At 41.0% G+C, this 65632-nt stretch overlaps 4 protein-coding genes across 6 annotated transcripts in view; 3 read left to right on the top strand and 1 right to left on the bottom strand.

Moving 5' to 3' along the window:
- The first annotated feature begins 11621 nt into the window (after positions 1-11621).
- LOC109476017 (bone morphogenetic protein 4-like) lies at positions 11622-23620 on the top strand. Its single transcript, XM_019776828.1, has 4 exons — positions 11622-12094; positions 21191-21741; positions 22350-22477; positions 23306-23620. Exons 1-4 carry the CDS (start codon positions 11743-11745, stop codon positions 23496-23498), a joined length of 1224 nt encoding a protein of 407 aa, XP_019632387.1. The 5' UTR covers positions 11622-11742; the 3' UTR covers positions 23499-23620.
- A 9282-nt stretch (positions 23621-32902) lies between these two features.
- Positions 32903-52275, top strand: LOC109475986. The gene is made up of 10 exons (XM_019776794.1): positions 32903-32970; positions 44827-46190; positions 46443-46622; positions 47528-47707; positions 47942-48136; positions 48363-48547; positions 48704-48793; positions 49198-49415; positions 51189-51326; positions 52116-52275. The coding sequence occupies exons 1-10, from the start codon at positions 32903-32905 to the stop codon at positions 52273-52275; spliced, it is 2778 nt and encodes a 925-aa protein (XP_019632353.1).
- A 2094-nt stretch (positions 52276-54369) lies between these two features.
- LOC109475985 (immunoglobulin superfamily member 10-like) lies at positions 54370-59001 on the top strand. The gene is made up of 6 exons (XM_019776793.1): positions 54370-54461; positions 54809-54882; positions 55529-55607; positions 56002-56525; positions 56880-57163; positions 57452-59001. Exons 4-6 carry the CDS (start codon positions 56014-56016, stop codon positions 58999-59001), a joined length of 2346 nt encoding a protein of 781 aa, XP_019632352.1. The 5' UTR covers positions 54370-54461; positions 54809-54882; positions 55529-55607; positions 56002-56013.
- A 2648-nt stretch (positions 59002-61649) lies between these two features.
- Positions 61650-65632, bottom strand: part of LOC109476103 (flocculation protein FLO11-like) — a 21622-nt gene continuing 17639 nt past the window's right edge. For all 3 annotated transcript variants that reach the window (XM_019776973.1, XM_019776974.1, XM_019776975.1), the window contains 2 exons: positions 64133-64308; positions 61650-61940 (listed from right to left, as the gene is read on the bottom strand). In XM_019776973.1, coding sequence (XP_019632532.1) covers positions 61770-61940; positions 64133-64308 — 347 coding nt within the window. In that variant the 3' untranslated portion in view covers positions 61650-61769. The remainder of the gene's footprint in view (positions 61941-64132; positions 64309-65632) is intronic.

The following is a 65632-nucleotide window of genomic DNA, read 5'->3' as shown; positions in this document are numbered from 1 at the left end:
CGGTAATTTAGATAGGCGGGCGAGGGCCTCTTGGCTGCCGAAGGAAAACGGCTAACGGCCCGATACTAGTTTGGCACCCAGAGTTAGACAAATACTGTGCATTATAAAGTAAAAAGTAAGTAACATGGATATGTATATTATGGAAGGCTTTATAACTCCCTTTTAATGCCTGACCCAAATGTTGATCTTTTTATTTAGACGAGAGAGTGTTAACGTTAGATCAAACAAGTGCTTTTTTGCACCTTTTCTGTTGAGCATAATTGGATCTTTGGTTGCGACTTAGTCAGGATTTGGAAGGTCATAGTACTCAGCAATTCGCCTCAGAAAATGTCTGGAAATAAGCAAAACAACATAAGGGAAGGGTTATATTATCTTTCCAGAGCAGCAGCCATTTATAAATCACTGGGTGAGACTAATTAAAAAGTGAGCCAACCCATCACCAAATGTTTTACCAGTCTGAGAGAAAAGTAAATGGCGAAATGGATTTTGTTCTTTTTTAGCCGCTTGTACTGATCTCTTTTTAGCGTTAGCGTGTTACTGTTCTATGTAGCGGATGCAGCATGAAAGACCGGCTTTGGCGATAAGTACATGACCGTACGGACATGTCCCGTGTCCCAGAACTTGTTATATTGATATTTCCTCACCCTACACACCCTACAAACACGGCCCCAGAAGTTGGTATCGTCCACCGCTTATGCTCATGTACACTAGCCTCTAGCAGGCTTCAGAGGCGCCTGGAAAGAGCAGAAATTGGCCAAATATACATATGAGAAGTTTATTGCAAATTTATGCCCGGAGGCTAATTGCAAGTGTAAAAGAACAGGTATAAAATAACTAAAATCTACATGACAAAAGTTGTCTAGAGCTATAGCTATGTCTAAAACTATGTCTAACGGGTTTGACTTCTCGTTTTTTAGACCATGGAAGACGTAATGTCCCACCTTTTCCAAAATTAGTGGGTTTTGGGAAGTTAAAAGAAGAATAGTTTTTTCTTTGTCTGTAAGTTTAGTAAAGTTGGGATAAATTGTAGAAGTTTGAATAGTCACAGATGCCAGGGGAGATAGCCCGCTGAAGGAGTCCTAGAATTTCCCTGGCATGTTATCTGTCCAATTTCTACTCTTTCCAGCCGCTTCTGAAGCCTGCTAGAGGCTGCATGTCCCGCCAGTCTTCCCGACATCCTCTTGTGAAACACACCTGTTAGACACTTTTAAAATAACGGTAATTTATTTTGACAGAGTTATGACGCAAGATGTAATTTCCTGCGATAAATACGGTAACACACAGACAAAGCAGCTGTAATTCGGTTTGACCTTTGCAAATTAAAGTTAACACCGGTGAATGTGCATTTCCGTCATGACTAAGAAGTGAGCGCCCACCCGCATCGAAAGGTTTTTAAGATATGCCGCGACAGTATGGGATTCATATACAAAGAAAGACAAAGATAAACTGGAAAGGGTACAGAACCAAGCTGCAAGATCCTGCAAGAATAACTATGAAAGGGGTGCTAGTGTAACGGAAATGAGAAGAAACCTACAGTGGGGGTCGCTGGAAGACAGGCGTAGAATGTCCAGACTGTGCATGATGTACAAAATGACTAATAAACTGGTGGACGTACCAACCACTAAGTATCTGATACCAGCCCAGAAAAGAACAAGAAACAGTCATGCCTTCAAATATCAGTGTTATCAACCAAGAATTGAGGTATTCAAAAACTCGTATTTCCCCAGAACTATCGTAGACTGGAACTCGTTGCCACCAAGCACAGTTGGGGCATCATCACTAGAAAGCTTGAAACAACTCCTGCAATCAAATGTGCAAAGATTGAGTGTAACAAGTCGTTCGTTGTGATATAGCTAGCTGCCGCCGCGCCGCGTGCCTGCGAAGCTGGTGTGTTGCGCCGAAGGGCGGCTATACCGGCTATACCGATACAGAAAAAGGAATATGTTAACAGGTAAAAAAGAGGAGGTTCTCTGGTAAAGTTAACACTGGCCATCAACACACTTTGCTAAGGTTTTGACTCTGTAAACATTCAAAGTTATGAAGTCAAATATATGTACAAATAAGTCCGATTTTAGATATCACTGGTAAACACTTGTGACGTAGTTCATAAGTTTTAGTTCGTAACCCTTGTGTTTTAAGATAGATGAAATTAAAACCTTTTTCTTGGACAACTAAGCAAGAAAGAATGACTCAAGAGTGGCCTAGTCTCTACCAGACTAAATACGCTGGCTATATATAGGAGAATAATTTCCAGGGGAGTTTGGCCGCCTTGTAGGTTTGACTGGCTTGGAAGGTAAGAAACTACCTCCCTGCAGCCGGACTCCCTTGGCCAATTTTACTCTCTTTTTTTGCCGAATTCTACGATCCGTATTCCCGTAGAAAGGCCTTGGCTGGTGAAGGCTAGGAGTGGCCTAGGTGGAGCATGTACGGGTGTAGATGAAGTGTACAAATAATATTCATTTTCAATTTTTCAATGTTATTAAGAACAGTCAACATAGAAGGGGTACGTAGTACTCCTGAATTGTGTGGACTTTACATAAGTACAAAAGACGCACAAGGCAATTACATACAAAAGTGGGACATGAAACACAAGAACACTAGGTCTGCATTTGGCTATTGTACAGTCTAATTGTGCAGTGGAGGAACGAGTTATACAGTCTGTTTGTCCGTGCCTTGGGCACCGTGATTCCCCCACAGTTCCTCAAACACCTCCCTGCGCTGTCCGACCTGGCTCCCGGTACCAAATCATGTAGTGGGTGGTCAGGGCTGAGCATACACTTGAACAACTTGACAGCCGCAGGTTCACGTCTTTCTCGGCGTGTTGGGAGGTCGGGAACACTCGTCCTTCCACCCAGAGAGTTCACACGATTGATCAACGATTCGTCCACTCAATGTGTCTATTTTTACCATAGAGAATTTGTCGAAGCGAACTCATCGTTTAAGGCGAAGGTCACTTTATTTTCCTCAGCTTGAAAAATAGCTTCATCGCGTCAAAACAACGATTAGCGTGTAAAAATAGCATCTAACTTTAGCATCTAACTTAATTCCAAAATCCCTTTCTTCGGTAATACGCCTTTTCACAAGCCGTTAGCAGGGGATTATGGCTTAAAGCTGTGTTGACGTCACACAGAGACCACTCCCGACTTGTTTATGCGGCAAAACCTTTGCAGACTTCATCTTCCGGATTCTCGGTGTCTTTGTCGCTGTGCAAGTGGAGTAATTACATTTATAAGTAGGGGCCTTGGCGGTATATCGGCGCTCCTTTGCAAGTTTTAAGCACAGACGTATTGTGCTATCTAATACAGAACCAAGCTGCAAGATTCTGCAAGAACAAGTATGAAAGGGGTGCTAGTGTAACGGAAATGAAAAGAAACCTACAGTGGGGGTCACTGGAAGACAGACGTAGAATGTCCAGACTGTGCATGATGTACAAAATGACTAATAAACTGGTGGACGTACCAACCACTAAGTATCTGATACCAGCCCAGAAAAGAACAGTCATGCCTTCAAATATCAGAGTTATCAACCAAGAATTGAGGTATTCAAAAACTCGTATTTCCCGAGAACTATCGTATCGCAGAGTGGAACTCGTTGCCACCAAGCACAGTTGGGACATCCTCACTAGAAAGCTTTAAACAACTCCTGCAATTAAATGTGCAAAGATTGAGTATATGTAACAATTCGTTCGGTGTGATACAGCTAGCTGCCGCCGCGCCGCGTGCCTGTGAAGCTCGTGTGTTACACCGAATGGCGGTTATACCGGCTATACAGATACAGATACTTTGGTGTCCACACATGTGTGACGTAGGTAGCTCAATCGTTGTTATTTTTTTCTGTTCCAACATTTATTACAAGACATGGCGACGACACACGTTTCAACTTATTTTATGCCACCTGCAACGCATGAACGAACACAGACATAATCATTTTCACCTAAATATTGTAAAATGAGGAAATTCGTGTAAAATGCCTTTCGAATCCCAAGGAAACAAGATCGGTGGCATTGCAGGATTCAAACTCTGGACCTTTTGGGCCGAGCCGAACGCTCAAATATATGGTCTCAATTTGTACTAGAGTGTTTGGCAGAGAGTAGTTTCCTCGAATTGTAGTGACAAGTTTACATACACTGTACATTCAAACTTGTACAAGTGGTCTCCCCATTGTGGCCACTTTCTGGTGGTTCCTTAGATAATTTTGTCATTGACACAAGCATTAGAAATTCTGCCTATATATAGTGACCACCTGTCTACATAGACCAGATTTCATCGGCCCCCGAAGTAGTCTTTTAAAGTATTTTTTTAAAACTACTTTAGAAGACTTCTACATACTACTACATACAGTTAAAACTGTATCATATTTAGCAATAAAGTCATGGTTCAAAATTGTTCACAAAGTATACTATAGGAAGTATTCTTTTACAATGTTAGCGGTATCACTACATGTAAATTTTCCATGCATTTCTGGTCGAACCCTGTTGTTTCGTCGGTGAAGGTTAGACATCCAGGTAATAAGATACACCAAAAAAACAGTTACTAGTTCGTACTTATAAACCAGATACGCCAAAAAGCAGTTACTAGTTCGTACTTATAAACCAGATACGCCAAAAAGCAGTTACTAGTTCGTACTTATAAACCAGATACGCCAAAAAGCAGTTACTAGTTCGTACTTATAAACCAGATACGCCAAAAAGCAGTTACTAGTTCGTACTTATAAACCAGATACGCCAAAAAGCAGTTACTAGTTCGTACTTATAAACCTGCTTTTCTGACAACTTTCCAGCTGTGTTGCTGACGAAAGGTTGTGGATCCTTCCAAAATCATGTCCAGTTACTTGGGTAACTGTTGTTTTTTTTTTTTCGAACTCAGTGTTGGTTTACGTTGCCCCCCTCCCCCTTCAAGTTTCATTCTTTTCTTTTTTCTTTTTTTTATTCCTACATTTCATGACTAGACATGGTGACAGCACACTCAAGTTATAGAAACTTATTTTATACCGTCACCAACGCAGAGGACAAATACGGAACAGGACAATACTCATTTTCACTTGACTTATATTAATTAAGTGAGGAAAGTCGTGTAAAGTGCCTTTCCCAAGGGCACAAGATCGGTGGCATGTCAGGACTCGAACCCGGGATCTCTTGGTTCCGAGTCGAGTATTCTGCCGCTACGCCACACGACCCCACGAAGTTTCATTCGGGGGAGAAACATACGGATATCTCTCATCAAAGTTAATTAAAAATCCACCACTACTAAGAATGGCCCCTTCCCATTAATTCGAATACAGCCTGAGCCAAAACTAGCAGACTGGGTACACAAACACCTTAGTCCGTTTTTTTTGCGAACTCAATGTTGGTTTACGTTGCCCCCCTCCCCCTTCAAATTACACTTCAGAGGAAAAAACATACGGATATTGCTCATCAAAGTTAATTAAAATCCACCACTACTAAGAATGGCCCCTCCCCGTTAATTTGGATACAGTCTGTGCCAAAACTAGCAGACTGGATACACAAACACCTTAGTCCGTTTTTTTGCGAACTCAATGTTGGTTTACGTTGCCCCCCTCCCCCTTCAAGTTACATTTCAGAGAAAGAAACATACGGATATTGCTCATCAAAGTTAATTAAAATCCACCACTACTAAGAATGGCCCCTCCCCGTTCATTCGGATACAGCCTGTGCCAAAACTAGCAGACTGGGTACACAAACACCTTACTCCGTCCTGTCGTACCACCAGCTATGTTTGACAACATTACTGTATCCAACCTACCGGACACTGAGTAATAATATTAACACAAGATCAGGCGTTTCCGACCCATGTCTAAGTTGAGGTTTGACTTCCGTTGTCTACAGGCAAACACTAGTCAATATTCGGATATTTGTCGATACAGGTACATATATACTTGTCATGAGCAAATACAAGTCACGTCAATTTATGTTTAAGTGAAACTTTATTTTGCAAAATCATGCCCGACGGCTAATTGCTTTTACAATCAAGTATACTGTTCATTGCAATACAATAATAGAAGACAGGCAACAACTGTCTGGAAAAACTTCTACTTCTACTACTACGCTAGCTATTATGGGGTTCGACTTCTTCTTTGAAGGCAGTGGATAATGAATAGTCCCACATTCTGCATACTTAGTGGGTTTTGTGATCTTAGTAGAAATGCAGTCTTTTGGTGAACTTCTAAATGACGAAATGATGGAGAAATTGTTGTAACTGTCTGAAATAATCCGTTTCTTTCGGTCTCATAGTGAGGACACTGGCTAACAAAATGTGTTTCATTTTTCCACCGCGTTCATTGGGCAATATTTACATAACCTCTCGTGCACAGTTGTTTTCTATAATTCATAACACACATAACAATTGTAACAGGTACAGTGCATGACAAGCTCTTCAGAGGTATTACATATCTAGCTGAAATCCACCACTCTAACGTCTATATAGTAATTATGCTTATAATACGTTCTATGTATCGAGGCTAACACTATACTATTTCATAAAGGTTATAGAATATATCTGAAACATGGTATACATATGATAATATAGTTCTACATTAACTACAGACGTGTGGCATGACTATTTTTCACATCTTATAGAGCTAAGTGGCTCTCACTAGATATGAGGGTCGAAATGGCAAGCTGCAGCTATATTATAGAGTCTGTGCTACCCTACATAGAACAACTATGTTTATGTACATGTACTTTTTAATGATAAATAACAAGGGTGCGGAGTTGCTCCCAAACTATATGTCTTCGATATAAATAAAGGAATCGTCAGTGATAAACCTGTTAGAACTAGGGTTGTGTAGCTAGTACATGTACCTGTATTAAAACCTGTTTAAATACCTGTACCTCAGTACCTAATCCTTTGGGCGTGTACCTGATTCTTTTGTGCAAAGCCCTACTTATAATAACATTTTAACACTGATGTAGTCGTTGTTTTTCACTGTGCTTTTACATGTACAAGAGAGGACGCTCTCTTACATGCTTTTTTTCATCCACCTGTTTCATTTGTCCTATAAACCAGGTCGTACCACGAAGAGACATCGAAGTCACGTACCGTTCATAAAACGGTGACATCACATAAACCCCGGTAGCAAAGGCCACAACATGACGCAATGTTCACCGTACCAGGCCGTTCTAGAAGGCATTCTTATACAAATGTACCTTTGTTTACTTATTCGTTGCATAATTACAATATCCTGATCTACTGTCAAAGGTCCTTACGGTCAATTATTCGGGGAATTTCTCCTGTCTTTACTATAATGTAAATATATACTACACGCACGTTGGTTTTACATCAAGACATGTACACAGTAGTGTATTCGACTAAAGGACTAGCACTGAAAAGTTTGCAACCATGACTGGCAATATAGCCAGGCACTAATTAATGATTATTTGAATGAATGGATGAATGAATGAATGGGTGGTTGGATGAATGAATGAATGAATGGTTGGTTGGTTGAATGAATGAATGAATGAATGAATGAATGAATGAATGAATGAATGAATGAATGAATGAATGGATGGATGGATGGATGAATGAATGGATGGATTGATGGATGGATGGATGGATGGATGGATGGATGGATGGATGGATGGATGGATGGATGGATGGATGGATGGATGGATGAATGAATGAATGAATGAATGAACGTACGAATAAATGAATGAATGAATGAATGAATGAATGGATGGATGGATGGATGAATTAATGGATGAACGAATGCATGGATGGATGGATGGATGAATGGATGAATGAATGAATACCTTTATTTTACAATACATGTCACATCAAAGGAATACCTTATATATACATGTATGCATACTTTTTGCATATACATCTAGCACTAGCACTATAGTCTATTGAGTAAATTTACCTCTTTTGTTTCTCGCGATAGTGAAAAGACAGACACTTTTTAGGATCAGACGTCTCAACACCCTCAAGTTACATCAACTTATTTGTGCCGCCACAAACGCAAATACGGATTTGCGAGGACAAATACAGGACAGGACAATACTCATTTTCACTTGAGTCAAGTGAGAAAAGTCGTGTAAAGTGCTTTTTCAGTACTCTCCAAGCAGAGGTTGTTGGGGAATGATCGTTACCTTTTTATATATGGCCGTTTTTTTTGTCCTGACCCCCACCTGGTCGCGGACCTTCTCTGGCTAATGGATACTGCCTGGCCAATTTGATACTGTCTTTTTTGCCACCGATAGGGATCTGCTTGGAGATTACTTTTTCAGTGCCTTTCCCAAGGTTACAAAATCGGTGGCATGGTAGGACTCGAACCCGGAACCTCTTGGTTCTGAGACGAACACTCTACACGTATACTAGTATTTCTCTTTCTTAGTCATGTTTGGCACTTTCTGACGATATAGGGCAAAGGCTGAACATCACACGTATGTATCAACATTTGCCAAGGGCTGAGTTTATGTGCTCACTGGACACTTTAGTCCCTAAGGAGTGGAGGTACTGTGTTACCCTCATCTTATCGCTACATCGACAAACATGTACACGCGTCGGGCGGTGGACTTATACAAATGCCAGGTAAACGTCGATGTTGTTTGGTTTGTTCTGCCCTAGAAGTAGCCCCGTGTGGGGGTTCAGGTATGAGGTTCTGAATGTCGGACGACTCGGACCATATTACCATCTCGGCCCAGACAACTCGGCCCATCTACCTGGTCAACTCGGCCCATTTCCCTGGTCAACTCGGCCCATTTCCCTGGTCAACTCGGCCCATTTCCCTGGTCAACTCGGCCCCTTTCCCTGGTCAACTCGGCCCAATACCGGAGACAGTAATTTAGGCAGAAACACACGCACACACGAGGTCAATTTTCTAACAAATATCATCGAACTTTAATAAGAAGTTCATTCAACTTATCCAACTGCACTTTTCTTTCTTTTTCCACAGGTGTAAGGAACGTATAACGAAAAGAACTGGCGCTACTCTTTAGTCAACAAATGAGGGCTTACATACTATTTCAACCAAAGTACTAGTACTAGTCTAGTAATCGGTAAAAAACAGTCGTTCGCATGGACATCGGTGTGAGGTATAGAAAAGGCCAGGAAACACGCTTGGTGTAGCGTAAAGGAGAGGTTAGAAATGGCTTACAGAAGAACTTTATTGCACGACAATTGCACAATGTACAATGTATGGCAAACTACATAAAGAGAGTAACAAACAATGAAATAAGTGTTGGATGAGACCTACTTTCGAATAAAACCTAACATATCTTAATTATTCAAACAGTAAGGGCTAGCACATGTCTTTGATAAAGTGTTACAATCGAATGGGCTAATCACAAAGTTGCGGTATTTTTTCTAATAACAGAGCATTCCTTTATATATCTACCTATTTTTGCGTTGTTACATGATAATATAGTTCTACATAAAAGTTCTACATAACTACAAATATGTGACAAGGCCATATTCCAACTCTTTTTCACATCTTATAGAGCTAAGTGGCTCTCACTAGATATGAGGGTCGAGATGGCAAGCTACAGCTATATTTTAATGAATGAATGAATGAATGAAGACCTTTATTGTACGCAAATACCCACTGGGTTCAGTACAGGTCACAGGAAAGACGTCGTTTACAGTTTGCAATGAATATATACAATGTACAAGCTAGTGCTAATTCTATGTACTATGGACATATAGTCTAATAATAACGATAATTTGGCTTCTTCTCGCTTCTTAGTAACGATGTAGATATATTATAGAGTCTGTGCTCACCTAGGTGTTAGGAATACTGTTTTTTTTATTCTAACAATTCAAGACGACATATGGTTACGAAAATAGCAATCCTAAACTAGCCTCTATCAGGCTTCGAGATACGGCTGGAAATAGTAGAAATTGGCCAAATAGAGAGTGATAAAATGCCAGGGGAGTTGGCCCGCTGTGGAAAACTGTACTATTCTATCGGACCAACTCCCCCGGCATGTTATCTCTCTATTTGGCCAATTTCTACTATTTCCAGCCGCCTCCCGAAGCCTGGTAGAGGCTAGTCCTAAACGTCATAGGTCTAGAAATAAGGTGGTGGCGTTTTATTACGTAATTGTTTTAAGATGCATGTGGTAAAACACATTACTAAATATTTATTTGATATTTCATTGAATTACATAATATCTGGTCCAAGTCGTGGTCAATATTACTCATACCACCCGGATATTTGCAAAAAAATATCTAAACATACAAAATTACAGAAATAACCCTAGATAAATATTGAGTTTGTTTGATAGGTACATAAATATGCATTTCATGACGTATCTATCAATCTGACAAATCAATAAACTAACTTTGCTGGCAAACACTGTAAACAAAGCGCCATATTTCACCATATTAAGAACTGCACACATTTTGCATAAGGCCATAGGGGGTTAGCTTGGTCTTAGGCCACTCCAAGTAAATTTTATGGATGACGTCCACGCGCGCATTGATTTTGGCATGTTCCTAGAAAAAAACAAGAAATTCCGCTTCCTGTAACTATGACCAAAGAGTGACGACAGTGTCGCAAGTCGTCAGATTGACGTGAAACCCGTAGAAGAAAGTGTCTATTACCATCCTGTTTTCACTGTCCACGGTTCCACCTGATTTATTGCTGTTTTGATGATGAATAAAAGACTTCTTGCTTGTTACACTGTGTCACCTCAATCAATTCGTGTCCTAACATTTGTCGTCTCTTAGTATATTTCTAATCTAGGCATCTTGTTTTTCAGGGCCCTACTTGTTTTTCTTTCGCCCTCTCGCATTAGATTTAGGGTCTCCAAAGGACGTCATCCATAAAATTTACTTGGTGTGGCCTTATCAACATAGCTTGTACCATGTATGTTGTAGAATATAGTATAATGTTACGGACGTAGATATAGTCTCACATACCACTGTATTTTCTTTCTTATGTTGTTTGTAACTGCAATTAGCCCTCGGGCATGTATTTGCAATAAACTTTCTTTCATATCAAACAAAACAAAATCATCGGTATGTCTGATTTTTAAATAAAAAATTTTAAAGTAAAATAATAATAATTTTTAAAAGAACTACAATTTGCCACCCCCTCCTGCAAAAGTATGACCGTCCGATACTTATTGCGATTCATGGTTGCGAAAAATGCCAATGTTCTCAAGTTTCTCTTCATGACGTCACAGAGTCGCTCTAAATGCGGCCAGACAAGGAATGCCTCTAAAAGCCTGGAGTCCAGCCTTGTTTGGTCCGCTCCCCAAGATACCCAGCCTGGGAGGCGGGCCAAGGCCCTAACAAGGCTGGACTCCAGGCTACTCTAAACGAGGCCAGTCACATTCACACATGTACGCTCGGTTGAAGTAGTACTATCCTCGGCTGGTGAGTCATATTGTCGGCCATGCATGGCCCTGCTATGTCATAGTGACCACATACAAACGGAAATATCTTCCGGCTATGTTAGAGGACCACTCCACCATATCTTTAACGTACGAGGGGGCGTTTCCCATAGTCAGCCGGTGGTTTGTGGTTAGGGTTTCCATCACGGCCTACCATTGGTGGGTTGTTCCATGTTAGCCCCGCCCGCTCGAGTGGTCGTTCGGAAGTGCCCACGTGGGCGGTGTGTGGCCACCGTACATTTACTGATTTAGTCGTAACCATGAGAGCACGCGTATCACGGACGACGAAATACTACTGCTTGTAAAGAAAAAGAAGGGAAAAAAACGAGAATCAGGATTTTGAAGTATTTGGAGCTGCGAACTTTTGAGAGGAAGAACGGAAAGCTATGCTGTGTCGATGGTGGATTTTTCTGACGTGTTTCTCCGCGTCGTTGTCGGTGGCGGCGACGGAGTGCTGTGGCAAGGGAGCGCAGAACAAGAGGGCTCGGGCGCCCCGCGCGACGTCCCGCGACCAGAACCTTCGCGATGCCCGCTTGCTGGCCATCCAGAAAGTCATCCTGAAACAGCTGGGCTACCGCCGGCCACCGAACGTCACACGTTCTCAAGTAACTGAGGCGGAGAAGAAGAAGATGCTGAGACTGTACGAGATGAGTGTTGAGGAGACTTCCGAGTCGAGAGAAAGTGTCGAACAGGAGGAGCTAGCCACTGCCAAGACGTTCCACAGTTTCCCTGCTACAGGTTCGTACATGTACAACTTTCCCTCTCACGGCTAGCCACTCTTGCGCAACGCCTAGCACCGACACAGCCCCCCGGCATGCAGGTTTAACCAGCCCTCTTATAAACTCATACAATCTTTTCCCGAATACCTAGGCTTGATAGAGTATTGCCAAGGAATGTGTTCAAGGATATTGACATGTGAAGACAGTAGTTGTTTCTCTCGCTATCTGGGAAACTTGTAATAGTTAAGAGGTGCGTAGACTCTTGCTATATGGCCGTCTCAAATCTTGCTAGTTTGCCCTTTTGTCTGCGAATACAGAGCATAGGAAGGGCAGTAATTCATAATTCTTAGCTCCCAAAGTATGACAGAACACAGCTGACGGAAAGGTATTTGCTTAAGGAGTCTTTTTGGGAAGGCTTCATTACTTGTTTGCATAGGGGTTAGCTTGGTCTAATCAAACCGTTGCGAAATAGTTCTCTCACCTACTAGTATCATGATCGTTATCGGGCCACAACATACAAACACGGAAACAACACAGCAATAGCACATGCCATCGTCGTCTTATTATCACACCTTTTGTTTATTTATTTGTTTGTTTGTTTGTTTGTTTGTTTGTTTGCTTGCAAGTTTATTTATTACCTACCAGGAAATTCAAACTACTCGTGCCTTCTTGTGTTTGGGACGAGGTTTTTTTTTTTAGATAGACCAGGCAAGACAAAAGGGTTGGGCGATTTCTTAGTAAAGGTGGTCGAGCAAGGACAATTTTCCATGTCAGGCTGTTCGATGTGGTGGTCTTTTCAGCCGAAAAACAAACTGTTTCTTTGTTTATTTATGCTACTAAAGCACGCGGAATAGATTTTGATTTGATTTGATTTGATTTATTAGGTTGATAACACATATGTTTGCAGCCAGGACTGCCCAACTAGCCGGAGGCTATTATAAAGGGCTAGCCCTCACAACAAGAACATAAACAATTCGGAACAGTTAACAGTTAACAGTGTCAGTTACAATTCAGATAGATATTAGATAAACGAACTGGGCGATTTCTTACTGTAAGGATAATTTTTCACGCACGGCCCATGTGTGTATTTTTAGTGTATTAATCACGGTGTATTAATTCTGCCTTTTTGGCCGAAAAAAATGTATGCAAAAGTGTGGTGTGCCATGTCCCTAGTCTCGCAACTATGACTCCTATTCGGCTGCGAGTGAGCCCGATAGGTACCGTGTAACAAATGCTTCTCAGACACAGCGTGGCCTGCTTTCCTGGGCTATCCTTCAGTTCACGATTTCGCGGACACGCCAAGCTAGTGAAAAGAAATTGTGCTGCTTGGAGGAGACGCTTTGTGACCTTTACCTTTTAATTACTTTTAAAAAAACACACGCGGATCAAGTCACGGGGTCTGAACAAATAGCAATTGACGTCAATCTGTGGGTACCCTGTGTTCAGCCGCCTGCACGTATCAGATTTGTCTCTATTAAGGCTCAAAGTTTTCTTAACGTCGCAGATAAGAAGAAAACAAGACTCGGGGCGTCTGAGGCACTCCTCTTTTTTTTTATTCCAACATTTCAGGACTAGACGTGGTGACAGCACACTCAAGTTATATCAATTTATTTTATGCCGCCACCAACGCAGAGGACGAATACGGGACAAGACAATACTCATTTTCACTTGAGTTAAGTGAGGAAAGTCGTGTTAAGTGCCTTTTCCAAGGGCACAAGATCGGTGGCATGTCAGGACTCGAACCCGGGACCTCTTGGTTCCCAGTCGAGCACGCTGCCGCTACGCCACACGACCCCACTCTTCAGGTCGACGATTTGGTAGTCATTTCGATACGTTTTACTGTTGGATTCCAGGTCATTCTGAATCGTGTTTTTTTTTTTATTATTGAGTAAGGCCACACCAAGTAAATTTTATGGATGACGTCCGCGCGCGCATTGATTTTGGCCCATTCCGAGAAAAAAAACAAGAAATTCCGTTTCCTGTAACTATGACCAAAGAGTCACGGCAGTGCCTCAAATCGTCAGATTGACGTGAAACCCGTAACGTGAAAACAGGACAGGACGACAACTGCTGTTCCACCTGATTTATTGCTGTTTTGATTATGAATAAAAGACTTCTTGCTTGTTACACTGTGTCACCTCATTCAAGTTGTGTCCTAACATTTGTCGTCTCTTAGTATATTTCTAATCTAGGCATCTTGTTTTTTAGGGCCCTTCTTGTTTTTTTTCGCCCTCTCGCATTAGATTTAGGGTCTCCAAAGGACGTCATCCATAAAATTTAGTTGGTGTGGCCTAACATAGAAACCTAGAACACACAGTGGTGGGCAACTCTAGCAGGTTGCTAATCTTAACCCACTGACAAAGAAGAAGTACAACAAGTAACAAAACAGCAAATAACAAAACAGAAGATGGGCGATATAAACGATGACTAACATGTAAAAAATGGATCATAATGTTTTGAAAAACTTCCTTTGAAAATAGCTTTTTCTGAACTTGCTTCCTGCGCTTTTTAATACCTCATTTTACTTTTTTTTCCATTCCAACATTTATTACAAAACACGTTCAAGTTTGATTTTTCCATCTGATTTTTATGCCACCACAAACGCAGACAAACGCACGAACGGACAACAGACATGTTCATTTTCACCTGAGAAAAGTAAGAAATTTGCTGTAAAGAGCATTTCCCACGGACAGAAGACTCGGTGGCATGGCAAGACTCGAACTCGGAACCTCTTGGTCCTAACGCTCTGTTGTTACGCCAGCACTTTACTTGGTTGAAAATCTTTCTACCTGCTGTCCTTACAAGACCTTTCCCGTCTGTATACTGCTGCTAATTGTGTAATTTTCAAATCGTAGCCCGGTATTTCTCAGATTTACAGAAGTGTAGACGTGGGGGAGACCGGCGCAGTCCTCTTGGCTGGAATGAATGTTATTTACGTAAATTCAAATCCTCCCTCTGTCCAATCGGATCTAAGTTTAGCCTACAGACTTAACGGCTAACACCTTGTATTGTAATTTCATATTCAATTGACGTCATAGGCCTACTTTACACGTAACTTTTTCAAGTCAACTAGAACTCAAGACGACTTGAGCTAGTCGACTTGAGCGAAAATTGCCCTGTGTAAAGAGAAATAATTCAACTCAAGTCGCATTCTAGTCAAGATGACTTGAGTCGTATTCAAACCAGACTTAAGTCGACCAGCGGGGTGCTGAGTCCGCTACCTTTGCGTGTGTAAATGGGCGAAGTCGACTTGAGCGTCTCTGCGTAGTAGTCAGGCAAGACCGACCCACCGAGTTGACTTGGGGGGAGGGTGGCACAGCGGGAGTGCCAAGTCGCTTTGTGGCCCCGTGTGTAAACAGAAATTTTTCAAGTTGACTTTGCTGAGTCGACTTAGAAATGGTCTGTGTAAAGTGGGCCATAGAGTTTCTTACCACCTACTATTTCGTTTCAAGTTCTATTGTTCTACCAGTGAGGCCATGTTGATTTGATTATATGGATGACATCATCGCGAGCATGAATTTTCGGCCGTTTCAAAGAAAAAGTTTTCAACCATACTGTAAATCGTACAAAACAGTTGCAAAATTAGCAAATATATACCGTGAAGTAAACGATACCAATGTCGTAGAATGCTAAAATCAAACGAAAAAGATGAAAATGTAAAGAAATGAATTTGTCGAGTAGATTATTCGCCATACCATACTCTGTGTCATTTGTTCAACCTTCATGACCACGTAGATTTCATAATGAAAGCAACTGGGTTTTTTTTTGCACAACTTTTTTTATTCGCACGCGCGCATCAGTTTTGGGGTTCCCAGAGGATGTCATCCATATAATCAAATCAACCTGGCCTTAGATGGAATAATGGAAGTGTCTCAGACCCAGATTTCGACTTAATGCCCCACTTTGGTGCACTTGGCTGGAATAGGAATTCAGAAGGCCTAAATCATAGCTTAGAAAAAACTAAAAGCCGACACTAAGATTTGAATATTTTCAAACAAATAGCCCTGCAGTTCCTGAACAAGCCGAACTCATGTCACTTCTTCCCCAGCATGAGAGCTACCTGCCATCCACATTTCGTCACCACAGCATGTGTAGATCATGAGATATCAAAACCGGAAGTTCAGCTGCAGTACCATAACAAGCCGCTAGGGGGCCCAAAATCTCATCATTTCCAGGTCTCATCAAGACCTACCCACCTACCAAATATCAACATAATACATCTAAGCTTTCTTGAGTTATGCTGTTGACAGACACACACACACACACACACACACAGACACACGGCCACGAAAACATAACCTTCTTGGCGAAGGTAACAAATAAGTAAATTTTCCCCTGCACGATATATTTTGTCTTCTTTCTTATTTTACTTTCGCTTGATTTTCTTTGACACTTCGTTCATTTTTAACAGTATATAAAAGCTTCTAAAACATAATGTTAAAGCTTCTAAAACACGGAACATGTAAACAACTTAATAAATGCTACCTTCACCTTAAAAGACTTGCTCAGCGACAGATTACGTATCTGTACATATATCGCCGGTATAATCGTCCTTCGGCGTAACACACCAGCTTTGCAGGCCTTGATATACTGTAAGAACATTTAAGAACATTTTGCATCATAATGTGACACGTGTCAGAGTAGCTCTGTCGGTCTTTGAGCACAGATAATTCGGTGAGGCTTTTGTGTGAAATTTGATACAATTGTCCGTCGAAAACGTCATGTAAAGAGAAAAGGGATCTGGGAATTTGTCTGAACAAAATGGGAAGGGTTTAGACTGGCTTTGTACGTAGAAGGTTACGGGTTCAAATCCCACCCCTACATGAAAAACTCGGCTAAAACCTAAATGTGTTTTTGTCCCGTTCAGCTCAGCCAAGCATAAAGCCCACTTTCATCTTCATCTTTGCCGGGGCTCTAAGATGTTATAAGAGTCCCGGCTACACCCCCATATAGCCCCTATTGGGGCACTTTAGGGGGGGGGGGCTTGGTCTAAGGCCGGCAGGCCTCCAGCCTGGCCCGGAAGGACTCAACGGTGGGAGCCATGACTACCGGGCCAGGCAAGGCGTTCCATTGTGGGATCGTGCGGGGGAAAAGGGAATATTTATAGACGTCTGTACGTGCGTGTATGGGTTGGTATTTATACTGATGACTCCCTCGGGTACGCCCCTGAGCTTGTACGTACGTACGTACGTTAACACGTTGGAACGTTCGTACGTTTAAGCCATTTTTAATAGCTGCCTTTCATTGCACAGTCATGCCTTCAAATATCAGAGTTATCAACCAAGAATTGAGGTGTTCAAAAACTCGTATTTCCCCCAGAACTATCGTAGAGTGGAACTCGTTGCCACCAAGCACAGTTGGGGCATCTTCACTAGAAAGCTTTAAACAACTCCTGCAATTAAATGTGCAAAGATTAAGTGTAACATGTACAAGTCGTTCGGTGTGATGTAGCTAGCTGCCGCCGCGCCGCGTGTCTGCGAAGCTGGTGTGTTACGCCGAAGGGCGGTTATACTGGCTATACTGATACAGAAGAAAGCACTTAAGATTGGCTACAATAAATTCATATTCTCATATATATACGGGTAATACAGTGCATTAACTCAATACCATCACATCAAAATTCTGCATCAGTTCTTAACAAACGAAATAAAAATATACTTTAATTTATCGCCATTTAAAATCAAAAAAGACCTGGACATTCAAACTTGCTAGGTTTGTGCTCTGTAGTACGGAGGCCCTGCAATGTAAAATGAAGCTTGGCATCAAGGATTACTGAGATATGGCTCTCGCTTTTATACTTAAGAACTTTATTGATACAACAAATGTACAGTGACTTTCGTAAGGTCTGGAACTGCATGTAGATATACTGACAAATACATGGGTACAACGAAATTGACATAAGTACAAAACAATAGATGAGTCAACTAATACTACTTGTTCTAAGGTCTAAACATTCTTTGATATATTTACCTATTTGTACACAGTAAGGGTTATTACCTTCTAGGATGAAATTGAATTTATCTATAAAGCATGAAATGTAACAAATTCTGTTGAGCAAGCGGAGAGAAGGTTGAACAGCTTTGTGCGTTTATCGTTATATAGTGTACAATTCAAAATAAAATGTTGTTCGTCTTCAATATCATTGGGACAGAGTGGACAAAACCTCTGGTCGCGAGGGATTTTTTTTATATCTTCCTAATTCTATATTCAATTTATGGCTAGAAATTCTCATCTTTGTGATCGATCTACGAACTTCAAAATTATGTATTTCAGAAAGGTAATGTTCTTGTCCGTACCTCGTCCTTAACATCGAATAGACAGAAAGTTTTGAATTGTTTTGGATAGAAGTATGGTATTCTTGTGTGTAAATATCCTGTAAACGACGTCGCAATTGATTTGTAAACATGTTAACGTGATACAACCTGGGGTTTGTCCATACATATCCAAAACCGTTATAATTAAGAATGTCGTGTACATGATTTACCCAGTCAGAATCAGCGGAATGTAAAATATTGTATGCCTCGTGGAGTAGAGCGTCTTCGGGTAAATTTTCTAAACGGTGCCATTCTACATGTATATCTACTTTTAAAACTATCATAACGTTGGTATACAGGGTACCTACTTTAAAACTAACAGAACGTTGGTATACAGGATAAAGAGTGGATATGCTTCACATAAATAGGAAACATGGTAAACGGCTATTTTTAAGTTATAAAGGTACTGTCTGCGCGATGAACGAGAAACATCTGTAGTACAATGAGGCGACCCTGTATCCATCTATTTTTAGAGACATGTGCGGAAGTAGGGACAACATTTGGTATTGATTTTACAAAACGTCGATGGTTCGAATTATCAGGAGAGCCTGGAGATAAATATGTACACATATAACGCCACTCTTGGCCTTGACCGTCCTCTTTCTTGGCATGAATAAATTGAATGTTTTATAGCAAATTCATGCCCGAGGGCTAATTGTAGGAACAGACGAAACATTTGGTATAAAAAAAACAGACAATTAGTACACATAGAACTAACTCCTAAGAAACTACTGGTAAAAACTACTGGGTTTGACTTCTTTTTTGAAGACAGAGGAAGACAAAATATCCTACTTTTTCTGTAATTTGTGGGTTTTCGGATGTTAAGAGGAGAGTAGTTTTCTTCTCATTTGTATATGTGTGAAAGTTGGGGTAGAAATTTGGAGGCTACGTCAAATGAATGAATGACAACTCTACGATTCTGGTCCACTTTTAACTGTGACGGTCACAGATCAACAGCTATAGACGGATTTGCCTCACTAGTTGTTCCAATCCAAATTAAAGAAACTGTGGATAGGAGAAGACGAGAAATTTCAATTTACCAAGCCAAGGTCAACAATAATAAAAAGAAAGTTTATTGCAAATACTTGCCCGAGGGCTAATTGCAGTTACAAACAACATAGAAAGAAAATACAGTGGTATGTGAGACTATATCTACTTCTAACATTATACTATATTCTACAACATGACATGACACTAGTTTTACTGGGTTTGAATTCTTCTTTTTAGGCAATGGAAGACGAATTTACCCACTTCTTCTATAATATGTGGGTTCTTTGATTTTAGTAGTAAAATTGCTTTTTTGTGGTAAGGAATGGTGGGGAAGTAAGGCAGCATTTTGGACACGGTGGTAAATAATTGATTTCTGATAACAATTTACAGTACCTGTGAAACCACGCATGGAATATGGCGTAGTGTTTAGCGATCCTGCTTTTGGAGCAGACGTCCGTGAGTTCGAGGCCTTAGCCTCATATCAGGCTCGGTGGTAGGCACTGTGGCTCATTCTGTGCTATTTTCTGATACACCGACCCTCTAAACTTACAACGTAGCCTGATCGCTTGCCATCACACCCTTGTAGCATTTCGAAAACTGCACCTAACAAGGAAATCCGCTAGGAGGCCAACAATCACAAACGACATATACATGATACATATCGAGATCGCAGCACACACCAACACCAAATATCATTACGAACCAAACCCGACGATTGTATCGTCCCAACAAAACACAGCAACACAAAACAATACCTCCACTGCGGAGGTAACAAGCCAAAACGTCGTTGTTACAGCTCAAATCAGTTTCCTTGTCATTTTACGAATCAACTTTGTGGAAACGATCCCTAATGTCTACAGCTTTACACGTGTACCTTATCAATAGCACTGGTACTGAATAAGTGCGGCATTCTTTTCGTATCTCTCTTCGGTCTCCGCTATCTTTCTATCCGACCAAAATAACGCGCCGTGTGTTGGAGGTGAGGGTGTGGTTCCTATAGGTGGACCCAGTGTGTACACCCATAGAATACACACAGTGCATGGGAACTAGTCAATATTATCATTCTTCACGGCCATCCTTGGTTACCATAGCACTGACTTCTGAGGACGACGTCTGTTGCCAAGAAGCCTGTATGTCAATACAAAACTCCGGATAAGTTCACACAAACTCCACATAGAAAAAGGGCAGACATAACCGCATTCCTCTACATTTGCCAATTGTGTGATTTAGATAAAGATTGAGGATGAGTGTCATTTTGTAGTTGATTGTACATTATATAGAAATGAGAGAGATTTCCTCTATACTTTTATTAAAGATAATTTAATGGTTCCAGACTTTTAGATGGAACAGAAAAAAATTGTATTTCTTATGAAATTTGACAAACCATTATCATTAGCTCCATATGTTCGTACTTTTACAACTGCCTCAAGAAGCAAGAAGTTGAACCTGTAAATAGTAGTTCCCCTTTAGTTTGTACGATATTAATGTAATTTTTTTCCTGTCTATTCATGACCTGCACTTAGCTTGTAAGAGCATAAACGTACAATATAAGTCTTCCATTCAATACCTAAGAAAGAAAGAAAGAAAGAAAGAAAGATAGAAAGAAAGAAAGAAAGAAAGAAAGAAAGAAAGAAAGAAAGAAAGAAAGAAAGAAAGAAAGAAAGAAAGAAAAAGAAAGAAAGAAAATGAAAGAAAAGACGAGAGGCTAAACTTCAGGACTAAAGATAAGACCCATTTGGAGCAATAAGACAATGTTTTGTGTCACAGAGAATATATAACGTCTACATCTGTGTTTTGTGTTGTGATTCCAGGCGGGCCCCCTGTACAGGTGTCCACAGAAGACTGGGAGGACGGCCTGCACAAAGTTCGCCTCTACTTCCAGCTGGACTTTCCACAGACGCACCACCGACACAGGCACCGACGGGTGGCCAACGCAAAATTGAAACTCTACAAATCAGAGATATTCCCAGAAAACTTGCTCAGAAGCACGGACGGACTGGTAACTCTTAGTTTTTACCAGCTACTGGAGCCTCCGAGGACAGGGAAAACGACGCTGAAGCGTCTGATCGAGTCGCGCACGACGTCCGTTTTACAAACGGGGTGGGAGAAAGTAGACGTAACAGCCGCCGTGCAGAGTTGGATGACGTCACCCGAAAAGAACTATGGGATTGAAGTGGTGTGCGAGCACGAGCCGCTGGATGACGTCATGACGTTTTACGGGACGGACAGAGACAGTGACGTCAGAAGACCTGCTGAGACGGACGATCCGGACGTCTTGGCGCCAAGACTGATTGTCTTGACACAAGAGGTCAAATCTTCACAGAGAGAAAAACGGAGCTATGAGCCAGAAGATTGTCAAGTGGTAAGTTATCCGCACAAATCAAACGTAGCAGGTCGGCAGAACGTACTGCACCTGTGCAAAACCCATCATGCATTGCGCATAGCACTTCGGCAATTTTTTCGACCTTTATTTAACCTTGAAATTGCCCTTAGGCTGTGGCCGCTTTTCAAGCGTTCAAGTGGAGAGGTCACGGGTCCTAATAGCACATAAAAACAAAATTAACATATTACAATTCCAAGGAAGAGTACTTTTCAAAAATATAAGGTCGTATTCGCGTATATAAGGTTGACATACAGTCTGTAGTTTCTAAATGTTATGTCAGAAAAGATGTCGTCTGCAACGGACAAAATTCTGATGCAACGTTGACCAAACATCCAAAGGAAAGCGTGGAAAAATCAGGGTTTGCGCAGGCGCAGTATGTTCTTCCGACGTGCTATCAAACGTGCAAACGCCAAATAATTTATGTGTTTTCTCTTTTTTTCAATAAACATAAACCAAATATAAAATGCACTTATGTTTTACAAATCACCTCTTTAAAAAAGTACCCCGAAAACAGCCATAGCAAAAAAAACAGGTTGTTGTTGTTGCTACCGTTGTTTATAATCTCCATGACAACGTACCGTTACCAGGACGACGGAGAGACGCGCTGCTGCCGCTACCCTCTGTACGTGAATTTCACGGAGATCGGCTGGGGGGACTGGATAGTGGCGCCGGAGGGGTTCAACGTCTTCTACTGTAACGGCACATGTCCTTACAGGTAAGAAAGAAGCTTCCGTTATTCTTAGCCTCTACCAGGCTTCAGAGGCGGCTTTAAAGAGAAGAAATTGGCCAAATAGACTGATACCATGCCTCTTCAGATCGACTGGCAAAGTCGTTTAGAGGACTAATCCCTTGGCATGTTACCTTGCCACCTCCGAAGCCTGATAGAGGCTACTTTATTAATAGTTTGTCCTAATGAGATTACTAGTATACGATTATGTCAAGTTTTGGTAACATTGGTCACTTGCTTGGGCACCTTAGCGGTCTCTTTACATACTGCAGCTGTTTGCATACTGGTATTTTGCAAATAAGATGGAAATTATCAAGATATTTTGTTAGGATTTATCCCTTCGTGTTGATACAAGTGAATTCTATAACAATATTTGTCAACCTTTCTGTCAATTTCATATTTAAAATACGTACACTTCAAGTTGTGATTACTAGGGAGAATATAGCATAAAGATTTTGCCCATTTTGCCCACAGAAAATCGACTTGTTGCTACAGATAGATTTGATTATATATTTAAATGTAACAGCCCACACAATGCAAAATAGGTAGGTACATAAAAGATTGTTTTGTTATTAGAAAGAATACTGATTTGCTGTCACATGTACCCATAGATAACTCCGCCTGATTGTAAAGCCTAAGCTAACTTTTGATTATTTCTTTTCTATATATAAGTTGTTAAGTTTTATTCTATACCTATCTATTTTACTATGCTACTTATTGTTACCTATTTACCATACAATGTAACCTGTACAATTGTCGTGCAATAAAGTTCTTATGTCTCTTATGATTTTAACCCAATTTTCTTTTAAATTACAGATACAAGTCGGCTAACGAACATTCCCTGATCAAGTCCACACTCCACCACCTAAACCCAGACTCTCCACAGCCGTGTTGCGTGGCCAAGAGACTCAGTCCTCTGTCGGTACTCAACTACGACGACTCCGACCCGCCACAACTCATAGTCACACCGCTAAACAACATTGTAGTAGACCAGTGTGCATGTACGTAGCAGTAACTCTTATACGATATTGTGTTTGATCATTTGAATGTATAGCATGTCGGCAGAACGTACTGCACCTGCACGAACCCCGTAATGTATTGTGCATAACACTTCGGCAGAACGTCTCATATAAGGTCGTATTCGCGTATATAAGGTTAACATCCCGTCTGAAGTTTCCAAATATTCTGTCGGAAAAGATATCGTCTGCAACGGGAAAAATTCTGATGCAACGGTGACCAAAAATCCAACGAAAACCGTGAAATATCGAGATTTTGCGTGAGCGCAGTACATGTTGCCGACGTTCTTAAATGTATGTATGTATGCATGTTTGTGTGTGAATGGATACAAAAAGGGTTATCCAAACTAGTTTGATTTGAATGGGGAAAACACGATAAAAAATACATCGATGTGTGTGTGTGTTGGGGAGGGTATGGCGTGCATGTACAGGGTACCATAAAGTTGCAGGGCGGTATTTATTTGAGTTATAAAACATAATATCTATTTATTTTCTGTCAGGAAAGACGGAGTTACCGACAATCAGGTATATACTGAGCGAAGGGGACGTATATTGAATTGCTGCTATGTGCAAAAAAAACATCTTTCGTATTAAAATCTTACGCCTGTTAGAGCAATTATAAAGCCGTATTGTATCAATCTTTTGTTAAGCTACGGTCACAACCCGCCGTACGTGCTTCTGCGTGCTGTCTACGTGCAAAAACGTGAGCAAACGTAGGGCATCCGTGCGTGGTGAGTACCGCCTCCGTACGGAATCCTACGGATTTGGGAGCACGCAGACACGCCGTAGAACTTTAAGTGCATGTAAAACCTTTTCTACGTGCGGTCTACGGATTCACCACCCGTGCGTGCGAGTGACGTGCGTCGATGCATGCCACTCCTTCCCCACGTTTTCAGAAAAAAACGTAGCAGACGTAGCCTCCCAAAAAGCGTACGGACAAAAAGCACGCACGGCGGGTTGTGACCGAGGCTTTACATACGTACAATTGAGGTATGTACTAGGGTACATTTACACACTCATTGAGAAAGTGCTCACACAACAACAAAGTTCCGTACAGTTATAGTAAAGAAAGAACTTTCAAAGCAAAATCCTAAATTGAACGTAACTAAAGAAGTCAAATGGTTCATTTTAAAGGTATACCGTGTAGTAGATAGATTTGTGAAATATGTATCATATATTATATTGTCCAGTCTTGTCGCTAGCTATAGATACACATTGCAGAGCATAGAAGTCATTTGAATAACACTTCTCATATCTATACATTTATCATCACATAGCGATGATAGTTGCAAAAGAATTATGTAGACGGTAGTAGAAAATATGTCTTAGTTCATTTGTCCAGCCGGACTGGTTTATTATTAATGGTGGGGGGTAACTGATCTTTATGTTATTCCATTCATTGCTGTCAGGTATGGTGGGGAGAAAATTATCCCCAAGGACGTTTTGGCACAACCCAAAATGGAGACTCTCTAGTTGTGCATGTAGGTTACTGCTTGCATTCATGGAGCTTTCACGATTCGAATAAGTGTGTTAGATTTTAGTACATGTGCCTTTAAGTTAAAGTGTGGTGTGAGGTTTAAACGTGACAGTCGCCATATTGTCACATACCCCATTTTTTATGGGGATCAATTATATATATCTATCTACAGTTTGGTCTGTGACCAGGTACATAGAGACTATTTACCGAACCGAATGCGTCATTCTTACGTCGTTTTTTTATCAATTTTTGATTGTATTGTTGGCCAAGCACACGGTGCCGGTGCTTCTTTGATAAATATATATACTGTATATATATTTATAGGATGCTGTTCCGTATGGATTTCCTTTAAAATGTCAATGACACCAAAAGTTTCTGAAATAAATTTATAAAAAGCATTGACGTTTGTTACTCTTACAGTTAACATTTGTACTTATTTGGGTACCGGTAAATGCGTAATTTGGGTAATTCTGTGCCCCCGGTTTGAACTATATTTGTATCTTTGTATCACATAGTTTCCATGTTATCAAAATGCCTCTGTGCCCTTTCGTACTACTTTTTCTAGTACCTCTATCAGAAATGATATCAAGGGTTCTCTATATGGAAAGTATTTATGACAACACTCACCTATTAATAGCACTAGTAGTTGGGAGGATAGCCTATCAAGAACACCGTTGCCAACGTTTTTGTTGGCATACAACGATATAGTAATCAGGGATGAATGATAAAATGTACCTTGAAGTTTTGCGATAAAAATTCCCAGTAATCTAAAAGGGAAACACCAACAAGAATTTGTCAACTATTTGCCAATAGTGAAATATTTAATGCAAATTCGTGCCCGGGGGCTAATTGCAAATTACAAAACATAAAAGAACAATAAAAGAGTATAAAATAACTCAAGTCTACATGATGAAGGTAGCTGTCTAGAACTGTAACTATGTCTAAAAAACTATGTCTGAAGGGTTTGACTTCTCTTCTGTAAACCATGGAAGACGTAATGTCCCACCTTTTCCAAAATTTGTGGATTTTGGGAAGTAAAAAGAAGAATAGTTTTTTCTTGGTAGGGGTAAGGCCTTACCGTGAGTAAAACTAAGAAGTTTTCTCCCTCCACTTAACCCCGTAAATCTTCCAAAATCACCCCACAGGCACTTGTGCAATAACTACCACCGTAAGTGGGGTATATTTAGGGACAAGAGTCTATAAACATGCCAATGTGCTGTTTGCTACATTCCTATGTGAATGTGTATGTGGTAGTTCTGCACCAAAAATAAATCAGATTAAAACTTCAAGTCATAATAGACTCGGACTAATCTTGGAAAAAATTTTAATATAGAGGACGGGCTATTGGTTTATTCACTTTCCATAAAAAAAAGTATGACATTTACGCATGATATGCAATCACATAATTTCGTGAAAATCTAAATTAGACAAAACAGTGTCCTAAACCGAATCGTTGTTGTTGAAAATGTTTCTTCTTTTTTTCTTACCACCTTCTTCAAAGTTCTGAATGACTGCCAGGGACAAGATAATACCATAGGCGCCAAAGGTTCAAGGTAGTAACTTTAACAGTTGTGGAATTTCTGGCACACATTTGCTCGCACTCAGCCAACTATTTCAGAGCAACACAAACTTTTGGGAGACTGTACTTATCAACAGACAGGGTCACTAAACGTCCATCAAAACATGGGAAACACAACATGGGAGGGGCGTTAACATTGATTCTTCACTCACGTAGCCTTCATTGCTTCATTTCTTACGGCCACAGCAAGTAATTTTTATGGATGACATCAGCGCGCGCATTAATTTTCGCCTGATTTGGGGGGAAAAACAAGACATTTTGTTGCCTTCTGACAGTGGTCACCTTGTCGAAAATGGGCAAAGATGTCTGTTGCCATGCTGGAAGGTGGATGGCAGATAACTATGAAGAGAGGAGACAAGACAAATCTCTGATTTAATGTTTTGTTTCTTACTTTGATGCAGTGATATGTGATGCTGGCTGTGTATATGTGATGTTCCTACTGAATCAAAACCATTTGTACAATGATTCCGTCAAAATTTTAAACCGTACGAACCTTGTTTTTTTCGGCCCGCCTGTTTTTTTCTGCCCGCTCGCATTAGATTTGGAGTCTGCGGAGGATGTCAGCCATAAAATCTACTTGCTGTGGCCTAACGGCTATACTACCCTACGATGTTCAACAGTCGCTATTTACTCGTACGATAAGATACCGACCGAAACGGGAGCAAGAAAAATGGAAAAAAACACTTAATATCGAGCTGGACGCTGATAAGAAGAAATCACATATCAATTCGTCTCCCCTTATCAGAATTCTCAGCATTCTTTGTTTTATTGTGTCTGCCTGCTGCGCTGGGTATAGAACTGTGTTTACGTTTGTGGTGTCACCAAGGTTATACAAATCAACAAATAACATTGATGATCCAGTACTTGTTACTACGTGCATGATCAAAAGGCAACAACCGTTACTTAACCACTCAAAAACGCTAGCCCTACTAAACCTTTCCCGCGTTTTCACCATACATAACATACTAAGGTAAACTTTCAAAATAAAACAAAATTCTACGTGCATTTGTTTCTTAGAACAAAGAATATAGTCCATGGACCAGAAAAGATATCGGTACCACCTGAGGTGGCAAATTCTCATTACGATTTTTGAAAAGTAGGGTGTCCGTGGAATACATTTTCATATGATAACCGTTGCAGATTAGTAGCGTTGACCTTGCTTTCTGACCTTGAACTTTGATCGAATATGGACCACGTCCTTTTGCACTTAGGCCACACCAAGTAAATTTTATGGATGACGTCCGCGCGCGCATTGATTTTGGCCCGTTCCTAGAAAAAAAAACCAAGAAATTCCGCTTCCTGTAACTATGACCAAAGAGACACGACAGTGCCGCAAATTGTCAGATTGACGTGAAACCCGTAACGCGAAAACAGGACAGGACGACAACTGCTGTTCCACCAGATTTACTGCTGTTTTGATGATGAATAAAAGACTTCTTGCTTGTTACACTGTGTCACCTCATTCAATTTTTGTCCTAACATTTGTCGTCTCTTAGTATATTTCTAATCCTAGGCATCTTGTTTTTTAGGGCCCTTCTTGTTTTTTTTTCGCCCTCTAGCATTAGATTTAGGGTCTCCAAAGGACGTCATCCATAAAATTTACTTGGTGTGGCCTTATGTCTATTTACAATGATGTTCTACAGACCTCAGTCCTCTTTTACTAATTAATAGTAAAACCCTGCTAAGCCCAATTCGGCCTTGAGGTCCTGTTAGCTGATACATTAAACAAAATTATTTATAAGCACACTTCAAAGTGCTTTGGAATGTGACAAACATGAAATCGTAGCACGTTTATAGTCAGTGGTTTCTAAATATATCCCACTTATTGAACAAGTGCCTGTATGTGGGGTGATTGTGGAAATCGAAGATTTAGTAGTTTTGACACCAGGCATGTTTAAGGGGTCAGGGTGGGGGGTAGGAAAAGCAAGCGAAGTGTTTAAATAACATATGCACCACAACCAAATACTGTGTTCGATCCTAGAAACCTGATTTTTTTTTGTGACGCCTCAGGGGCGGAGCCGTTGGTGAAGTACTGCGATTGAGTTAAAGATATTCTAAAAAATTCCTCGAATGCATTCACCAGGGAATTAAATTTTGTCAACAAGATAACTCAAGAACGGCTGGATGGATTGGTTTCATACTTGGTGCGTTGGTAGAAGTGTGACAAAAACTGGAAATGATGAGATTTTGGTCCCCCTAGTGGCTTCCCTTGGTATTGCAGCGGAACTTCTTGTTTTGATATCTCGCGATCTGGACATGCTAAGGTCATTAAGTTTGGATGGTAGGTAGCTCTTGTTTGGCCCCCCCTAGCAGCTTCTTCTGGAACTGCAGGTTGGTTTGTTTAAAAACCTTCAAGAGAGGATAACTAAAAAACCGGTTGACGGATGGTCGTGATTTTTGGTGTATAGGTAGCTTTTAAAAGTGATGCTTGGCATAATTAAATTACAATTATGCAAATTATGATCTTAGGGCTAGTCTGGATAAGGAAATCGGCCCCGTTTGGGATTGTGTTCTCGCCGCAAAAGTGTCACTTATAGCGGCAAGATAGCGGCACATAGCGGCAAGAAGCAGAACTCCAGTCAGAAGCTCGGAGGAAGGTGTCTGATAGACACTGAAACGTAAGCAAGGTAGGAAAAGTTTGGTTGTGTAAAAGAAAACCCCTTTATCCCATACTCTATCAACCTAATGAAACTATTTTCGGGAGGTTTAAGATTTGTAACATAACAATTAAAGGTTCATAATATCTTTGTTCCGAATTGTTTATGTTCTTGTTGTGAGGGCTAGCCCTTTATAATAGCCTCCGGCTAGTTGGGCAGTCCTGGCTGTATACATATGTCTTATTCAGCCTAATAAAGCAAATCAAATTAAATCTTTGTTGAGTTTGTGCTGTTATTCATATGCATAATTCATGAGCGCTTTGGTTACCGAAGTGTGAACTTCCACCAACTGTCGCAAGGTGGCGCTGGGCGTCTGAAACAGCCACCCGAGGTGGACCGGAGGTAGACGGACATCATAGAGAGAGAGGAAAGTGCGACAAGGACGGTGGACTGTAACGGACTGACGGAGAAACACACGGCCCGGAGTGGAGACAAAATTACGCGGGCAAAACGAGTCACCAATACCGCCCGTGTGGCCACAGATGACAATAGCCCATGGAAGGCCATTCACCAATTTCACACTTCCCATAATGCCTAGTAAAGATCACGGATATGACGTAAGACCACCTTCCTCGATATAATATTTCCAACAAGTTCTATCGGCAAACTCGTCAACTATTGTTTTGAATTATTAATCTAGTATAAAGCGCATGCCATAATCGCATTTTTGTTGAAATTAGAGAAAATGGTGTACCCACCTTCTACCTCCTACTCGCACGGTCGCATTACGTATATCCGCTTCTTACGTCATATCCAATCCATATCCGTGATCTTTACTAGGCATTATGGGAAGTGTGAAATTGGTGAATGGAATGAAGCCAAAAAGATAATCCGTCTCCTGATTTAGAAAGACAGTCCGTAGAAAGAGTACCAACGACAGAACGGGAGGGAGACGGTAGGAAAAGTTTATCGGGAGGCAGAAGTGGCTGGTGGGGCAACAGTTACGCCTCAGCCCGCTTGAAAGAGACGGTAGTACGAGCTCGGATGGAGACCAGCAGGTGAGGAACGGGTACACAGACCGGGAAACCCACGGGTCCTCGGCTAGGCCCGCTATCAGAATACATCGGTAGGGTAAACCTAGCCTGGGTACCATCTTGGTTAGTTTACGTCCGCTCCCACAGTCGCTACCGCCAACCACTGTGGTAAAGTATTGCGGTTGAGTTGAAAAATATTCTAAGAATAGCTTATTCCTCGAAAGCATTCCCTTTAAATTTTTTAATTTAAATTTTGTCAACAAGATAATAACTCAATATAGGCTGGATGGCTTGGCTTCATACCTGGTACGTTTGTAGAAATGTGACAAAAACTGGAAATGATGCGAGATTTTGGTCCCCTTAGTGATTTCCCTTGGTACTGCAGCGGAACTTCCGGTTTTGATATCTCGCGATCTGGACCACCAACCACTGTGGTAGCGACTGTGGGAGCGGACGTAAACTAACCAGGATGGTACCTAGGGTAAACCCTGAACACTTCGAGAAAAGAAGAAGCGGTGATTTGAGCTACACCAGGCCGCCAGCACTTACAGAATGGACTATTTCTCCACAGGACAGAAGAGATATGAACCTGCATGGAAACGGACAAAACAGTCCTAGACAAAATGTCGAAGCGGAAGCTTCGAAGAATCTATATGCCACCTATAACGGTCTAGACCCATCGGTCATCAGTTGGTAGTGTCTATAAAGGGCAGACAGTACTATTAGATTTGGCCATAGGAACACATGCTTAAATACACTATTAAAAGTCCTCATGAAAGTACTTGCCTATACTTCAATCTCAAAAATTTTTCTGCTCCAGGTAGCCACAAGGGTCTGATTCCCAAAAATAGAAAGGAAACTGGGGGTCGACCATCTCAAATTCCCGCCACAGCTGATGATAGTACCAAAACCTCAACGTTACTTTGACCTACATTTTCCATGGTATCCATCCGCCTGGCCAGACAAGACCTAACCACTCACATCTCTCACTACGCCCACTAAACTGGTGAAATAAACAAAACTTGACCAAAGTAGGAAAGTTTAGACCCTATCTGTGCCTTCCAGCCCAAAAATCTCCAAAATGGTCCAAAATTTTCGAGAGAAAAAAGGATTTTAAAAGGCACTACAATCGTTCCCATTTTCAGGCCTCTACTGTGCAACGCAAATGTGGTGTCTGCCCTAAACGGCTGGTTTACAACAAGGTTTCTGACCAGTATGTTGGAAAACATCCAATATTAATGATAATTAAAAACAGCCGACTCAAGCTTGGCGAGACGCCTCCCACGCACTTGGGTTATATATATATATATACTGTTGAAGTCATGCAGAATGAGTCATGACTCTACCAGGAAATTCCGGCCAGTGCTGAAAGTTATAAAAATTACAGACCAAGTTCACAGATAAGCTTCAGTTCTGCCGACTTGTCTACTTCCTTGCAATGGACAGTGTGCGGTACTTTGGTGGGCCTGAGCAACAGCAGCAGTAAAAGTGAGTAGATATTTTTGTTTTTTAAGCCATGTTCATTGCCCTTGTATTCTGAACACCTATCGTGCCATGTCTTTGCTTCCCGGCATTTTACGTACTAATAGTAGACGTGAAAATGATCTCGAACCAGTTTAGCACATTGAACAGCTGATCTTCCACTGGTCGTGACAGAGAAGACTATGTACAGTACCTGTAAATACTAGTATTTACAGGTTCATTGTATCGGGGAAATTCCCCTAGCTCTTTTTTATTCGACAAGCGCAATGAACAGTGGATCACAGCTTAACGTCCCGTCCGAAGGACTGCGACCCTAAACAGTAGCGTGCATGTCGGGTGAGCGACATCAGCTGGTTTCGAACTCCCAACATCTTAGTCCACAGGCAGGACATCCCGGTAATAAGATATCCGTGGACTCGAGATTGAAAGAGTGACCCTGGTTGTGTTGTAGGTGGTGGAAAATGGAAGAAAAGTAGCCATTAGGCCACAGCAAGCAAATTTTATGGATTACATCTTCCGCAGATTCCAAATCTAATGCGAGCCGGCGAAAAAAAACAAGGCGGGCCGGAAAAAAAAGGTTCATACAATTTAAAATTTTGATTCAATCATTGTACAAATGGTTTTGATACGGACGAAACATCACATATACACGTGCACAGCCAGCATTACATATCACTACATCAAAGTAAGAAACAAAACGTTGAAACTCTTCTTAGTTATCTGCCATCCACGTTCTGGCATGGCAACAGACCTCTTTGCCCATTTTCAGTTGTACCCTATCCCCCAAACTTGTAGGAAGTCACGGCGACTGCTCTTATCACCGGATGTCTTGCCGGACATACTCATCAGGGCACAATTTCTGTTCCTCATTTTGACATAACACAAAATAGCAGAGCACAATTTCTGTTCCTCTTCTTGACATAACACATACTATCTGGGGAAAGTATCTTACAGTTAACATTGATTTTCTTACATTCCAATTCCTTGAGAGACGTCGCTGTTAAACATGGAGACAAATGACCTTTTCTCGTACGGTCAAAGACTCAAACAGAATGAAGGAACGAATTCGAAGAAAACTGCGTCGCCATTTCTGAGACTAGACAGGTTCTGGCCTACGTATTTGTTTAACAAGTTCGACTTTTGTTTTTTCTTGACATGACAGAGAACTAAACCTACCTCAAGCTACCCTAGAGTTCATATAAAGTGTACAAGCCTATACCGGATATCGATGTATCCAACACCCTACGAGCCTGTGAAAGAGCCCGTATGGCCCATGACACACTCGATGGAAGACAGGTTAGCTTGTTGCAACAAAAATTGTAAGACGAACATGACAACGACTTTTAAGGCATGCAATGCAATTTCAGGGTGGCAAATCTGGGTGGCAAAGTCTATTTTCTGGTCATTCTTTTCATGTAGTAAGTTGAAAATTCCCCGATATACCCTGTCGGAAAAATGTCGTACAACACGACGCATTCTCCCGATATAGTTGTACCCTGTCGAGGATGTGTCGTACAACACGACGCATTCCCCCGATATACTTGTACCCTGTCGGGGACTATCCCCCAAACGTGTAGGAAGTCGTCACGGCGACTGCTCTTATCACCGGATGTCTTGCCGGACATACTCAGATCACAATTTCTGTTCCTCTTTTTGACATAACACATAATAGCAGAGCAAAATTTCTGTTCCTCTTCTTGACATAACACATACTATCGGGGGAAAGTATCTTACAGTTAACATTGACTTTCTTACATTCCAATTTCTTGAGAGATGCTGTTAAACATCAAACAAAACATGGAGACAAATGACCTTTCCTACGGTCAAACAGAATGAAGGAACGAATTCGAAGAAAACTACGTCGCCATTTCTGAGACTAGACAGGTTCTGGTCTACGTATTTGTTTAACAAGTTTAACTTCTGTTTTTTTCTTGACATGACAGAGAAATAAACCTACCTCAAGCTACCCTAGAGTTCATATAAAGTGTACAAGCCTATACCGGATATCGATGTATCCAACACCCTACGAGCCTGTGAAAGAGCCCGTATGGCCCTTGACACACTCGATGGAAGACATGTTGGCTTGTTGCAACAAAAATTGTAAGACGAACATGACTACGACATTTAAGGCATGCAATGCAATTTCAGGGTGGCAAATCTGGGTGGCAAAGTCTATTTTCTGGTCATTCTTTTCATGTAGTAAGTTGAAAATGAAATGTATCTCAGGCAAAAATGCAATGTAGCTCAGGGAAAACGGACTTGTTTTGTATCGTAGGTTTGTACTAGCTATCTATATGTGGTACCAAAATAATAATGGGACCCCTCACATTACCTGTTTTGAAGCTATTTTAAACGCTTCAAGTATTAAAGGATGACGAAAATGTGCTAAGAAATGGTAGTAAATATCAGTAAGTCTCAAACAGATTTCCTTATCCACGGTTGTTTTGCCGCCTTGCCGCATCAGATGCCTGTATCAAGAAGCGGCTTTACCTGTGTGTACGGGTTTCCTACAGATGATAAGACTAGCCTCCTGTGGACTCCAATCCTTCCACGGACGGAATGGAACCTTCTCTCGGCAGCTATGTAGGATGGCCGGCTATATTAAAATAACACGTTAAAAACTCTTCCCCACCGCCGCGGGACCTGCACAGGAGGCTAGATAAGACGACGTCATTTCTGATTCTGTCAACGATTTGAAGTCTGTTGTTGCTACGATGCTTCCTCATTTCAGCACGATTCTCGTGTCAGCAGCAGCCCTTACCTCCGTTTCCTTGTTTTTCGTGAAGTAAATCTCAAACAGATTTCCTTATCCAGAATATTTCTTGTTTTGCCACGTTGAATTTGCACCAGGTGCCTGTATCAAGAATTTCGTTTCCGTGAGCTTAATTCATCTGGATACTAACTTTTCGGCATCCGGCGCTACCTGTTCAAATCATGCCTCATTACTCCCAACATACTCTGTCGGGGATGTGTCGTACAACACGACGCATTCCCCCGATATACTTGTACCCTGTCGGGGATGTGTCGTACAACACGACGCATTCCCCCGATATACTTGTACCCTGTCGGGGACTATCCCCCAAACTTGTAGGAAGTCGTCACGGCGACTGCTCTTATCACCGGATGTCTTGCCGGACATACTCAGAGCACAATTTCTGTTCCTCTTTTTGACATATCACATAATAGCAGAGCACAATTTCTGTTCCTATTCTTGACATAACACATACTATCGGGGGAAAGTATCTTACAGGTAACATTGACTTTCTTACATTCCAACTTCTTGAGAGACGCTGTTAAACATCAAACAAAACATGAAGACAAATGACCTTTCCTACGGTCAAACAGAATGAAGGAACGAATTCAAAGAAAATGACGTCGTCATTTCTGTAGACAGGTTCTGGTCTACGTATTTGTTTAACAAGTTTGACTTTAGTTTTTTCTTGACATGACGAAGACCTAAACCTACCTCAAGTTACCCTAGAGTTCATATAAAGTGTACAAGCCTATACCGGATATCGATGTGTCCAACACCCCACGAGCCTGTGAAAGAGCCCGTATGGCCCTTGACACACTTGATAGAAGACAGGTTAGCTTGTTGCAACAAAAATTGAAAGACGAACATGACTACAACATTTAAGGCATGCAATGCAATTTTAGAGTGGTAAATCTGGGCGGCAAAGTCAATTTAATTTTTCTGGTCATTCTTTTCATGTAATAAGTTGAATCAATCCTATCCAATATATAGCATACAGATATCTGTGAGGCAAAAATGAAATGTAGCTCAGGGAAAACGGGCTTGTTTTGTATCGTAGGTTTGTACTAGCTACTGTATCTATTGGTGGTACCAAAATAATAAAGGGACCCCTCACATGACCTGTTTTGAAGCTATTTTAAACGCTTCAAGTATTGAAGGATGACGAAAATGTGCTAAGAAATGGTAGTAAATATCAGTAAGTCTCAAACAGATTTCCTTATCCAGGACATTTCTTGTTTTACCGCCTTGAAATTTCATCAGATGCCTGTAACAAGCAGCGGCTTTTCCCGTGTGTGTACTGGTTTCCTACAGATTATAACTTATAATATAAGACGACGTCATTTCTGATTCTGTCAACGATTTGAAGTCTATCATGAAAGTTCATCTGTGTTGGTAGTTACATGTTTAAAGTTAAAACTTTTGGTCCAACACAAAAATTCTCTCACCTAGAGCTTTCGAACAGTCACTCTGGTCTTCCTCAGTAGATTGACCCAGTGAAGCTTGTCACGTGGGTTCTTTGAAGTGTGACGTCAACACTGGGTCAAAGGTATCTGGTAGACGATGTCGGCCCCCGTCGCGGTTCAATGAAGGTTGATGGGCCCTGATGTATATGGCTTCCGACCTTCACCCCTCTCAAGAAATAGTCTTGTCCAGTGTCTAAAATCCTTACAGTGTCAAGTGAAACAAAATGTCCGGGTGACTCTATGTGGATGTGTGGATGTTGAGACACCTCTGAACTGGCAGAGCTAGGCCGTGTATGTTCTTGAAACCTGGCTTTTAGAGACCTCTCTGTTTTCCCAATGTACGTTTCCTGGCAGTTAACATTTTCTTACATTCCAATTTCTTGAGAGACGCTGTAAAACATCAAACAAAACATGGAGACAAATGACCTTTCCTACGGTCAAACAGAATGAAGGAACGAATTCGAAGAAAACTACGTCGTCATTTTTGAGACTGTAGACAAGTTCTGGTCTACGTATTTGTTTAACAAGTTCGACTTCTGTTTTTACTTGACATGACGAAGAACTAAACCTACCTCAAGTTACCCTAGAGTTCATATAAAGCGTACAAGCCTATGTCGGATATCGATGCATCCAACACCCCTACGAGCCTGTGAAAGAGCCCGTATGGCCCATGACACACTCGATGAAAGACAGGTTAGCTTGTTGCAACAAAAATTGTAAGACGAACATGACTACGACTTTTAAGGCATGCAATGCAATTTTAGGGTGGCAAATCTGGGTGGCAAAGTCTATTTTCTGGTCATTCTTTTCATGTAGTAAGTTGAATCAAACCTATCCAATATATAGCATACAGATATCCGTGAGGCAAAAATGAAATGTAGCTCAGGGAAAACGGACTTGTTTCGTATCGTAGGTTTGTACTAGCTACCTAAAGGATGGCGAAAATGTGCAAAGAAATGGTAGTAAATATCAGTCAATATCAAACAGATTTCCTTATCCAGGACATTTCTTGTTTTGCCGCCTTGAAATTGCATCAGATGCCTCACGACAACACGACACATTCCCCGATATAGTTGTACCCTGTCGGGGACTATCTCCAAACTTGTAGGAAGTCGTCACGGCGACTGCTCTTATCACCGAATTTCTTGCCGGACATACTCAGAGCAAAATTTCTGTTTCTCTTCTTGACATAACACATACTATCGGGGGAAAGTATCTTACGTATACAGTTAACATTGACTTTCTTACATTCCAATTTCTTGAGAGACGCTGTTAAATATCAAACAAAACATGGAGACAAATGACCTTTCCTACGGTCAAACAGAATGAAGGAACGAATTCGAAGAAAACTGCGTCGCCATTTCTGAGACTAGACAGGTTCTGGCCTACGTATTTGTTTAACAAGTTCGACTTTTGTTTTTTCTTGACATGACAGAGAACTAAACCTACCTCAAGCTACCCTAGAGTTCATATACAGTGTACAAGCCTATGCCGGATATCGATGTGTCCAACACCCCACGAGCCTGTGAAAGAGCCCGTATGGCCCTTAAAAGACTAGATGGAAGACAGGTTGGCTTGTTGCAACAAAAATTGTAAGACGAACATGACTACGACTTTTAAGGCATGCAATGCAATTTCAGGGTGGCAAATCTGGGTGGCAAAGTCAATTTTCTGGTCAAACTTTTCATGTAGTAAGTTGAATCAATCCTATCCAATATATAGCATACAGATATCTGTGAGGCAAACATGAAATGTAGCTCAGGGAAAACGGACTTGTTTTGTATCGTAGGTTTGTACTAGCTATCTATGTGTGGTACCAAAATAATAAAGGGACCCCTCACATTACCTGTTTTGAAGCTATTTTAAACGCTTCAAGTATTAAAGGATGACGAAAATGTGCTAAGAAATGGTAGTAAATATCAGTAAGTCTCAAACAGATTTCCTTATCCAGGACATTTCTTGTTTTGCCGCCTTGCCGCATCAGATGCCTGTATCAAGCAGCGGCTTTACCTGTGTGTACAGGTTTCATACAGATGATAAGACGACGTCATTTCTGATTCTGTCAACGATTTGAAGTCTGTTGTTGCTACGATGCTTCCTCATTTCAACACGATTCTCGTGTCAGCAGCAGCCCTTACCTCCGTTTCCTTGTTTTTCGTGAAGTAAATCTGAAACAGATTTCCTTATCCACGATATTTCTTGTTTTGCCGCCTTAAAATAGCATCAGATGCCTGTATCAGGAATTTCGTTTCCGTAAGCTTAATTCTTCTGGGTACTAACTTTTCGGCATCCGGCGCTACCTGTTCGAATAATAACTCATTACTCCCAACATACTCTGTCGGGGATGTGTCGAACAACACGACACATTCCCCCGATATACTTGTACCCTGTCGGGGATGTGTCGTACAACACCACGCATTCCCTGATATACCCTGTCGGAAAAATGTCGTACAACACGACGCATTCTCCCGATATACTTGTACCCTGTCGAGGATGTGTCGTACAACACGCGCATTCCCCCGATATACTTGTACCCTGTCGGGGATGTGTCGTACAACACGACGCATTCCCCCGATATACTTGTACCCTGTCGGGGATGTGTCGTACAACACGACGCATTCCCCCGATATACTTGTACCCTGTCGGGGACTATCCCCCAAACTTGTAGGAAGTCGTCACGGCGACTGCTCTTATCACCGGATGTCTTGCCGGACATACTCAGAGCACAATTTCTGTTCCTCTTTTTGACATAACACATAATAGCAGAGCACAATTTCTGTTCCTCTTCTTGACATAACACATACTATCGGGGGAAAGTATCTTACAGTTAACATTGACTTTCTTACATTCCAATTTCTTGAGAGACGCTGTTAAACATCAAACAAAACATGAAGACAAATGACCTTTCCTACGGTCAAACAGAATGAAGGAACGAATTCAAAGAAAATGACGTCGTCATTTCTGAGACTGTAGACAGGTTCTGGTCTACGTATTTGTTTAGCAAGTTCGACTTCTGTTTTTTCTTGACATGACGAAGACCTAAACCTACCTCAAGTTACCCTAGAGTTCATATAAAATGCACAAGCCTATGCCGGGTATCGATGTATCCAACACCCCTACGAGCCTGTGAAAGAGCCCGTATGGCCCTTGACACACTCGATGGAAGACGGCTTAGCTTGTTGCAACTAAAATTGTAAGACGAACATGACTACGACTTTTAAGGCATGCAATGCAATTTCAGGGTGGCAAATCTGGGTAGCAAAGTCTATTTTCTGGTCATTCTTTTCATGTAGTAAGTTAACTAAATCCTACCCCATAGCATACAGATATCTTTGAGGTAAAAATGCGATGTCACGGAGATAAAGGGACTCCTCACGTAACTTGTTTTGAAGCTATTTTAAACTCTTCAATTATCAAAGGATGACGAAAATGTGCTAAGAAATGGTAGACAAAAAGCAGACATAGTTTTACTTCAAGAGACACACTTTACCAGCGATATGATACAGTTAGTTAACAGGGAGTGGGGAGGAAAATGTTACCATAATTTCGGAACAAACCTAAGTAGAGGAGTTAGTATACTATTTAATCCCCGGATATCTGTTACTGAACTAGAAGTCAGTAATGATAATGTAGGTAGAAAAACCCTGGTAAACTGTAAAATCAAAGACGAAATGTTCACACTAATTAATATATATGCACCAAATGAGCCATCTAAAAGAACTTGTTTCTTTAAAGAATTGATTACTTGGTTACACGAAATGAACATACACAAGTTAGTTATAGGCGGGGACTGGAATACTATCCTAGACAAGGAGAAGGACAGAACTCCCCCCACTGCTCATAACACATATAACAATGAGCCAGGAACAATAATTGTAGACATATGTAACATTTTTAACGTATACGAATGTATGGAGAGAGACATTTCCCAGCAAACGACAATACACCTGGAGAAGAAATAACCCCATGGTGGCATGTCGATTAGATTACTTTCTGATCCAAAAATCGTTTGGAAATAGAGTGATCAGTGCGGACATTAGACCTGCTGTACGCACCGATCATCAAGCGGTAATGCTAAAGATCACCACAAAACAAGCCGAAAAAGGGCCAGGACTGTGGAGATTTAACAATAGTTTGTGTAAGGACATGAACTATAGAAAGCTTTTAACACAAACGATAAAAAGTATGCAGGGGAGATGTAAACAGTATGACCATAGAACGCACTGGGATTTATGTAAAAAAATCATAAAAGAAAGAACAATACAATACAGTAAAAGAAAAGCGCTTTGTCGTTCAAAATGTCTTAGATCTCTCGAAGAAAATATTGCAGTTCTTGAAACAAAAATAAATGGAGAAACAGATTCTTATGATGATATTATTACAAGATATAACCAGGCAAAGGAACAACTTGATAAATTTTATGAAGATAAAGCAACTGGGGCAAGGATACGATCAAGGACTAGATACTATGAGCAAGGTGAAAAATCCACAAAGCTTTTTTTAAACCTAGAACGGAGTAATGGTAAAAAGCACACCATCACAAAGTTAACGGGACCCAATAAGGAATTGTTTACAAACACAGCTGGGATACTACAACACTGCAAAGAATTCTACGAAGACTTGTATAGATCTAAACAGGTGGCCGACGAAGAGGCAGACATTTTTTAGAAGGAATTAACATACCGGATACCCTGTCTGAAGACGAAAATGCACATTTAAATAAAACACTTACTGACAGTGAATTTATAAAAGCTCTTACACAAATGAAAACCTGATAAAAGTCCGGGGTCAGATGGCTTAACCGTTGAATTTTATCAAAACTTTTGGGACATTATAGGCCAATTAGTGTTAAATTCAATTAAGGAAGGATTGGAAAAAGGAGAATTGTCGTTATCACATAAGAAGGCTATTCTCAAGCTGCTACATAAGGGCGGTGAGGAAGATAACCTAGATAATTGGAGACCTGTAAGTTTGTTGAATGTTGACTTCAAAATATTAACCCATGTACTCGCAAATAGATTAAAACCTCTTTTGCCAAAACATATAAATGAAAACCAAACAGCATATATAAAGGGACGCTGTATTACTCAAAACATAAGACTACTTTTAGATATTATGACGTACACGGAGAAAGTCAATAGTCCCGGTATACTGTTATTTTTAGATTTCAAAAAGGCATATGATTCTATAGAATGGAACTTTTTGTTCAAGGTGCTGAATAGATACAATTTTGGAGATACTTACATAAAATGGGTAAGAACTATTTATAACAAATGTAGCAGTGCAGTAAGTAACAATGGATGGCTGTCAGAGTTCTTTCTTTTACAAAGAGGCGTACGACAAGGGTGCCCTCTATCAGCATTATTATTTCTTTTCGTAGCAGAAATTTTAGCACTTTATATAAATCAAAAAAAAGATATTGTGGGAATTACTATAACAGACGGTAAGGATGAAAAAGAAGTGAAAACATCACAAGTAGCAGATGACACTACGCTATTGCTAGGGAATGAAAAGTCTGTATACATAGTTATTGAATCATTACAATTATTCAGCAAAATAGCAGGACCTGAGCTTAACATCCGAAAAACACAAGCTATATGGGTGGGGATGTTGGAAATTTAGGAAAAAGGAAATAGGGGGAATTGCTTTTCCGAACAAACCTATTAAATCGCTAGGTATATACTTTGGACATAACAAGATAGAGTGTAATGAAAAGAATTGGGATGAAAAAGTAAAAAAAATTAGAGAATATGTTGTATATATGGAAAAATAAGAAAACTTAACCTTTTATGGAAGTGACAGTGTTGAAAACACTGATAATGTCACAAATCATTTACCGTGCCACTACACTTGTTGTCCCTGAAGAAACGATCCTTAAACTCAATAGTTTGTTTTACAACTTTCTTTGGTCTGGAAAAAGAGATAAGATAAAACGATCTGTAATGATATCAGACTACGAGAATGGTGGAGTAAACATGTTGGATGTTAGATCACAAATACAAGCTCTACACGCTGGTTTAATTCGTCGTTTGATGGACGGCACTTCTGGTGACTGGAAACTCCTCCCAAGTTTGTACCTTAATAGCTTGGGAGAAAATTTCTAATTATAAAAATGCATTTTAGAAATAGATTGAACTGTCCAAACATGGAGACTATACCACTATTCTATCAACATGTCATTTTAGGTTGGCACAAGGCAGGAGGAGGAGATGTGTCAGAACCTGAGACTGCACATGAGGTTAAAAGCCACATATTGTGGGGATCACGATTTATTGTAAATACACAAGGACAACAAAAAAGAAGATCTTTGTTTTTCAAAAAATGGATACACTCAAATATCATATACATAGATGACTTGCTGGACGACAACCTCTGTATAAATGAGAATTGTATACTCAACAAATTACAAGATCGTACTAACTGGCTAAGCGAAATTTACATGATAAAAAACGCTATTCCCAAAAGCTGGCTATTGCTGTTGAAAAGAGAACATGAGTCAAGACCGGTAACGGTGCAAAATTTTGATTTTACCAAATACACTTGTAAATATCTTTACAAGATGATAATTTCAGACAAAATTCAGAAATCACAGGTGGAAAATATTTGGACAAATAAATTTCAAATTGATCCAGCAGTCTTTCAAATCCCGTGGAAAGACAGAACGGTCAATCTCACAACAGAAAGAAAACTATCAAATTTCATGTTCAAACTTTTGCACAGAATACTCCCGAACAACAAAAATCTTTTCAAATGGAAAATAATAAATTCACCTTTATGTATGATATGTATGAAAATAGAAGACGACGAACACATGTTCTTTAGATGTAAAAGAGTAAACAGCTTCTGGGAAAGGGTAAAAAATTTGTTAAGTAGTATAACTGATATTGATATGGACTTTAAAACATGTATACTGGGAATTTCAAGAAATACATATATAGACAGAATCGCAAATCATACCATAGCCATAGCACTACATGTAATTTTTAAGAGTTGGGCATTATACAAAGATAAAAATTACTACAACAGAATAGATTGTTTTAATTTATTTGTCAGAGAATGTATGGAAAAATTTAAGATCGAAAAACATTAACAAATACCGAATCACATGTACAATTATTACAGAACTGGATTGATAAACTTTCAGGAGAATGTACTATGTAAATCTCAACAACAGCTCAAAATATGTTCCGTTTCTTTAAGCCACTTCAAATAGACTGCTGACCGCTTTTTATTCGGGACATGTTAAAGTACCGTAGATATGATTGTATGTCCATCAAAAAGAATATTGTAGACAGAGTAGTGCCATAGTAGTACCAGAATTGTACACAGAATGGGTTTTGTATATTGTATATATTGATTTGAATAAAGATTTTAACTTAAAAAAAAAATGGTAGTATATATCAGTCAGGTAGTAAGTCTCAAACAGATTTCCTTATCCAGGACATTTCTTGTTTTGCCGCCTTGCCGCATCAGATGCCTGTATCAAGCAGCGGCTTTACCTGTGTGTACAGGTTTCATACAGATGATAAGACGACGTCATTTCTGATTCTGTCAACGATTTGAAGTCTGTTGTTGCTACGATGCTTCCTCATTTCAGCACGATTCTCGTGTCAGCAGCAGCCCTTACCTCCGTTTCCTTGTTTTTCGTGACGTAAATCTCAAACAGATTTCCTTATCCACGATATTTCTTGTTTTGTCGCCTTTAAATTGCATCAGAGGCCTGTGTCAAGAAGCGGCTAGTTTTTCCTGCGCTAAACAGCACTAAATTAGTGGAACAGCAATTGTCCTGTTTCTTGTGCTCATATTTCGCGTTACGGGTTTACATCGATCTTACGATTTGCGGCACTCTCGGTCAAAGTTACAGGAAGCGGAATTTCTTTCTTTCTTTTTTTTAGGGGGGGGGGGAATTAAAATTAACGTCGGCTATAAAAATTGACGTTGATCAAAAATCCAACGAAAACCGTGAACAGTTCTGGTTTCGCGCATGTGCAGTACGTTCTGCGGACGTGCTCACACCGGGTGTTATTACCTTCGCAAAGAATGTTATGTTTTCAGTACCGTTTGTCCGTCTAAATGATGATGATTGTCCGTCTGTCTGTTCAAGTGTTTGTTTGTTTGTTTTAAACAGCACAACTCAAGAAGCTTTGATTAAATGCATTGTCATGAAACTTGGTAGGTGGGTAGGTCTTGGCGACTTTTGTTGGTACTGTAGTAGAACTTCCGGTTTTGATATCTCATGATCTGGACATGCTAGGGTCATGAATTTTGGCTGGTAAATAGCTCTTTGGCTAGGGAAGAAGTTAAATGAGTTTGGTTTCCCTAGCAGCTTGCTCTAAAACTACAGACGCATTTGTACGAAAATCTTCGAAGGAGGATAACTCAAGAACCGGTTGACGGATTGTCGTGGTTTTTGGTATGTAGGTTGCTGAAGTGTTACTTGACATAATTAGATAAAAAAATATGCAAATCATGAGCTAATTTGCATAATTAATAAGTAAATTATATATACCTTTGTATTGTATATTATATTTGCTTTCTAAATTGTTCGATAAAAGGACTATGAAACACTTGTGACATATGTACGAGCAACATCTGAAGATATAGATTATGTTAATAAAGATGTAATTTGCATAGTTAATGGGAAAATTGCTATAATTTCATAGAAGTAACTGCTGGGAATTTCATACTTGGAAGTTAAGTGAAGGTGAACATCAATAAACATTATTTATTTAAATCATGACCTCATTTGCATAATTTAAGAGGAAGTGCTAGAATAGCCTTTTTTGTTGGAGAATATGATCAACTTATATAATCCATGCAAATGAGGCTCTTATTTGCGAAATCAATGAGCAAAGATGTATAATTTACCCCGGAAGGGTTTACAACATTTGGCGAAGGAAGGTATGATGTGCGGAACTCTTGTTATACCTGCAGCAGTAGCAGCAGCATGCAGATGTGCCGCGTGACGTGCCGATCTGCTGCAGTCGGTGTCCTCGGTCTCCTGTGGGTCATCACGACTGCCTCGGCCTGTCCGGAGAAATGTTGGTGTACTATTGGCGGGTGGGCTAGCTGTGCCGAAAAGGGATTCAAAGACGTTCCCGCCAACATACCATTGGAGACAACTATTCTTTACCTGCAGTCCAACAGCATCCAGAACCTGACTGATGCGTCTTTCTCAGCTCTCACCAGCCTGGAACGGCTTCATCTGCAAAGTAATGGCATCCGTATTCTACCTGGCGTAGTCTTCTCACATCTCGCCATCCTGGAGTGGCTTTATCTGCAGAACAACGACATCAGCGTTCTCCCTGACGGAGTCTTCTCAAATCTCACCAGCCTGGTGGGGCTTTATCTACAGAACAACGACATCAGCGTTCTCCCTGACGGAGTCTTCTCACATCTCACCAGCCTGGTGGCGCTTTATCTACAGAACAACGACATCAGCGTTCTCCCTGACGGAGTCTTCTCACATCTCACCAGTCTGAGGTGGCTTTATCTGCAGAACAACAACATCAGCGTTCTCCCTGACGGAGTCTTCTCACATCTCACCAGCCTGGAGGGGCTTTATCTGCAGAACAACAACATCCGCGTTCTCCCTGACGGAGTCTTCTCACATCTCACCAGCCTGAGGCGGCTTTATCTGCAGAACAACGACATCAGCGTTCTCCCTGACGGTGTCTTCTCACATCTCACCAGCCTGAAGGTGCTTTATCTGGAGAACAACAACATCCGCGTTCTCCCTGACGAAGTCTTTTCACATCTCACCAGCCTGGAGGAGCTTGCTCTGCAGAACAACAACATCAGCGTTCTCCCTGACGGAGTCTTCTCACATCTCGTCAGCCTGGAGGAGCTTTATCTCCAGAACAACGATATACAGAATCTAACCAACGAGATATTTTCAACTCAAACTAGCGTTCAAATACTGGACCTGTCTAACAATCGCATCGAGATTCTTCCAGCCACAGTTTTCTCCAATCTTACCAGGCTGACCAAGTTAAACCTGTCTAGCAATAGCATACAGATGCTGCCTGCTGGCATCACAAGTCTTCCTCCTCTGATGACCCTTGCTATATATGGGAACCCCTGGCGGTGTGACTGTATATTGCAGGGTCAAATGACTTTGGTAAGTCTGCGTAATACAATTCATGGGAACCCTACCTGTAGCTCCCCTAGTCACATGGAAGGTGTCGCATTGGAACACGTCGGGACAAACACGGTGTGTCACGGCCGCGGTTACTGCGCTCCGGCAGAGGGTACCTGTGATTGCAAAGACGGCTGGACTGGCCCATACTGTGGCAAAGGTAAGATGTCTGTTTGCATTCCAGAAGCATAAGTGAATGTACGAAATTGAGGACAATTAGCAGGGGTTCTCATGATAGTAATGTGAATGTATGATATCAGCTTCCTTACAGTCACAGGTCTTTGTATGAATAGTTGACTTTATTGCAAATCCTTTTTTCCTTGAATCTTGAATGAAAGAACAGCTGTGATATTGATATCGATATAAAGAAAATAAACAAACTCAGCATTTATTTTCATGTTTTAATTCACAGAGATCTGCTGTGACAGTGCCATACGGATATTGAACGGCCAAGTCAATGGGAACGACAGCTACTGCTATGGAAACGCCGTCCAGTTTTCTTGTGACACCGGATATGAGCTTGTCGGCAACTCCGAATCCTTCGCGATCTGCCAAGACAGAGGATGGGACCGAAACTTTCCGACTTGCCAACGTGAGTTAACGTTACCGAAATAACATTTTATGTCTAACTTTGCAGAAGGAAAGCATATAGTTTTGATCTGTTTCTCCGTCTTCGCAAAACATATAAGATCAATGACCTGGTCCAGACGTCTGTCACCATGGTAACTGGTGCTTCAGCAGACATCCTGTGGTGTTTGGTTACATTATGGAGCGATACAGAGCTGGAGGAGCTGGTCCTCCCACAAATCCTGCCATGATATACTAGTATATGAATGTGATTTAGTAAGAATCAACAAAGCAGCAGTTTGTTAGGCTAGACCATGTGAAGGTAAACAGCATTTCCTTTGCAAATGTTACCTTTCTGTTTTTTCGACTTTCTTTGTTTATCATTTCCTGTCATCTGAAAGAAGAGTATACCAAATAATGTACTGTTGTTAATTTTAGAGCCTTTAACACTGCTCATTAAAACGCTATACATTTTCAGGTATCTGCTGTGATAAAACATTAGAAATCACGAACGGCGTGGTGAATGCCACCGACGGTTACTGTTTTGGGAACAACATTTCGTTCTCTTGCAACCCTGGGTACGAGCTTGTAGGGAGGTCTTTGGCCACCTGCCATGAGGACGGGAGTTGGGGACGAGAGATTCCGACTTGCCAAATATGTGAGTTACCTCGTCGGCATTCTATGTTTTCATCATTGACTAAGTTTAAAAAAATATGTAAACGTCTCTAAGACCAACTGGACCTTCAAGATACAGATATATATGCATTTGCCATTCCATCACAGCTATTGAAGGAATGAAATAACATCACTGGACGAACCGACATTCAGGTAAACGGAGTTCCTTGTTACAGCATGGCCACAGTCAGTGTCGTCATCACCACTCTGGTGCCAGAAAAAAAGCAAGCTGAAAATTTGTTTTATCACACACAGTACCTGAACAGCAGAGTCAATCGCCCTTGGAAGCCATCATCGCCGCCGGTAGCAGTGCCGGTATCATCGCAGCGCTGATCGTGGCAGCTGTCGTCTTAACGGTCTTCCTAAGACGGAGGAGGAAGGAAAGAGAAGACAGCCCAGTACAGATCGACTCCTTTCTACCAGATGATGTAATAAGTGAGTTAAATATAGTCTTACCTCAGAAGGACAGTAGGTTCGGAGTTTAAATTTGTTTACATGTGTTCTGGCACTTCTTGTCGGTCTGGTGGGAAAGGAAACAAATTTCTCCACAATTGCAGGATGTCCCCAACTTGACGCCTTAGGATCTTGTCTGGGCAATTTTAACTGTACCAGACATTTTAGAGATGAAATATTTTACCCCCAATGTTCATATGCCATGTTTTTCTACAGTCCACAACAGAAGACTGCAAGAGTTAGCGGCGGTCCCGCTGGTTCCTATTCGGCCAGAGTTGCCGGGGTTTGAGGTCGACCCCAGCCGGGTGACGCTTGGAGAGAGGATCGGTAGCGGGGCGTTCGGCTTCGCTTACCGGGCAACCCTGACAACTGGCGACGAGACGGAGGATGTCGTCGTCAAAACTTTGAAACGTACGTGTGTGTGTGTGTGTGTGTGTGTGGTGAAAGAGGGAGAGATCGATTGACAATGTTACAAATTAACAAAGACCTGTTTCTCAAAAGCCCCTAGATAAACGCCGGCATTTGATTACCAGTTTTTTTTTATTTGTAACTGAATTTTCCATAGTTCTTTTGCCATTTGTAACCATTTCTGACTTATTTTACGCCACTTTGATTTTCCCACCCTGCCCATCCGCAGACAACGCCAGTGAGGAAGACCGGCTGAGTTTTCTGCAGGAGATCCGTGCAGTGGTGGAGCTGGGGGTTCAAGACAACGTTCTGGGTCTGGTCGCATGCTGCACGGTGGTACGAGACCATCTGTATCTCATCACGGAGTTCATGCCGTACGGGGACCTGAAGAACTTCTTAAGGAAATGCCGACAGGTGAGCCATCTTGATGTCGTATTCTGGAAGACGGTAAGTAAGCAAAGGAATGTAGTCTTTTTTTAAATGAACATTTGACTTTCTAAAAAGTTTACGCACGATGTATTTGCAAAATCTAACTTTAATCAACTTTAATACTAAATTGTTTTTCTACAGGAAGAGATATATGACCAACCTCGGGACGACATCTACAACTTCGAGGTGAAACAGATGTACCAGGTGGCCCGGCAGATCGCTAGAGGCATGGTAAGTACAGGTAACAAGTACCCGGTGCTGCAGTGTACCAGGTATTGCAGATGTACTAGGTGCTGCAGATGTGCCATGTGCTGAAGATGTACTAGGTGCTGCAGATGTACCAGGTGCTGCAGATGCACTAGGTGCTGCAGATGTACAAAGTGCTGCAGATGCACAAAGTGCTGCAGATGCACCAGATGCCTTTAATGTACCGGGTTGCCCGGCAGTTTGCTATGAGCCTGGAAAGACTTTAATAATCCATGTACGAGTATATGATCTGCATTTTTAACTAGTGATATAAAAGGCACTCCACATTCGCCCCGTTATACGTTTAGTAATGTCCTTGCCAGTTGGCTGTATCTTAGGCTAGATTGATGAAATGTATCATGACATTTCTGTGGATGTTCATGTTTCAGGATCACATCTCCCGGTCCCGTTACATCCACGGTGACCTGGCGGCCCGGAACGTGCTGGTCGGTGAGGAGCTGAAGGTGAAGATCTCCGACTTCGGGCTGGCAGACGACATCTACACCCGAGGGTACCGTCGGCAGGACCGGCTCCAGAGGGTGCCCTGGAAGTGGATGGCGCCGGAGCGGCTGGAGGATGGGAAAGCCTACACCTCACAGAGCGATGTGTGAGTAGTCTTATGGTATAAAACCTGCAATGTAACCGTGCTACTCAAATTCTAACACAGCGATGAGTGAGTAACACTCGACAATCTGCAGTATTACTCTCGTGCCCAAATCCTAACTCTAACCCCACACCACACATGTGTGAGTAGAGTATATCCCTGGGTGATCCCGACTGGAGTCATCTGAGAAACTCTAATGGGGACCTCTGATCTGCCGGTGGAACTAACCTGAGAGGATGAGGTCTATTGCTATAACTTTACATTGCCCAACATACCCTAGAAGTTAACCCTAAACAGTACACCTGGGGTCCGCGCGGACCCCAGCACTATATATTCTGTAGTATCTTTTTTGTTTCTATAGATTTTTTTCTGAAATTTTAGGTAATTGTCACCCACAAAGTTGTCTCTCAATACAGTGCAGAAAACTCCGTTTCTACCATTTATAAAAAAATATTATATCTGATTTTCTTTTGGGGTCCGCGCGGACCCCAGCCGGCTTTCGATCATAATGGATACACTGGCGTTCTTATACATTACATTATTTCCGTTTTTATATGTTTTTATGCACTCATCTTATGTCTACCAAGTTTTCAGAGAATGGTGTAGTAATAGAATTAAATTTTAATAACTTTGGTGTAATTATGACGTCATATTACGTCAGAGCTAATAATATAGTCCGCCATATTGGATTTTGACCAATGACGTCATCAAATTAGCATATTCTATGCATATTAAATGATTTAACTTATATTTAATTATGTAAGATGTTATTAATGTTGGAAAAGAAGTGTAATTTAATATAAAACTCTGAAAATTTTTATGTTTAAACCAAAATTACTTCTATTTTGAAAAATAGAAACCCGTTGCCATGGCAACACAAAAAAACATCAACTAACTAGTATCAAACTAATATGAACTTTTTTCCATAGACATTTTAGGAAAGGTCTCCAAATTTGATACTTCTAGCGCAAGACGTTTAGCCGCTATCTGAGATCAAAGTTGGGCCTCAAAAGCCCCTTCAGTCTGAAATGGGTTTAAAAATCGGGTATTTCTTCTTGTCTTCTTTTCTTCACCAAAAAATAGAAAAAGTTCAAAATGTATGATATTTGTTTGCAATGTGGACACAGAGGTTCCCACATCAGTTTGCAAAACAATTGAGCTGGTAGCATGTTGATAATTTCTAAAAATTAGCAAAAAACTGCTCTGGGGTCCGCGCGGACCCCAGGTGTACAGATTAATCAGTCCGGGAAGGTGTACTGTTGAGGGTTAAACATTCAATTACATTACTGGTAACTACTGATATTATTTAGATAGTCTGTTCTAATGTCACAATACCAGAAAATGTATTTTAATGGCACTGCACATGTATGATACTGAACATGAATCGCAGATTGCGCACCAGCAGAGATTTCAATTGAGATCACTGCCAAAAGAGACTCCGGTCCTTCTGCTGACAGACTCCGATCGGGATTTCTACCGGTAGAATCGACGATTCTATCGGATCGGAGCTCTCTACCCAGAAACGATGTCTCCAATGACGTCGGTGAAGGTTAGACATCCAGGTACTAAGATACGCCAAAAAGCAGTTACTCGAGCAACTGGATATGATTTTGGAAACGGTCAGGTGTTTCAGCTAGTATCCACTAGCTTTCGTCAGTGAATACTAGTTGAAACGTCCGACCGTTTCCAAAAGCATATCCAGTTGCTCGAGTCGGCGATATCTCCCATTATATCATTGATTCCCGTTAACATGTCCTGACATCCCCCCCCCAACAGGTGGTCCTTCGGGATAGTGCTGTACGAGATCAGTACGCTAGGGGGCGAGCCTTACCCTGACGTGGCAATAGCCCATCTGAAAGATCGCCTGCAGGCTGGATTCAGGATGGCCAAACCGGAGGGCTGCCCTCCTGGCATGTAAGTCTGTTTTTTTGCACCATAATTGCGAGCAAACGGACAAGACTTCTTCAAACTCTACCAACAAAACAAACAAAAGGTAAAAACCTACTACTGTATCATGAAAATCCATTAGTGAATTTTCACGTTAGCCCAAAGCAAGTAATTTTTATGGATGACATCAGCGCGCGCATTAACTTTCGCCTGATTTAAACAACAAAAAAAACAAGAAATTTTGTTACCCTCTGATAGTGGTCACGCACCATACCGTAAATGGGCAAAGATATCTGTTGCCATGCCGGAAGGTGGATGGCAGATAACTATGAAGAGAGGAGGCAAGAAAAGGCTCTGATTTTATGTTTTGTTTCTTACTTTGATGCAGTGATATGTGATGCTGGCTGTGTACTATATGTGATGTTCCCACTGAATCAAAACCATTTTTACAATGATTGAGTCAAAATTTTGAAATCTAGGAACCTTTTTTTTTTGGCCCGCCTCGTTTTTTTCGCCCGTTCGCATTAGATTTGGAGTCTGTGAGGTATGTCATCCATAAAATTTACTTGCTGTGGCCTTATATTCAGTTCATCAGAAAACACACATGCCTGATGTATTGTGCGGCACTACGTTATTATGCGGCAATACATGCGTGCAACTTTAAATTTAATCTTAAAAACTGGAGCATCATAGAACATTTTTTTATTCCTGGTAATATACATTTTATGAATTCCGATATGGCCATGACTTACAATTTAGGACCACTGCAGTTCATACGAAGATCACTAGACATCGCTTTTTCGCTTTTTCTCACAGGTACGATCTGATGCTGCAGTGTTGGCGTTGGCAGCCCTCCGAGCGGCCGTCCTTCCGCATCTTGGAGCTCGACCTGGACAAGCAACTGGCCTTCTACGGACCCGAGTACGCTATAACAGCCCCCGCCACTGAAACAGCACCCAAACATACAGCAGTTTGAATTTTGGAAAATCTACAGCATAATTTACATTATGTTATACCTGGGCAGCGATAATGTTCGATATGGGTGTTCCAACGGTCCCGTGTGATAACTAGCCGTATCACCCACATGGGGTTCTAACGGTTATCACACGGAATTCCAAATGTTCCATATAATAAATCGAATGCGTTTCGTTTTGAACATTCGAATACTAGTACCAGATTTGGACGTTGGAATTTTTACAATTTTTTTGTTTATGGGACGCCAAATATGCTCAATTCCCGGCACATGCATTTTGTATTGAATTGCGTGTTTTCTGAGCTGGGTATAACAAATAGAATACCACAAGGTTATTCCGCATCAAATTGTGATGAAATGAACTTTGATACGAGTGGGCCTCCTCTTGTTGGCTATAAGTGCATCAAAGAAGTTGATATAGCTAGGATATTAGTGTATATGGTATATAATAGTACAATATGTCAAGAAAGTGAGAGACTTGTAGATAGCTATTGGAAGAATATTCGTTGCAACCCACTGACATGTTCCGGACGATTTGTACACTGGATCAAATTTTAAACAATGTTCTACGTAGTCAACAAAACGGTATGTAATAGTAGAAAAATATTATAATCAACCCCGATAGAGGCATTTATTAATTAGTCATGTATTATAACCAAGATGCACGTTTTTAATGGATTTTTACCTCTATGTATCTACTAGGTATTATTATCTGTGTTTCTACATATACTAGTCAGCATAACTAAACACTATATACGAATTGTGACATGTGCTTACTTTTTAAAAGGTCAATTGTGGGCCTCCCGGCAGCTTCCCTTGGTACTGCAGTTGAACTTCCGCCTGTACGTGATGTGCGGTTGAAGTCCAATAGGGCATGAAGGTGAATGAACTTTATATAGCTGCCACAAGCAAGTAAACGTGTAAGTCTTGAGTGTGTGGCTACTGCAAGCAAGTGTAGCAGCCTTATCTCTTTTACTGATGATATGATACTATTGATGGGTTAAAGAAGGCTTCCTGTTCGATACAAATTACTTGATGATGATGATGACAAAGTGCTTGTTAGTGTTCACAAGTCGTCTGAGGCGCGATGCTTTAGTGCGGATAGCAAATTGCTGGCTGGAGTCAAGTGAAGTGCAGTAACTGTATATACACAAACAAGCACTGATCTACAATGCATGTACATCATGAAAGTAGAACATAAATGGTAAAGACATGGGCAGTCCAACTAGACTGGCACATATCTAAAAAAAGGACCTGATAGAGAAGCCATCTACTACTGCTTGATTTGGTTTAATTTCGTTTGTTACCTCCATCAAAAATGGCGGTATTGTTTTTGGCGCGTCTGTGTGTGTGTGTGTGTGTGTGTGTGTGTGTGTGTGTGTGTGTGTGTGTGTGTGTGTGTGTCTGTGTGTCTGTGTGTGTTTCCCCACATTTGTAGTCAGCATAACTTCATAACGCCTTTATGAACTGTGATGATATTTGGTATGCTGATAAGGTTTAGGAAGACAAAGGTCAAGGTCAAATATGGATGACCTTGGTACTGCAGCAGAACTTCCGGTTTTTGTATCTTTTGTCCTGAACATGCTATGGTCTTGACTTTTTGGTGACAGATAGGGTTTGGTCCCCCTGGTCATATTCATTGATCAGTAGTTAATGATTCGAAGAAATTAAAGAAAACAAATACATTTTAAATAGTCATGGTTAATGTAAACAGTCTGTAATTGTTTTGTTTCTCATAGCAAACCAATATTTGTAAACATGATGAAAAGTGTTCTTAACTTCGTATCGTTGTGATCTTTATGAACTTGATGTCTTTGTATGGTGTGTGTGTGTGTGTGTGTGTGTGTGTGTGTGTGTGTGTGTGTGTTTGTGTGTGTGTGTGTGTGTGTGTGTGTGTGTGTGTGTGTGTGTGTGTGCATGTAACTTATAATCCCATATAATGCCATATATGCATGCGTATTTGTGCAAATTACAGATGCTGCACATAACAGTGAGCAGGTATCTCATGAATATTTAACCGTCCTGGTCAATGTCCAGTCAACTGTTTGTCACACCACAGATCGGTCAAAGTACAGGTTAGATTATTTGAGTTAGCTGCATGGTTGTTACGCAGCTGTGAAAAATAAGGACAACTTTCAAACTCAACTCAGATCCAACGAAAGAAGAGACCCCACAAGCATCAAGGTAAGGTAAAGTAGTTATCCTCAACTTAGGCGTACATAGACTAAGTGCAAATTTTTAGCAGTCTAGTACATACTAGTACATTATTACTAACTGGGTCACCTCTAGTCTTCTCGATAAGTGTTTTGGGTTGTTTTACTGTGCTGTAATCTCTGTTTGTCTTCAAAGGAAACACTGTACATGATTGTAAGATAAGTTGAAAGATTTTTTAATGATACGCGTATTTTGTTGTAGGCAGCTGAGGTACATTGCTTTATAATTACTGCCATGATGCTATTCCCTGATCCCAAACAGAATGGTAAGACTAACTACTCTTTAGAAGGAAATTTGATTGGGTGTACTTTGTTGTTTCCAGGTTTTTATGTGTGGATACTCAGCCAACCTGAGTTGTATCTGACAGCTGTCAATCTTCCATCTATTACAGTCCAGGTACATGTAAGTTGCTTAACTTCCTGTTTTCTCAAATGAGTGTTGTAATATGTAAAGGTCATATCAAGCATTTAGAAGGCAAAATGCCAACAAAAGATCATGTAGACTAAGTGATCTTTTGGGTGAGATATGCTGGTCACATTCAAAACTGGTTAATACACAATCAAAGAAGTAAAAGCTAGCAGCAATCATAAAATTTCTTATTTCTTTTGCTCTTGTAGTTTTGTTCATAGAACATTCAAAATCCTGTACATGTGTTATCTTTACTTAGTAATACATATACATTACATAGTTATTCCTTAGACCTTAGGTCCTCCTGTGCCTACATTGGGTACATTTGGGTACATTGGGTAGCAAGTTTTCATCTGGGCCGAGTAGCTGCTGCTTCCTCAGCCTCTTCCCAGGCAATGTTAGCCCTCTTGCGGTCCTCCTGAAAGGTTCTTCGCCAGGTGTTCTTTGGCCGACCTCTCTTCCTTCTGCCCCCTGGTGGCACCCAGGTCATGGCAGTCTTTGAGTGGTGCTGACTTGATAGGCGTGGGATGTGGCCTGCTAGTTGCATTCTCTTGCCTGTTATAATGTCCCCAAGGGTTGGGTCTTTACATTTAGTTATTACATGATGTTAAATACATGTTGTAATTGTTTTCAGGTTTGCAAGCACAAGTGCAAAATAGCAGCTGATCAGTCCTTTACCTGACACGTGTCAATCTTTCCAACATCAACATAAGGTGAGTTTGATCCTACTGATACAAAGTACATGCATGGTGACATGAAAAAGTGTTCGGGAGGCGATCCAGATCCGTCAACAACGCAGTACCTTAAACAGGGACAGGGGGCGTCACTACCAGAAGCCTGTACATCTCGTCTTGGAGTTCTCTTGTCACGTGACTTGATGTGATAATCACGTGACAAGAGAACTCCAAGACGACATCTTTACCGGGTTGAAAAAGAGACAGAGTGCGTCTCAAAAGCTCCCCAGAGTAGCTACCTTTTTGTTGTGTGTTTCGGTACATATATTCGTCAAAAGTGTTAGGTTGTCTACAAAAAAAATTCATAATGTACTGTGATCAGCTAAGTATGAAGCATTGCATTTAGTACCTCGTACCCTACATCTTGTACCAGAACAGGGAGAACATGACGGGTAAGAAGCCAGCAGCTGTGCTGATGTTCCTCCTGGTCATCCTTAAGGTGGTGGGAACAGCAGAAGCTGACTGCAGCTGCACAGCTTCATCCTGTGACTGCAGGTGGCAGAGCCTCACCAGTGTTCCTCAGGACCTACCGACAACCATCACAAGCTTGGGTTTGGATATTAATAGAATTACAACTATAAGTCAGTCTGATTTCTCACGGTATGGAAGCTTACAAACTTTAGGACTTAGTAACAATCGCATTTCTATCATCAGTTACCAGGCATTCTATCCCTTGTCAAACCTGATCAGATTATATCTTTATGCGAACCGCCTAACAATCCTCAGATCTGACATGTTCACAGGGTTGGAGAACTTGAAGGACCTTCATTTATACCATAATGATATCAGTGATATTCAGGCTGGAACTTTCCGTCCAACACCACAACTGAAAAACCTGTACCTGTCTAGCAACAAGTTAACAGGCCTCAGATCTGACATGTTCACAGGGAACTTGGAGTACCTTGATCTATCCTATAATGAGATTAGTGATATTCCGGCTGGAACTTTCAATCCAATGCCACGACTAAGAACCTTGTACCTGAATAACAACAAGTTAACAATCCTCAGATCCGACATGTTCACAGGGCTGGGGAATTTGGAGTGGCTTCAGCTGTACAATAATGATATCAGTGACATTCAGGCGGGAACTTTCAATCCTATGCCACAACTGAGAAAGTTGTACCTGTACAACAACCACATTCAAACCATTCCTTCCAACTTACTGACAAATTTACTGCAACTTACAGATCTCAGACTGTCTGACAACAACATCACAATGTTTCCCTTTGAAGACTTGTCAAACATTCAAAGACTTTCTTATCTTCACCTTCACAATAACCAAATGACAACTCTTCCCTCTATGGCATATGACTTACTTTCATCCATTTCAGATGTCAACATTGACAACAACCCCTGGCAGTGTGACTGTAGGATGGTTGACTTCAGGCAAAAAATGAACGGGGCACGGCCTTTTGAAAACCAAATCAATTGTTCCCATCCTGACCACCTCAGTGGGCTGAAACTTATAGACATCAACCCTGAAAATCTTTTCACAAACTGTCAAGAACCAACGATTGTAAGATTTGAGAAGAGTAAGAATTATATTTTGGCACAGGGGGAGAATCTTCATTTGTTATGTCAAGCTTCAGGTATCCCCACACCAGACATCACAGTCATTCTCCCATCTGGACTGAACGCAACAGTAGAGTCAGATGGAAAAGTAACTGTTGATGTGAACGGTACCATCACCATAAAAGATGTTACTGCTGCAGATGCTGGTCTTTATGCCTGTATTGCAACAAGTCCTGTGGGCTCCACAAATGCAATTCTTGTTGTAAATATACATGTAGTCTATGAAGAGCCAACCATTGTCAGGTTTTTGTCAAGTGAAGATAACCCATTGGTAGAGGGAGAGACTCTCCGTTTGGTTTGTGAAGCATCAGGAATCCCCACACCAGATATCACAGTCATTCTCCCATCTGGACTGAATGCTACTGTTGAATCTGTCGGAAAAGTGACTGTTGATTTGAACGGTACCATCACCATAACCAATGTTACAGCAGCAGATGCTGGTCTGTATGTCTGTGTTGCAACAAGTCCTGTGGGTTCCAAACTTGCCACTCTATATATAGAATTCTTCTACAAAAAGCCGACCATCGTGAGTTTTAAGAGGAGTGGCAATGACCTCTTAGCACAGGGAGAGACCCTTCATTTAGTCTGTGAAGCATCAGGAATACCCACACCAGACATCACAGTCATTCTCCCATCTGGGGTGAACGCTACTGTTGAGTCGGTTGGGAGAGTGACTATGGATGTGAATGGTAACATTGTCATAAGAAAAATTTCTGCAGCAGATTCTGGTCTTTATGGCTGCATTGTAGCAAATCCAGCTGGTTTTGCATTCGCCAACCTGTCCATCAATGTCATTTATGAAGAGCCAACCATTGTGAGGTTTGAGAGGGGTGACAAAAACATTTTGGTAGGGGGAGAGTTGCTATGTGAAGCTTCCGGAATCCCCACACCAAAGATCACAGTCATTCTCCCATCTGGACAAAATGCAACTTCTGATTCGGATGTGACTCTTTGGGTAAACGGTTCCACAGTTGTAACAGTCACTACAGTAGATGCTGGTCTGTACATCTGTACTGCATCAAATACTGTTGGCTCCAAATTTGCAACTTTGTACGTTGATGTTGAAAGCAAAGTCACAACTGTGGCAACGGCAACTTCATCTCTGGCTATCACCGGTACTTCATACAAACCAGAAACCAACAACTACCATGCACATGACCCCAGCTTCTCTTTACCTGTCCTCCTTGCTGCTGTCTGTGGTTCTATAGCCGGTACTCTCATCATCGGTGGCATTATTCTTGCGATCTGGTGCAAGAGGATCAACCAGAGTGCTCCCAAAGGCCCAGACTTCAGCGTTGTTTTTAACAACACCAACACCACAACTACTGTGATAACCAATGGGCAGGATCTGACAACTCAAGCCCAACCTATTAGTCTATCTTCGAATGTCAGTAACCCACAGCTTGTCCCACGACCAGCCTCCTCCCAGTTCGAGCCTTACGAAGACGTGCAGCCTCCTCCAAGAGGTGCAGTTCAGATACAAACTGCTAGAGGTCTCCCTTTGGATGCCAGAAAACCCAAAACCAGAAAACGGCCAGCTTCCTCCCAGTCTCAGGCTTACGAAGACGTGGAACCTCCTCCAACAGGTGCAGTTTCGAGCCAAACCGATAGAGGGCAGGCCCTTCGATCACCCAACAGGACCGACAATGAACCTCCCCCCGTCCCCCCTCCCCGCACAGCCAGTGCTACTGGGTATGGGAATATCCCTGAGCACGCCTACCAACCTCTGGCTGTGACTAGGAATCAGCCCGACAATGGCCAGGATGCTTCACATCACTACCAGTCACTCATAAGGACCTAAACAGATTCTGAAAATGTTTAACAATCAAAAGATGCAATGCCCACCCTTAAGATAGAAAAAAGCCAAGTAGACAAAGTATTAAAAGAAAACAACCAGCCTGAATGTCACTTAAGATTCAGTCATGCACGTGTCGTCATGTGATAGTTTACCTACCTACATGTACCTACCTAGTCTCTTGACCTCCATGTGACTATTACATGTAATAGTCACATATAGACAAAACTAAAGATAAAACGACCTTAGCTTGTATAGGCTGTATACAATGTTATATAATAGTTCATTTAGTAATAATGGTAATTAATCCTTTTATCTTGTAGTATTGGGAGGGTCAAAGATAAACCACCATTTTCCGGCCCTCTCATGCATGTCTAGTTATTTTTCGACTGTTACATTTTATTTTATATTTAATTAAGTGCAAAACAATTATAAATAAACAAATATACAAAAAATACAGGGATAAGACAGCCTGATAGGATTATCTGATGTAAGTTGAGTCATGATTTGATGAGAATAATATAGTCAGAAGGTCTGTTTCTAAATTATCATTTTATTGGTTTGGTCATATTCATTGTTCAGTAGTTAATGATTTGAAGAAAATAGATAATAGAATCTGATAAATTGTAAAAAGACATGATTAATATTAAGTGTTTTGTTTCTCATAGATAACGCATATTTCTAAACATTGATGAAAAGTTTTATACTTATCCTTGTGGTGTTTATAAAGTTGGTGTCTTCGTATTGAATAAATTACGTGCAGATGAATTATAAAAAGCCATGGTTAATATAATTTAGTGTTTTGTTCCTCATAGAAAGCTAATTCTGAACATGACGTGTGTGTGTTTGTGTGTGTATTTGTGCACGTGTGTGTGTGTGTATGTGTGAACACGTCAACATGGCTACGAAAGGTTAGTTAATGAAGGAATTCTGTCTCTAGATCCCGGGATATCCCACTATAACTGACCTGAACCAACCTACCAGCATGCTGAATTTCATTTTCCTCCAGGCTCCAATTACGAAAATATCGACGTTTTTAGGTGTTTGGAACGGAAAAGAAGAAGAAACTGAGCAAAAACAATGTTTACCGTTTTCTTTGGTAAACATTACAAAACAATACCTTTTCCCCTTCATTGGTTTTTAATTCAATTATATATAACAACCGGGCCGGATGGCGTGCGGTGGTGAGAAAGAGTGCGGAGGCTGTGCACAGGGAGTGGGAACATAGAGAGGACAAACGTGCGAGCCGACGACACGCTGCCACTGCTACCAAGCAGGCCTCATGAACAATGAGTGAACTTTAATACTATATTGGTCTTTTATTTTTTGTAACATGACTTTAGGCTCAAATCTGTTTTGTCTTGTACATGTAGATAGGAATGAGCCATCCTGTTCGACCTGCGCAGTTAGTCATAGTCTCTTAGACTGACTGACATGGACCAAGAGCACCATGGAATAGGACAGGTGTGTGTACTATGAAAATAATTGGACAGAATTTAAGATTTAAAAAAAAGGAACAAGACATTGGACTAAAAAAAACAATATCTCAATTAGTGCAAATTTTATTTCCACTTTCAAATGGTAAGAGAGCCACCTCCCTAACAAAAACACATTATCAAATAAACGCCCACTACATTTGTATTTTTGTCACACTGCTAATTTTAACCTTCTCCTGCTAAGGCAGCTTTAGGTTAAAAACTACTTTGCAAAACATTAACATCTATATTTTGTAGTATTCCAGTCTGTGTATATTTATAAACTATGACACTTGACTTGTAATAGTGCCAAATTACACGTATATACAACTTCGTAGAGCCCCGTTCTTTCCCCAACAAGATTCGGTGCTCACAGACTTGGCTCAGACTTTGGGAAGTTTTAAAGTAAAAAGTAATCATTGTACAGTTTCATTTGTATCAAGTATCAACAAAAACCAAACTACTTTAAGTACATAATGAATAATTTCTATGGAAATGTTTGTCATTCTTGTAATGCTCCCATCAAAAGACTTGGAAAATGGTTAAATATGTATTTTCAATCCATTGGCTGCTACTAATACAGGGGTCAGAATAGTGGGTACATGTGCACCTTTGTGCACCTAAAATCGGAGCTGTGCACCTAATTTTTGACTGTGGGTGCACCTACAAGTTTTGCAAGTTACCTACAGTAAAAGTACAATAAACTGTAGTTCCAACAATGTGTGATAAAAGACTTAGATTTATTACTTGTTTGGAATTTTGAAGTTAGGGTTAAGTTCACAAGAGGAGCAGTAAGGTTGTCAATTTGACATTGCTAATATTTTACTTCAGTTTCATGTTGTGCACCCAAAATGTACATGTATTTGGTGCACCTATTTTTGGGGTTTAGGCCACACCAATTTAATTTCTTGGTTAACTGATTCACCCGCTTCATTTTTTTCTGATTTACAAAAAAAAATTCAGAATTAACTGCAAAATGCTCTTGAACAGTTGAAAACAGTCCTTTTCTTCCTAGTTGTTGTAGTTATTCCATCTTTCAATGCAGTGGTATCATTAAAAGTTCGAAATTCATTGTTTAAATTTTGAACCAGCCTGGTGTGTTGACTTCATAGCTCCTATCGTACCATTTTGGGCCATAATAGGATGCCTAGGCCTGTTTATTTTTTTTTTTTTGTCCTGCCCGCTCCATTATTTTTCTAGAAAACCTGTTAACCAAGAAATTAAATTGGCGTGGCCTTAGGTGCACCAGTGCACCTAATTAAATCAAGGACTTTCGACCCCTGCGATAGAACAACAGTTTCACTGCTGCGAGGGTTTGATCTGACAGAAGCTGAGGCGAGCGCGGTCGTTGCGGAGGTTCCGTATGTTGTACGTGTTTCCGGCCGGGATGAGGAACATGTCTCCTGTCTGTAGTTTCATCGTGGAGCGGTGGATCGTCACTGCCAGTTTCCCCTCCATCACAACATAGGCCTGGGGGAAGATGTAGGTATTTAGTACAATGCTTAAGTTATAACAGCAATCATGTACAAGATCTGAGGGTCCAACTATGGAAGTATTACTCTGGCTTACAGAAGAATGCTACACCCTTAGGCCAGGCCGCAAAATTAACTTTTCTTTCTATTGTCCCAGCACTGTTTTTTTTTTAACCGAATTTTAACATCATTTTTCCCCAACCGGGGGTTAGACGTGCTTGCACCAGGTACAAGTCTTTTTTTGAAGCAAGATTTTTACGGCTGGATGCTCTTCCTAACGCCAACCCAAACCCTAGTAGTGCCCAGGAACCCTCTAACTGAGGGGGGAAATACGTGTTAGTGCCTTTCCCAAGGGCACAACGTCTGTCCCAAAAATAAATTTCAATTGTCCCGAAGTGAGGATGAACTGTCCCAACCTGTTTTTTTTTGGCAAGTATTGTATGACTTCAGGTTGAAGTCAACTTTATTTTGCTTGTGTTCATTCCCAGGCGCACTATAATTGCGGTGTAGACGGGAAATTCGGGGGGACTTTTCCAGATCCAAAAGCCGGGACGTGTGCCTGATAAACCAAAAAAGGCTAACGTTCTGATGTCAATTATTTTTCTATTGTCCCAAAAATGTCCCAAAGTGTCTTTTTAGTTGTCCCAGCCTAAATTTAGTGGTCAGTGGCCATTGGACCACCTTTAATTTTGAGCCCTGTTAGGCCACAGCAAGTAAATCTTATGGATGACATCCTCCGCAGATTCCAAATCTAATGCGATAGGGGAAAAAAACAAGTTGGGCCAAAAAAATTATTCCTCCATTTTCAAATTTTGACATCATAAACCTTGTAGACAAGAAATGATACCTATATTGTGCTAAGTTTACTTCCAACATCCATTTGTCACAAAAAAAAGGTTACAATCCTTGTACAATGGTTTTGATTGAGTGGGAACATCGCATATACAAAGCCATCATGGTAAATCACCACATATGAAAGGAATAAAATGCATCACACAAGTAAAAGACAAAACAATAAATCAGAGCTTTGTCCTGTCTCCTCTCTACATATTTATCTGCCATCCATGTTCTGGCATGGCAAGTTTGTTAACAGACATCTTTTCCCATTGACATGTTGACCACTTATTTATTTATCTATTTATTTCTGTCTTCTTTATACAGGGTAGACACACTCAGTACAATATACTGCTTTACAGGCGTGCCCTGTACAGATAGACATAAACACCAACAACAGTAAACAAAATAACAAAAGTAACGAAGATGTCAAAAACTTGAAACTGCAGAAGGCCAACCCGCTAGACAGAAGCAGCTGGAGAGCAGCTATTAGACCCAAACGACACCCCACGACGTCCAACCCTTGCATGACGGGGAACAACGGACGCTAAGCCGAGCAGTGAGTGAGTGAACATATATATACACAACCGAGCATCAAAATCAATGGATCAGGCTGGGTCGAGAGGTCAGAGGTCAGCAATATTGTTTTACCAGCTTCTTGAAAGAGTGGCCAGATGTGACCACCCTAACTGTACCAGTACTCAGTCGGAGGGCAACAAAATTTCTCAGTTCTTATTCCCTAAAATCAGGCATAAATTAATGCGTGTGATGATATCGTCCTTAAAAATTACTAGCTGTAGCCTAAGTACAGGACAGAGAAGGTCACAAAGTTGTATCTTTCCATCTTAAACCTTCAAGTCACAAGCCCCATTCATTTCTTCCTTCCTTCCTACAACATACAGTGTTCGAAATACCTGTCTGCAGTCTGCAATCTGCAGATAGATTTCAAAGATTGCAGAAGAAAAATTTATACAATCTGCAATTTTGCAGCAGGAAAAATTGGCACTTGGGATTTGGCGCTCTTGGCCCCAAGGACAGAAAACACTTAAGCTCCTGTTCTGAAACAACAGGACTTTCTTCACTAATTTACATCAACTTTGTCTTGACTTGTCTATCTTTTGTTTCCTTTTGGACTTCCAAAAATTTGTCTTCACTAATTTGCATATCAATCAATAGTTCATGCTTATAAACCTGCAAGATTGTAGTATAGAGCCATTATTAGAGGCTTGTGTATTTGCAGAAAGTATTTCCAAATTGCAGAACAAAATTTTGACTCTTCTGCAATATTGCAGAACAGTAAAGTATTTCGACCACTGACATACAAACAAACAAACAAACAAAACAAACATAACGTACCAGTGTGTCGTTCCTGACAAACTGTGTACCCTTTTCCTGGCGCGGCTCCAGGATGATCTGTCCCAGCCCAAACTGAGGCTGGCGCAGGGCCTTGCAGACTTTGATGCCGTCCTCCTCCGTCGCTGCCCTTCCCTGCGGCCCGCGGAAGTCAAACATGCTGGTCGTTTTCACGCAATCTGTGGAAATCAGAACACTACAGCTTTAGGCCACACCAATTTAATTTCTTGATTAACGGATTCGCCCGCTTCATTTTTTTCTGATTTCCAAATAAAAATAAAAAATCAGAATCAACTGCAAAATGCTCATATTTTGCCCTGAACAGTTGAAAACAGTCCTATTCATCCTAGTTGTTACAGTTATTCCATCTTTCAATGCAATGGTATCATTAAAAGTTCAAAATTCATTGTTTAAATTTTAAACCAGCCTGGTGTGTTGACTTCATGGCTCCTATACCATTTTGGGCCATAATAGAATGCCTAGGCCTGTTTTTATTTTTATCGCCCGCCCGCTCCATTATTTTTCTAGAAAAAGCCATTAACCAAGAAATTAAATTGGTGTGGCCTAACAATGATTTAATTATTTTTAGGACTAGCACAGCAGTTGTAACAACAAGAAGCAGCATTAGGCCTAGGGAAAAAAGGTTGTGTTTCCTGCTTCCTGACTGACCATAGAAAAATCTGCTGACCCTAGCCTTTTTTTGTGTGGACCCCTCCAACTAAGTACAAGGCACATAAATTTTTTCGAGCTGATCAACCTTTTGTAGCTCCATGATCTGACACTTGAGTGATATAACGTACAATAATTGGTTTTCCAACATTGATATTAAAAATGCAAATGTCCTCAGGCCTAGGAAAAAAAATGTTGTGTTTCCGGTTACCCGACCGACCCTATGAAAAACCCCCCGACCCTAGCCTTTTTTGGGCCGACCAAAAATTTCGAGCGGCTAGCGGTCGGTTTTCAAAATTGGGGATTTTATCCCCGATAAATGTGCTCGTCATTCCAATTTTCTTCGGTCGGGCGGCGTGGATCGAGCGCTAATTGCATGGATCGGGCCGCTATTCAATTCCATTGTCGGCACAATCCTGTGAATTGACGATGAATTGTCGATCTCGGCATGACGCCACAAAGAAAACGTTGTCATTGGTAGAAAATCTGACACCCCGCTGGCGTTTAACAACAAAATTTTCATGTAAACAACTCCGACTGTCTTTGTTTACATCGCGAAAGCTCACCGATACAAAGTAAAACTCCCGCCGGCCGGCCGCGCCCGATCGCATGGTTGCGGCATGGCGCTAAGTTTTCCGCAGCTCGACGGAAAAATAATCCATCCCCAGAAGAAATGTTACGCATGAAAATAACAACTACGACTTGTTTTCCTCGTTATATGAGTTTTTGAGGCCGTAAAAATGTTTAAAAACGGTTGAAATTTGCTCGAAAAAACGGCTCGAAAATTCACGGCGAGAAAGACAACATGGCCGACCTGTTTTCACAATAACAATG

Source organism: Branchiostoma belcheri, unplaced genomic scaffold (genome assembly GCF_001625305.1).
Source record: "Branchiostoma belcheri isolate BF01 breed outbred unplaced genomic scaffold, Haploidv18h27 scaffold36, whole genome shotgun sequence".
NCBI lineage: Eukaryota > Metazoa > Chordata > Leptocardii > Amphioxiformes > Branchiostomatidae > Branchiostoma > Branchiostoma belcheri.
This window is presented reverse-complemented; position numbering and strand designations above follow the sequence as displayed.

Excerpts from the sequence above, each read along its gene's own strand:
- LOC109475986 (XM_019776794.1), top strand. The coding sequence starts at position 32,903 with ATGTATCCAACACCCTACGAGCCTGTGAAAGAGCCCGTATGGCCCATG. Across the intron at positions 48,794-49,197 it reads GGCAGATCGCTAGAGGCATG|GATCACATCTCCCGGTCCCG; the intron begins GTAAGTACAGGT and ends TTCATGTTTCAG. Across the intron at positions 49,416-51,188 it reads TACACCTCACAGAGCGATGT|GTGGTCCTTCGGGATAGTGC; the intron begins GTGAGTAGTCTT and ends CCCCCCCAACAG.
- LOC109475985 (XM_019776793.1), top strand. The coding sequence starts at position 56,014 with ATGACGGGTAAGAAGCCAGCAGCTGTGCTGATGTTCCTCCTGGTCATC. Across the intron at positions 56,526-56,879 it reads ATGTTCACAGGGAACTTGGA|ACTTTCTTATCTTCACCTTC; the intron begins GTACCTTGATCT and ends AAACATTCAAAG. Across the intron at positions 57,164-57,451 it reads TGTAAGATTTGAGAAGAGTA|CAAGTGAAGATAACCCATTG; the intron begins AGAATTATATTT and ends TCAGGTTTTTGT.
- LOC109476017 (XM_019776828.1), top strand. The coding sequence starts at position 11,743 with ATGCTGTGTCGATGGTGGATTTTTCTGACGTGTTTCTCCGCGTCGTTG. Across the intron at positions 12,095-21,190 it reads CCACAGTTTCCCTGCTACAG|GCGGGCCCCCTGTACAGGTG; the intron begins GTTCGTACATGT and ends TTGTGATTCCAG. Across the intron at positions 21,742-22,349 it reads AGCCAGAAGATTGTCAAGTG|GACGACGGAGAGACGCGCTG; the intron begins GTAAGTTATCCG and ends TACCGTTACCAG.